General features: G+C 43.5%; 1 protein-coding gene and 1 long non-coding RNA gene across 3 annotated transcripts; one reads left to right on the top strand and one right to left on the bottom strand.

Annotated features, from left to right (window-relative positions):
* Positions 1-13705: 13705 nt before the first annotated feature.
* Positions 13706-62424, bottom strand: LOC122941866 (lecithin retinol acyltransferase-like). 2 transcript variants are annotated; one of them, XM_044299442.1, is made up of 2 exons: positions 61881-62424; positions 13706-15347 (listed from the first exon to the last, which is right to left on the bottom strand). In XM_044299442.1, the coding sequence occupies exons 1-2, from the start codon at positions 62409-62411 to the stop codon at positions 15195-15197; spliced, it is 684 nt and encodes a 227-aa protein (XP_044155377.1). In that variant the 5' UTR covers positions 62412-62424; the 3' UTR covers positions 13706-15194. The 2 variants fall into 2 exon arrangements, with proteins under 2 accessions (XP_044155377.1, XP_044155316.1); XM_044299381.1 differs by lacking the exon at positions 61881-62424 and adding an exon at positions 17851-18384.
* On the top strand, positions 26332-65539 carry LOC122942000. Its single transcript, XR_006390534.1, has 4 exons — positions 26332-26357; positions 30932-31124; positions 33703-33754; positions 64811-65539. It is a non-coding gene; the product is annotated as an uncharacterized LOC122942000 (long non-coding RNA).
* The last annotated feature ends 6550 nt before the right edge of the window (positions 65540-72089 follow it).

The following is a 72089-nucleotide window of genomic DNA, read 5'->3' as shown; positions in this document are numbered from 1 at the left end:
GGTTCAATATTCTAGGCTCAAAGTGTCACACTCTAGTCAGCTAATTATTCCATATCCCCTGAGCAAAGGGTACCTCAAAATTGTGACTTTGGGGTTTCATAAGCTGTAAGCCATAATCATCCAAATTATAACAAATAAAGGCTTGAAATATCTCGCTTTGCATGTAATGAGTCTATCTCATATATCAGTTTCACCAATTTCACCAATTTCACCAATTTGCATGGAATAGGATGGAAGATCCCTTCAGTCATACACTATCAACCACCCTACCACCCACCACCTAAATAAAACACAGGACAACTTCTTGATGGAAAAATGGCCTTCGCGGCCCCATTTATTTAAACAACATATTAACCAATATATATATATATATATATATATATATACCATGTAAAATAATCATCAACACAGAACATAACAAAATACAGGTGATAGGATCCTAGAAGGAAACCAGGCAAGCTGTTTCGTCACTCTCCACACCTCGATTCCTCGTTCCACCTTACCCTTGGCCGCGGTCACCGACCCAAGGGCACCAAATCCATAAATACCATATACCCCTGCAGGCCCTTTTGCCCAACAGGAGCCCAAACCACCAGCTTGCCGAACTTCCTGAGATGCACACTCCAACTTGTCATGCACCTCTTAAACCTTGCAGTGCCTTCCAGGACCCTCCATTAACATGCCACGAACGAACAGAGGTGACACCTCACCTATGTTCGTCCTGCCACACCCTAAGAGCTGTCTCCAAACCCTCTTGAAGCCCCATGGCCCACAAATCCATTCCAATATCATTGAGATGGACCCCGTCCACCCTCAAGAACTGAGGCGATGCAGCCTCCAGCTCCCTATGGCGAACTACAAATCCACCGTGGCGCCGAACAAAACGCCCAACTTCCTTATTAAGCTTCGCCCTCGCCTTATTAATCTGATCTACCAACCTAGCGAAGCGCCAAACTTTTCGAGCCGCCACTTCAGACCACAACACCAACAAACCTGAGTAATCGCACAACAGCCGCAGCAGATCTAATTTAATGTCCCGGATCACCTCCCTGGAATGACGAACCCCCAGGTCGTTCCCGCCCACATGCAACACCAAAATATCCGAAGACCTGTCATACACAAGGGAAGCACCCTACTCCACATGAGCCCCCTCAAACCAATCCACCGCACCTGTAAAACCTCTGGATGTAAGCCCAATTGCCTTCCGTTTGTCCTCACATCAGCCCGCAGAGCACCCCAGTGCACGTAAGAATGTCCGAGGATCGACGCTAGACACGGTGAAGACCCTGTAAATAAACAAAATTAGACTCGTCCGAACATAACTATACTGATAACAGAAAATAAACGCAAACAATCCTAAAACCCAAACCCTACAACATATGAGGGCGAATGTACGAGCGATAACTCGCCGATTCCCAGTGACCAATCCGCTTAATAGCGTCCTCCCCCAAACCCCATCTAGCCGCCTCAGTCGCCGCGCCTATCCGAAAAGAATGAGATGCAAATTCTTGCGCCGGATAACCCGCTGCCGCCAAACACCGACGGTTGACTGCCACAAACTGAAAACGCGATAACTCCGTACCATCCGAATGCACCAACAACGAACCCTTCACATCCGGCCGCCTACTCAAAAATTCCTACACACACTTCACTGGACACAGAACCGACCCACCCAAAAGGCGCAACGAAATACACACCCCCTTGCCAATCTGATCCGTCTTAGACCTGCGCAAGACACACCGCAAACCATCCTCCCCAAAGCATATATCCTCCCGTAATAGACCATCCCCATTAACCCGACTACTAGACACCAACTTAGATACCCGAAAGGCACCAAAAAAGGCCAACGCAAATGCCGCTCTGAACAAACAGACCTCATACCCAGACGAACACACCACACCAGCTTGCTCCCACAATTCCTGCAACACAGCAAAAGAAACCGGACGACGAGTGTCCTTCCTTACCACACTGTGTCGATACCCTTTCAAAGCCTGGCGCACTAAACTCTTGGATACATCGGGCACTCCCCGCAACCGTAACCAAAACCCCACCGCTGCTGCCCTTTTGGAAGCTACTGAAAAAGACAAACCCGTGCTGAAAGAAAACCCCACAAAGTACACCAACAATGACTGAAAATCCTCAATAACCTCGCAACCCCCCACCTGATCCATCAACCGCTCCCTTAGCTGCCCATGTACCACTACTCACGTACCACCTAATCAGATCTGACGAGACCCCAAGGCCACGCTCCAGAGCCACTGAGGACAAAGCAGACCCCTCCCGTCCGCATTCGGCACCAGTCTGCAAAAACGATCCCACTGGAAACGAGAAAGTGAATCAGCGATCGAGTTATCAGCCCCCGGTACATACACAGCCAAAAAACAAGCGTTTAAACGTAAAACCCTAAGAACTAAGTGGCGGAACAGACGCAAAACCGGGGGGGGGGGGGGGGGGGGTTTGGGAGTTAGCCGACTGACTGTCCACTGCTTGCACCACCCCCATATTGTCACAACAGAAACGCACTTGTTTATTCCTCAACAACTCCCCCCACAATTCAGTCGCCAAAACAATCGGGAACAATTCTAACAATGCCAAATTGCCCAAAAAACCGGCCGCTCTCCACTCCGCTGGCCAGGGACCCGCGCTCCACTGCCCTTGACAAAATGCACAATAACCCGTAAACGGCTTCAAATCAACACTGGAAATGGGCGCTTTTATCCAGACCGAACAACCATTAAACTCCGACAGAAATTGCCTCCACACTTCCATATCCACCTGCACCTCAGACGATAACCGCAGAAAGTGAAAAGGTGCCTTCACTCCTGCAGTGGCCAAGCGCCTACAAAACATTCGACCAATCGGCAGGATCCTGCAAGCAAAATGTAATTTACCTAGTACAGACTGAACCCACCGAAGCTGCACCTTCTTGGCCGTACTCAGGAAGACAATCTCACTGTTCAAATCCGCCACCTTGTCCTCAGGTAACCTACATTCCATCGCCACGCTATCAATTAGGATGCCCAAAAACTTCACACATGTAGCCGGACCTTCAGTTTTTTCCGGCGCCAATGGCACGCCGAACCATGCCGCCACCCGTTCAATTGTACGCAGCAAGACCGAACAAATCCGCGAGCCAGCTGGCCCTATAAACAAAAATTTGTCTAAGTAATGCAAAACCGAATTCTGCCCCGCCTCCTGAACTAAATGTCTCATACAAGGAACACAAAATAGAACACCCCATCGGTAAACAACAATCAACGTAATATTGCCCGTCCTACTTAAAACCAAGCAAATGAAAACTATCCGGATGAATGGGCAGCAAACGAAACGCTGCTTCAATATCCTTTTTTGCCAACAAGGCCCCCTGCCCAAAACGACGGACCCAATGCACAGCACAGCCCTATCAAACTATGCATACAACACGGAACATAACTCGTCGCTGATGCCGTCGTTAACCAAACCCCCTGCAGGAAAAGACAGGTTATGAATAAGCCATAATTTACCTGGCTCTTTCTTCGGAACCAGCCCTAAGGGCGACACCCACAACCGACCGCTTTCCTCTGGCGAAACTGCTCAGTCGTACCGGAGCCACGCCTGTACGCCATTCCCGATCGCATCCATATAGCAGAAAAGGGCGGAACAATTTTCTGGCGCCTTCTCGCCCACCACACTAAAATAGCGAATGCCTGAAGCCAGTTCAAAAATCTACGTGGAATCAGCCGATAACGCTGCTTCTCCTCCTTTCTACTCTCATCCTGCTTCATCCTGTCCAGATGAAACTTTTCTAGGGGAAGCAGTGAGAAAATCTCCACAAACTCGTCCTTCCAGATTTTCTCCCTGACTTCCATCTTCAAATGTGCCCCAACGGCCCTTCAAAACAAACATACACCTCCCCTTTCGCAGCATCTGCCAACCTAACGTCCTCGCCAACCTTACTATTACTACCCCCACTCACCGCTGCCTCACCAACCGAAGCACCCGCCGTGACAGCCGGCGTGCTCGCCAAACCAACTGAACAAGCCTGCTTCCACACGCCCACCGCCAACACCGGAGCCCATACCGCTGCTGGAGTCGCCCCCGCACCTGATCCCAAGCGCGACACCAGAGACAGCAAACCGGACAACAACTCTTGCAACAACCCCTGAGACCCTGTCCGACCCGGCACCTCACAACCCACCCCGATCCCGCCTGACCCCTGCAATTGACTCGTCGAACGCTCACCTGGCTGTCCCCGGGGTAGCCTCCCAGCAGCCGCCAACCTCGCTGAAGCTCCTCCTTGCTACAATCCACTCGGTGTCGTGGAAGTTGACGGACCAGCACAGTCCTCAAGCCTGTCGTCACCCTCCGAATCCTCCTGGCTAACTTCACCGCTTCCCTGACGCTGGGCACTCCGCCAGACGGCTGCCTCCCCCTCTCACTCCAGATGTCGTCCTTCCGGGCCTGTCTTTCCTGCTCCACGGCCCGACGGCCACAAGCCGCATCCGACCGAACCTCCGCAGACGCATCCCCAAGCTGCACAGTAGGCGGGGCCAAACCTGCTCCCACCACCAGGGGCCTGTCCCTCAAAGAGCTCTGGCCTGCAATACCAGTTTCCGCCACCGGTGTCACTGTTCTGCGAGTCCTGGCCCTGCTTCTGCCAGAAGAAGAAGGCTGCTGACCTGATGCTGCAGGCCGCGGTGCCTCCACTGATGCCTCATGAGGTAAAAGGCCCCCCCGACTTCTGATGGGGCCGCACGGTCCACTGCTCTCCCGGAACGACTCCTGGATGCCCGAACAGGTAGGTCCCGACCTTCGGCTCACCTCTGGCCCCGGACATCCAGCGAGGGGACCGCCACTGCACTCCCCCCCCCCCCTGCCGCACATAGGAAAGCCGAGGGTTAACCCGACTCTCTTCCGTCGGTGCCCGGCGCTGTGCAGGATTCCTCCCGCTGCGCCAGCCTGCCGTAACTCTTTCGGCCCCAGCAGACGCCAGCAGAGGGTCCCTGGTGGGGCTCCTTAAGCACCGCAGGGTCGCCTCAGGGCTCAACCGTTCAGGAGGAACGGATCTCCTCGCCCTGGGCCTCTCAGCCACATTAACTTGCGACCCAGCCGGCGGCGCCAGCGCCTCCTGCAAACTATTCTGCAGCCATGCAGAACCGTGAAGTTCTGCAGCTGCCCGAACTGCCTCCATCAAAGCATCTAAGGAAGCCTTGCTCTCCACTAACCTGACCTCAAACTTCACCTATTCACACTGGATGCTGGTGGGGGGTCCCTCCCCCTCCCCAGGCTATATGCAGCCTGCAAATCCCCAGATCCACCCCTTTTCCTACCCTCTATCCTATCCATCCACGATCCGCTTATAACCCTTCCTGACTTCAACTTCCCCCTAAGTAAAGCTACACTACACTATGGCTGCGCCCGCTCCGTTGCACTCATTACTGAAATAAATGAACTTTGCACAATATTCAATTTTTTTTCGAGTTTCACCTGTATATATCTGATATTGCAGAGTAGCCCTCCACTGACATCCAGCAAAGCAGATCAACCCCTCACTGACATCCAGCAGAGCACAATACACAAATCTGCACGGCCCAAAGAAACACCCTGTACGCCGCTATACAAGGTAAGTACATGCGGTTAGTATAGGGGATATTTCATATATCCGATGATGGCAACAATTCGTGCTGAAATAGATAATAGGAGTTATGTTTTAATATAATGTTCCTACTGGTTAGTAAAAACAGCGGTATTGATGGTGATTTTCACTACGCAGTGAGTTGGTAATGGCCTTCTGCATAAGAAAGCAAGGCAGTCCAAACTATGGTATTTGTTACAGAATATTACTTGCACATGTATTTTGAGCCTTTAGTATGCTGGTTACTCACTGTTAGTTGCGCTGGAGCAGAGACCGTACTTGCTGTCGCGTCCCACGTGTATTATAGTTCGGGACACTCTTACCTCCTGCTTCCTTTTTTCATGCGACTTGTTGTGCTTGTATTTCTTTAGTATGGTGCAGCGGGATCGATCCGGCATCTCCTAATACGGAGTGTTGGTGAAGTCGACGTCCCATGTGTTCTGCGCAATCCCCGCGTGGCTCAGTCTGTTACCAAAGTACTGTAAAGCTTACAGGAGCGCTCCTGATATATAGGCACAAAGAATAAAGGGAACTTGTCACCGGGATTTTGTGTATAAAGCTGAGGACATGGGTTGCTAGATGTCCGCTAGCACATCCGCAATACCCAATACACAGTCCCCATAGCTCTGTGTGCTTTTTGAGATGAGTCAGGGACAGGACTCATCTTAGGTTAATTTGCATATGTATCAAATCGTTTTTTTTTACACAATAAAAACACACAGAGCACACAATGTGGGCATAACTACTGTTAAGGGGGCAGATCTAGGCATAACTACAGTGAAGGGGGGGACATGTGGGCATAGCAACCATGAAGGGAACATCTCTGGTTATAGCTACTGTGAAGAGGGCATATTTGTGCATCACTACTATGAAGGGGGCACAGTGTGGGTGTAACTACTGTGAAGGGGGCACAATGTGGGCATAACTACTGTAACGTTACATACAATTATGGTAGTAATATGTATATAGTATATGTTTAAAAGTTATTTCTATAAAGAAAAAAAATTATTGAATTGTGTCTTGGTATTTTTTTTAGTTTAATTAACAAAAATCGAGAATCGTCCACAGCGTTGAAAAAAAAAAATCAAGATTTATTTTTTTTTTTAAATCGACCAGCTCTAACGCGGTTATTATGGTATTTTTTTAGTGGTAAATAGTGTCAGACAAATTTGTGTGTGTAGGAAACGTAAAAAACGTAATAAATGTACTCAGTTTTTTGCCACAAATTGCAATTCTGAATATTCTGGCGCATATTCAGTAGTGATTTTCCCCCTTATTATAAAGCCTGGATATAGTGCTAAAACACTACATAGAATAAAGTTCTAATAATTTATACTTGTAATAAATATATGTATAAAAGCAGCTTATAGGGGGTTATCCCATGAATTAAAGTTAAAAAAATTAAATATTAAATAGTATTACTAATACTTATTTGGCCATAACTCCTGTGGGGGGCACATATCTAGGCATAATCACTGTGAGGGGGCACATATCTGCGCATAATACATGACATCCTTCTAGCAAAGCTAGAACCAGCCGTGTAACTCATATGGATCAATAGATCTTCCCATTCATTACTCCAATTTTCTGCTAGATTTATTTCAAGCTGGCAGATTAAAAGTCGATGTGCTGGAAGAGAACCCCCTCCAACCCATATCTAACACGGCTTCTTTAGTATTCACTGAATTGAATACCAATGAGGCCTCATGCACATGGCCGTTGCCCAGCCGTGGCCGTATTGCGGCCCGCAAACAGCGGGTCCGCAATATGCGGGCACCGGCCATGTGCTGCGGACCTATTCACTTGAATGGGTCTGCAATGCAGAACTGGGGTGCAGAACGGAGGCATGGAACCCAACGGAAGCACTACGGAGTGCTTTCGTGGTGTTTCTGTCCGTGCCTCCGCACAACAACAAAAAAATAACATGCTCTATATTTTTGCGGTGCCCTGGTGTTAAAGACAATCTCTGTGAGTCATGCACTAAACACAAGGTGTGGGTCACAGACAACAATTACACTGGAGGAATCAAAATGCACTCAGAACTTCATTATCTGACATATAATGCAGTAAGGTTGAATGCTGGTGTTATTTTGTGTGTTTGTAACTGGAAAACCCCTTAAATGATGACAGAGCTGCTTATACTGGCATGGTATACATTTCAAAGATACTGCTATCCTTTAGGGAATTGACCAGATGACATAGATGTTGACAGCTTTCCTTCAAATTTTAGAAGTCAGCATTGATTAGGAAAATACAGGGATCGGCTGACCCCAGGCTTAACCTCTCTCAATGAGTGAGAAGCCTTTAAGGCATATGGTAGGAAAGGCAAAGATAAAATCAGACAGAGAAAGTGATCAGCAGACACTGAGCATTACAAATCATGGTTGTGGGTCTAAATGAGAAAGCTGGTACCTGGATAGATAAATATAGTCCTTAATGATTGTCTTATACTTACTTGCAGATGAAATGGAAATGCATACTGGTCCCTAGAAGTATCATATATAGGATGTCTGTAAGGGCAGAACAGAGATTTTGATATCTAGTACATGACTGTATGAATACTAATGGTGACAGCTGAGACAATACCTGTAGAGTCTGACGTTCTCAGAGGGTGAAATGCTTATGGGTGGTCATGGTGCACTCACACAAGATGTCTAGCAAATGTAACCCTCTAATGAAAGATGGTGATTTGTACAATGACTTACCAGTATCTTGTCTCTGCCATTTGAAACCCTGTGTACAAATGCCCTAATTACTCATTAGCTTGAATTGAGAAGCAATATTGCTTGCAGTGTAAAGCTATGCAGAGGTCTCTAACATTAATTTTATTAAACAATATTATTTTTGAAAATTTTAACATTTAGATTAATATGCCCTAACTGATCTCCGTGCCATCTTATAACATTTTCTGTAACTACCATCCCCTCTCTGACTCCCAACTACATAGAGCATGACAGGTAAAAATCTAAGTACCTCTGAGGGAATACACAGGTGACTCCATATTTTTTTGGGGGTGTGGAACTTTTCAAAGCTCTAATGGCCTATACATAAGTGGGAGGTAACAATTAGGTCATGTGCACAGGACCTTAGTTTCGGCCCGCATCCGATCTGATCCACATTTTTTATTAATTGGATGTGGACCCATTAATTTCAATGCGGCCGCAAAAGATGAGTACAGCACACTGTGTGCTGTCCGCATCCATACGTCCGTCCCACGGCCCCACACAAAAAAAATAAAATAACATATCCTATTCTTGACCGTTTTGTGGACAAGAACAGGCTCTTGTAATATATTGCTGGGCCGGTGGAAGGGGAAAATGCTGGATACACACAGCTGGTATCGGTGTGTATCCACAATTTGCAAACCATGAAATCGGATGCGGTTGTGTGTAAGTGGCAGGAACTATCCCCATTTCACATATATCAGTTGTGTCTAGCCAGCTATTTTAGGCCGGGAGTGGAACACAACTGATATACTGGTGCCTATCCAATGATAGCGCCGAACAGAAAAACTAAACCTGCAGCGTTTTTCTGTCCAGCGCTGTCTGGCATTTGGCATCACAACGGCATCCGTGTATGGTTTGTTTTTCACTGATCAATTGCATAGAAAATTGATTAAAAAATGTAGTAACAAAAAAAAATAATCAACCCAAAAGGTTCTTCGTGGAAGGATCAACCACAGTGAAACAACACTGAAGCACATCGTGATGCAAAGTTCGAATACAAAACGGGACTAATTTTTGCATACACAAAATGGGCACAGATGTGTTAATAAGGCCATGAAGCAAGAAAGAATTACACTGTAATCTCAAAAAGTTGGAATGATTATTCAGTGTTTACTGAGACACCGTGATACAGCTACAGACAATATAATGGACTGAACAAAAGTATAGTCCAGAGATCAGCAACTTTTGGCACTCTAGCTGCTGTGGAACTACAACTCACAGCATGCACAGTTGCTTGCTTATTGTTATAACTCTCTCAGAAGAGAAAAGAAGATTCTAAGAGTTGTATTTTCAGGACAACTGAAGTGGAGGATGTTGCTGATCCCTAGTATAGTCCATCCACTTGGACTTCTTGCAGTTGTAATTCTATAGTATAATGTATAGAAACCATATGTTAGTGTTTCTAGTCAATATTTAATAGCTAGACACACTATATAAGAAACCTAAAACATCTCTTAGACAATAAGAAACAAATATGCACGTGTGTCAATGATGAATAACGAAGTGTAGAATCCCATTTAGGACCAAAATAGGTGGTCATTGGCATTAAAGGGGTCTGCCACAAATTTAAATGTATGCCCCCCCAACAGGTATGCTTTTGCATCCTGGGGAAAAACTGTTTTGATATTCAGTTGCTGTAGGTAACATCCTGCATTGGACTCTTGTAATGTAGGACGTAGGAAGCTTCATTGTTGAGGACAAGGGTTGTGGATAGTGTCACATGATCTGCTGATGCTAGGACAAATGTTACTGCCCTAAGGCATGATGGGACAGCAGCCAAATGACAAACCAGGACGTAGGATTCAAGCATGGGGAATAAGAGAAAACTACAAATAATGTAAACCTGAAAAAAAAATCCCGCTACAGGGGTCAATGAAAATACATTTTTGAGTGAAAAGTTTTTTATGGCAAAACGGTTTTAATGAAAAGTCTGACTATTTATACAGGATGGCCCATGAAAAAGTAGCCCGCCCCCAATATCTCCAAATAAACCTGCCTAATAATAAATCTGTCTTAGTTGTCCATAGCAACCAATCAGAGCCCAGCTTTCAGTTCCTACAGGACTCTGAAATAATGAAAGCTGAGCCCTGATTGGTTGCTATGGACAACTAAGACAGATTTACTATTAGGAAGTTTGATTTGGAGATATTGGAGGCGGGCTACTTTTTCATGGGCCACCCTGTACTACATGCTATATGCATATCTAAACAGAATAACAAAATAAAGTGGTCTTAAAAGGCAGAAAATTCTCAAAACCCCATATGCTGTTGCGCATTTCTAACCGGGGGAGCAAATCCTGCACATGTGGTCCGTTGCTAACATCAATTCACAGCAAAAATGCATACAATGGAGGATGCCCTAAGCGGACCACATGTACCACAAGCACATCCTACACAGGATACCCAAATGTGTGGATGTGATTGGCTATATGAAACAGAGATTTACAATAAATGGTGCACTACAATGGTAAATGCAATTGACAATATATGGCTAAACCCTCACACTGATATTAAAATGAGACTTTCGCCAATATATGCTTATATTAAGAACATACCGGAGCCCGCGCACCCTGTCAAGGTATCTCAAAGTGGCACAGGACCTAAAGCTAACCTACCTGTGTGGCCTGCGTCACATGAGTCAATGGTAGATGGGACTAACAGCCTCCTCCCTCATCCCATTGTATGTGTGATTTTACGCTGGATGTAACTGGGAGTTGTTCGCTGTGTGTCGGATCTTATGCCCCTGTAATTGCCCATACGGCCCCTGTAATTGCCCAAACGGCACAGGTAAGTTAGCGTTAGGACCCGTGCCACTTTGAGATACATTGACGAGGTGCGTGGGCTCTAGTATGTTCTTGATATAAGAATATATTGGCGAAAGTCTTATTTTAATATCAGGATTTAGCCATATATTGTCAATTGCATTTACCATTGTAGTGCACCATTTTTTGTAAATCTATATGCATATCTAACCCTACAATCCACTCCTAACTGCATATTCTTTATTCATTGTCTAATGGATGATGCTTCTCGTTACTTTTACAATGTGTCTGAATATAACATGTGGATGAGAAATACAAAAAAATGATTTCTATACATCATATTATAAAATTCCCGCTGACAAAAGTCCTAGTAGACAGAAAATACTAGTATGGTCACAAGGTTAGTAGCCTGGTGGCTAGTAATGTTTTGTGCTTTATATTGTCTATGTTATTGTCGATAATAGTGTCTTAATAAACACAGATTATGCATTCCACCTTGTAGAGATCCCCATGAAATTCCTCTGTACCATGTACTCTGCAGCTGACTGTAATCTCTCTTGTTGTGTCATGCTGTCCATCAGAGATTGACTACTGTTCTGTCTGAAGAAAGGTCATGCCCCTGACACCAAGAAAAGAGTTGTCTCTGTTACACACAAGTAAAACCCTCCTTGCCACTTTCCGGATCTGTTGCATGTAATTGATCTCAAATAACTGTTCTAATGTGTTTTTCTTCAATACATATCGATGATTGTGGCTCATATTACTACTATGTTATATGGGTCCTACATTTAAATAGACTAGGGATAACATCTGAATGGAGTTTTTTTTCTATCCTAGTGGTTTGCCATGGGTACACAGGTTTTCTCCTACATTCCAAAAATTGGCTTTCTATAAAATATTGACCAAGGTTTGTCTGATATGAGACAATTTCATGTTTGTTCTACATGGTTGTGGTATCTGTTGCCATTATATACATTATAAGAAAGGAAAAAAGAAAAAACATTTTCAGTAAGAAGTCTTCTTATATAAATAACTAAATGAGAAGCACATGCATTGACGACATTGTTGTCTGCTAATCAAAGCATGAACCAGGAAATGGCCCATCACTGGTGATCACAAAATGTTTCACATCTGCTTTTAGTAGCAACGTAGTCTAAAATAGAAATCATAGTAAAATCCACACTATAAAACACATTACCACTGTTAGGGCTCATGCACACAAACGTATTTTCTTTCCGCTTCTGTTCCGGTTTTTTTGCGGACTGTATGCGGAACTATTCACTTCAATGGGGCTGTAGAAAATACAGAAGTTACTCCGTTTCCATTTCCGTTTGTCCGCATGGCCGTTACGCAAAAAAGTAGTGCTATTATTGTCCGTAAATCACGGTCCGAGGCCCTATTCAAGTCAATGGGTCCGCAAAAAATACGGAAAGCACACGGAACACATCCGTATGTCATCCGTGTTTCATCCATATTTTGCGGATCCATATTGTAGAAATGCTATGCCCAGCCCATATTGCTCATGTGTTTGGTGATTAATAAGTTACTGTTTCTGTATACAATCCGCAAAAAAAGGATCAAATACGGAAACCATACGGATATGTTTTGCTGCAATCAGAGAGAAAAAAACCTCAGATACAGAACAACGGATCCGTGAAAAACGGACCGCAAAACAACAACGGTCGTGTGCATGAGCCCTTAGTCAAACATAGAATTTAATTACACATTGCAGCAGATCACATATCATACAACAGGAGTAAAATATCATCTACCATATATTAGATACAAACATGTTGCATGGAGAAATAAGCACTTTTCCACTCATGTCCAAAAAAAAATAAATCTTAATTTTTGTGTAGTGAAACATATTGTAGCTTTCAGATATTCCTAATCCCTTGACATTTTTAAGATCTCAGCTATTAGTGAAGAAGAGTCTCAAACCTGTTTGATACCCTTGCATCCAGTCTAGTGATGACATATAAAGTAAACACAACCTACACTGATACAACGTGGCAAGTTATCAACACACTGGCCCAGATTTACTAATAAAGATGGTGGAAAACGTAGGCAGTCTAGACCTGCAGCAGATTTATCACAGTGACTCTGGCGTTAATGTGTTTCTGCACTTTTTTTAAACCAAAAATATGCTGTTACCAGATGTCACTTATCGACCAATAAATTATACAGTGACCTACAAACACTGTATTTTTGTAGTGGCGTTTTAAGAGTTTCTTAGTCTTTTTGGTCCCTTGCCTTAGTGTAGCAGATAAGACTGGTTTCACAGACAGGTTCATTGACCTAAAAAGTCTAAAGTGAAATATAAAATGCACTGGTACATTTTTATAGCATGGTCTAGGTATGGTTTTTTCCTGACCTTCTTCCCAGAAGGCATTTCTGTGACAATTCCAGAAAAACTCATGATACAATTTTTTTTTTAAATGTCATTAAAATCACTTGTAAAGTACAGTATGAAAAACATTTGAAATTCATTGTAACTTTTTTTTTTTTTGCACCTGCTGGTAGTGACAACCGATTGGCCTCCATACTAAAGTGATGCCTTTGTCAAGACAAACAGAAGGAGCGGTGCAGATCCTGGACTGTGGCTTCAGGGTAACAGACCATTTTTAAGGGGAAAGTACATGGCATGTTTATTAGTTATCTAATTTAGGCAGCTTTTACTTTGGAATTCATTAGCAACTGTTAACATGGTATACATTTTTTTTAACAAATTGGTTCATTATTTAAATAAAGTTAATACGTGTTTGTTAGAAACCTGAAGTTCATAGCGGCAAAATTGTTCAATTGTCCAATTTCTCTACTTAGAAAAAGCACAGTTCTTAGAAAGTGCTAGTGATATGGCACAGAACACAATTACATGTACAGTATCAGTTATGATAAATGTGGAGTGTGATAACTCATACGTTTATGACAAATCTAGTTGGCATGGAACGTAGAAGACATAAGCAGATGATATAACGTGAGCCTATGTGCCCACTCCTATGTGACATGGTTTCTGGAAATAGTTGAAACCCTACAAAAGTCTCTTTAATATAATTTCCCAGTTGGTAACAATGAGATATGTTAATCAAAGCTGAGCAAGTAGACAACGATTTCCCCAAAAATAAAAAGTTAGCTTCTGTGACCTAGCCATGGATCTATGGATTTTTGACTGGATGCCAAGCTCAACTAACTGATTAAGGGCGAGTTCACATCACCATTATTTTTTCGTTCTTCTGATCCGTCAGAGGAACAGAAAAATAAAGAAAAAGAATAAGAGATTGAGCCATTTCCACCAGAGATTATTGTTATTATTATTATTATTAAAGTGCCATTCATTCCATGGCGCTGTACATATGATAAGGGGTATAGATACATTCTACAGACAATTGCACTAAGCATGAACAAGACGAGTTACAAACTGGTACGGAAGGTGAGAGGGCCTTGCCCATGAGGGCTTATAATCTATGAGGTATGGAGGAAGGACACAGGAGGTGAGGGTGAAGCTGGTCACGGCGGTATAGAGGCAGCAGGGTCACTGGTTGTATACTTGGCTGAAGAGGTGTGTTTTTAGGTTTCTTTTGAAGGATTCCACTGTAGGTGAGAGTCTGATATGTTGGGGTAGCGAGTTCCAGAGAATGAGGGATCCATTATTTTAGACAGGGAAAAAAAAGGCCTGAATGCAGGACTTTATTTTTCTGTCTTTCTGATGGATCAGAACAACAGAAAAAATATGGTGATGTGAACTTGCCCTAACTATTTCTAAACCAATAGCATAAACATCCACATCATGACAACACTTTAAAGTCTATAAGTCTGGTAGATACAATATTCACACTGTGCTAAAACATTAATTGTATAATTTCTTTGTAATAAATCTTTTAAAGAAAAATCTTGTTGGAAATTCTTCTCATAAGTATGCTACAATACTACAGTACCCAAAGCTACTGATCTCCAGTGTTCTCACTCACAGATTTGGCCAATACTTTCTATTTCTATGAAAGTTTTCTGAAGTGAATGTAGTACATTTTGAAGGCTCACAGCAGATTTGGCCATTCATCATCTGGTTGCTTTGTCCTGTCACACATGATCCAGCTCAGCTAGCCATCCAGAGGGTGAAGGTAAAAAGAAAGCTGGGAAGAGTGGTAAATGGGCCTACTCCCACACAAAGCGTCAATGCCAATCCTAAAGCAGCCGAAATCACAACACTTCTTTGGTCTCGAATGATCTTCTTCACTATCTCGCAAAACTATGTGAAAAAGAAAATTAACAGAAATGAATTTTAAGTATAGGAAAGTAATCAAGATGACATGATATGTGTGTAGATGGAAAGCATCTTTATGAAAGAACTACAGTAAATTTTTTACATTGGTCCATACTGCACACACCATACTTTCCATAGCAGCTGTGCTTGGTATTGTAGTTTTCACTTGAAAAGTACAGTCTGCAGTACAAACCAGTCTAAAATCTGCTATTAACAATAAGGAGGTTGTGGAGCTCACACAAGCAATGCGGCTTTAAACAGGTAATCGGTAGCGTGCCAATATAATATTGATGACATATTCTAAAGATAGGCAACAAATTTTAAAACCAGGATAACCCAATTTGTGCACAATCATATAGTCATTGTATACTATTCCCTGTATTTTTAATTGACTAAACAAAAATCAAAGCCAAGAACATAAATCTAAATCAGTGAATACACCTCTATACAAAATAAAGCAAATATTAACAAAATGCTAAGAAATAAGTGTTGCCCTGTAACTTTACAAATTGTGTCACTTCCTGCAGAAGTTACAATGTTCAAGTTGTTGTTGTTTTTTTAAACATAATATAAGCATACAGTAAATATATAAATACGGGAAAAACATCTTCCTGGGAAGAAATTAGAAAAAATATATATTCTGCAATCGTTCGCTTAAAATGACAGGAAAACGTTATTCTTTTGGTCGGTATGATTGGAAATACTGAATTCTTACACTTTTTGCTGTTTTAATATATAAAAAACATATTTGAAAAAAAAACATATTTTCATCGCCATATTCTGACAGACATAGCTTTTTATATTTCCATGTACACAGCTATCACCTACGATGTCTTGTCACCACTATACCATAGTATATTATTGCAGTCTATGGGATTTTTACCGACTTCCTGTTAAGCCTGGTTGCAGGCAATTGACTATGGCAGGTCTGGGAACCTTCACAAGGCCACAGCCTGCTCCCTCTGTTTACCCACTCGGATGCTGCAGTTGCTATTGACATCAGCATTTTGAGGAGTTATCTCTGATCCCAGTCATTGAGTCCGGGTGTCAGCTGTATTACACAGCTGGCAACTGCCGCATATAGAGCAGGCTTAGCTTGTGAGCCCACTCCATAAATTCTCTGGGCATCAATGACGTACAGTTACTTTGTAATGCTCATAGGGCGTCATTTATTAAGACATTTTAGACGCCGGTCTTAATAAGCCCCTGTGCTGGTGGTGGATCTGCCGAAGTTATGTAGAGATGCCGGCCTCTACATAACTTCAGCATATCCAACGCTGGTCTAAATGTATATTAGCTTCCTAGCTGGCTTACATTTGGACTTTCTAGCCCGTCCCCTTCCCTGCCCACTTTTTTAGACATGGTGCGAGCGGGTAAAAGTCCCAGATTGTGGGGCAAATAACCTTTGCGCCACAAATATGCCTAATATGGGCGTATTTCTAATCGTAAATGACCCCTATATATTTTATATAAAATGCCAAAAATAACATTGTCACAATGTAAAGGAATAATCGAAATATACAAGAATACAAATAATTCTGGCAAAATATATAGATAAAAGTAAATATAGATTAGATGTATATTCCATGTAAGAAATACTACTATACACTTACTTTTTAAGTCACATAATACACATAACACAGGCATACGTTCTATGTAATAAAACTAAAAAGAAAACCCCTAGTAATCATTTTATTGGACAATTATAGGGAAGTAACACCTTCACAGACTCTTAGCAGATACCATAGGGCCCAGACAAGGTTTTATGTCTGCTGTTACTACAGGAACTATTTAACTATTAGAAGGGTTAAAGGTTATTAACAATTAAAGTGAATTGTTCCAGGCCCATCCACAATGCCAGGTATACGCTACCCAGCAATAAAAGGGAATAAAATCCAGCTTTAAAGGAAAAGAAAAAAGTTACTTTGTAGTTGATATTTCCACTTGTTTTATGTGTAAATGAAATTGCAGCACTGAAGGGGTTGTACTCACAGAGCGTAATTATACTGGCCAAATACAGACAAAATCTCATAAAGAATAAATTACAGCACCCATGGATATACAAGTAGATTATGTTGTAACCATATAATTTTGTTATTTCATGTTAGGATGGCTCTATGGATCTTAACAGTACGGTCAGGTTTCTGCATGCAGTTTTGGAAGCCAAAATCAGGAGCGGATCATAAAATGAGAGAAAGTATAAAAGACAGATACAACTTCTCTTTTTTTTTTTTTATTTACTCCTGGTTTTGGCTTCCGAAACTGAATGCAGAAACCTAATCGTGTGGAACATATTAATACTCTGTGTTGTTGAAGACTGTACACAGTTCTTTTAAGTCCAAATAAAGCAAAATAAAATTGCAGTCTTCAATTCAAGTTAACATTAATAGATAAATGATCATATTTCTTCATATTTTGTATTATACTCTACAACAAATTTGTAAAGCAGTTTACAGACAGCAATGTGTACAATCATATATGAAGTTACCTTATCAGTCTGAAAGCTCATTGGAAACCCGAATCTGCAATAAGTGACAAAGTGCTCGCAGTTATTCCACAGCAGGCTGTATGATGTGGCCCCCACCAGTTTCTCAGCCCTCTGAGCCACTTCTTCATTAGAAAGAGGTTTTGTCTTGAAACTTTTGTCCATGTGATTAACCATTATACTTCCACCATAGGCAAAGTCCTGCACAGTGTCCACTCTTATACTGGCCACTTTAGCCAGGACACCCAGGATCAGCCTTTTGTTGGTGACGACTTTTCCAATCAGACACTCGTCGTCTGAAATAGCAGGCAAGATATCAGGCATCAGATGGGCAACCTTGTTATTTCCCAAGTAGATCCCAAAGTGAACAAACAGAGTCCTGGGGACCTCTAACAAGTCTCCTCTCTTCAATGTGCTTAGCTCGATAGCACATCTAGCTCTGACTTTTCTCCTTTCCAGGCTAAATTTCTTTAGGTTTGCAAAAATAAAGATTTTTTCAAAGATGAAGACCATCAGTCCTACCAGAAGGGATTTCATGATGCTCACCTTGAGCACTGCGAGGTATGCATTAACTGCTGAGTTGTCTTTCATGCTAATCTGTAGTTTTTGTTAGGCACATGGGGGAGAATCTCTTGACATCACTGAGAAAAGTCTAAAAGCATTGGTCAAAACAAATGTAGGAGTCGCCCTTCGTGGCATTCTATTAAAAATGTTAAATATAAGAAAAAAAATACTATAATAATAAAAACTACAAAAATAGTTAAAAGCATTTTAATAAAATAATTGTTTAAATTTTTTCTACTTAGATATCAAGTAGTATCACCCAAATAAATATTAAAAATAAAGAAAATTTAAAAAGTAATACAAACTATTGCAGTAAATGCTTATAATCATATACTCAATATTAGTAAAGTTGATACATAAAAAAATTACAATATTTAAAATTATTATACAAGTGTACATTTCATTACAAGTTCAATGTATTTCTTTAATTTTTTTATATAATAAATAAATGAATAATGTTTTATAAAATAAAAAAATAACTCTTGTTGCATGTCTTTTATTAAGAGCTTCATAAAAGAGATCCAGAAACATATCAGTGGCAGATGTGACTAGAATAACAAGTCTTAAACCTGTGTGATACATCAGTCATACTAGTTATACTAGTTATACTAGTGACAGTACATTAAATAGGTCAATTTAAAAACCCAAATGGTTTACAAGGTGTGTTACATGTAATTGATTAAAAACAAATAAAAATGATATGCATACTTGTAACGTTTGTTGCAAATATTAAACCAAACATGGAAAATTTCATAAATATTGAACTGTCAGTTATATTTATTGAGTATTTAAAAAAAACTATTGAAAATATAATTAGAAAAAGACCCCTGGCAAGTGAGGACATACTAGTGTTAATGCTAAGTTACAGTATATATACTGTATGTTAAAAGTCATATTACAGATTAGTGCTTGACACAATATGACTTTCACAAAAAAGGAAGTAATAGTATTATAGTTAATAGGAAACACTGTCTTTTTGATTGACAATGGATATGCTCTTGTTAAACAGATATGTTTAGTACTACACTAACTATTTAAGTCGTTGCAGTTATACCATCTTCTTAAGTCCATCAAAAGGGAAAGCAAGTAAAATGGAGCAATCCCTTAAAGTGCATTTTGATACATGCTAATCCATTATGTAAATGAATAAACCCCAGGAACAAAGCTCACAAAAGGGCAGCTCTGTCTTGTCAACAAAGCTCCTTATTCGGTAACTAATAACATAAGCAGCCAAGTAAATGCACTACTAACCCACAGGGCTTCAACTTCCCAGAGAGCCTGCAAGTAATGATAGATGGGAAGACACATTCATCTTACCTGAAAAATGACTGGGCCATTGAGGCCTGGAGAAAAGAGAACTTGATCCTTTATCCACTTGTATACAGACAGCTTTTCCCTCGGAGCCTGCCAGCACACTGTCATCAGCCATTAGCCAGGCTTTTTTGTGCTATCTTAACAAGGCACCACAAAAGATTACCTTATAACTCCTACTTGGTAAGAATTTATCCCTACTCCCTGCATAAAATGAGGCAGACAGCATATACCTTTTACTCTGCACTGTGTTTTGTGAATTGACTTGTTTATGGCCCAATTTCCTGACCTTCCAGGTTTCTTTTTGCAATAGTGTATAGTTTTCTTACTCATCAAAGAGAAAAGATGTTTAACTGGATACTTCCTTCCCGGCTGTCTGGCATAGTAAAACAAGCCACAGGTTTAGCTCACAATGGCTCCAAAAAGCTCTATCCCCAATCCCCTTTATGGATTTTTGGGGATCCAAGTGATGTCCTCCTTTCCTCAAGGCTATACAGATTAAAATATAATCATGTTTATTATAGCCACAAGAAATTTAAAATATTGCATACAATAAAAACCCTGTGAGGGACCCCAAATCCATCCGTACATATAAGTGCACACCTAATTCTAAATAAGAATGGTACTCGTACCCAGACAAACCGCATATAGACTGCTATTATTATGGGATGTGCTGCTTTTTAATATAGTCCTTATTCTCTAGTTTATACTCAGATCTTCAAAGTGTAGTCTGTAGATCCATAATGGTTATCCTTGTTGGCTGCAAATGATAACATTCAGCAACTAAAAAAAAATTAAAATTATTCTAACGCTGCCCACACAAAATAGAGAAAAATTGTATCTGAAAAATCGGAGAAAATTTTTACTATGATGATTTCCAATGATTTTTTTAGGCTGGTACCCAGATTAAAGGGGTATTCTCCCATTGTCTGATAGGTGTGGGTCCCACCTCTGGGACCCACACCTACAAGGACAACGAAGCTGGGAGAGCTGTGGCTGTAGGACCCTGGGTTTCAAGTGGTTCGTCCACCACCAAGTGCTACTCCCTGCTGCTCCCATACAAGTGAATGGGAGCGGTCCCTGCTCCAATTAATTTCTATGGGGCAGACGGAAATAGCTAAGCCAGCGCTCATTTTTTTTCGGCGGCTCCATTGAAATAAATGATGGGCGGCTGGGCATGCGCAGTGCGCCCTTCATTAATTTCCCTGCTCCGTTCTTGTTGTAGGTGCAGGTCTCAGAGGTGGGGACCCGAACCTATCAGACAATAGGGGAACATCCTAGCGATATGCCCCCATTGTATGTGATGGCAAAACCCCTTTAAGCTATTCATACTCTGTAAGATTGGCCTATTATGACACAAGATCAATAGTGGGGGAAAAAAATAAGTGAAGTTAAATGTCCCCCAAAGGTCTTGTATGACCTTATGAGGGACGCAAAGTGTAAGATAAAAAATAAAAAAAATAAAGTGGTAAAATAAAAAAATGAAAAAAAGGTTTCACATGCAAAAAAAAAATTTAAATAGAAAAAAACTAATAAAATATTTGGTATTGCCGCGTACGTGACAGTCGGCTTTATAAACATATCACATGATCCATCCAGTCCGATAAACACCATAAAAAATAAAAACTGCCAAAAAAGCTATTTTTTTGTCACCTAACATCAGATAAAGCGCAACACCAAGCGATCAAAAAGGCATATGTCCCCCAAAATAGTACCAATCAAACTGTCACCTCATCCCGCAAAAAATGAGAGCCTAAGACAATCGGCCAAAAAAAAAAAAGCTATGGCTCTCAGTCTATGGAGACACTAAAACATAATATATATATTTTTTTATATTAACAATTTTTATAATTTTTTTAAAACATAATTTTTGGGCTTCAAAAATGCTATTATTGTGTAAAACTTAAATAAATAAGAGAAAGTATACATAGTAGGTATCGCCACATCCGTTACGATCTGCTCTATAAAAATGTCACATAATCTAACCCCTCAGGTGAACGCTGTAAAAATAATTCAATAAAAACTGTGCTAAAACAACCAATTTTTTGGTCACCTTGCCCTATAAAGTGTTATAATGAATGATCAAAAAAATCATATGTGCCCAAAAATGGTACCAATAAAAACGTGAACTCAAAAAATGAACCCCTGCACAAGACGATCGGCAGAAAAATAAAAAAAAATATGGCGTTCAAAAAATGGAGACATAACATAAACATAATATTTTTTCAAAAATGCTTTAATATGTAAAACTGAAACAAACAAAGTAGACATATTATAAAAAGAGTGCCATAACATCCATATTTTTGTTACCTTGCCTGACAAAAAACACACTATAGAACAGGGAAGCTCAACCTGTGGCCCTCCAGCTATTGTAAAACTACAACTCCCATCAGGCTCTGCTGTAAGCTGATAGGTGTAGGCTGTCTGGGCATGCTGAGAGTTGTAGTTTTGCAACAGCTGGAGGGCCGCAGGTTGCACATCCGTGATATAGAGCAATTAAAAATCAGATGTACCCCAAAATAGTACCAATAAAACTGGCACCTTATCGCCTAATTTCCAAAATGGGGTCACTTTTTGGGAGTTTCTACTGAAAGGGTGCATCAGGGGGGCTTTAAATGGGACATGGCATCTAAAAATCAGTTCAGCAAAATCTGCCTTCTAAAAACCATATGGCGCTTCTTTTCTTCTGCGCCCTGCCGTGTGCCCTTACATCAGTTTACGACCACATGTGGGGTGTTTATGTAAACTGCAGAATGAGGGTAATAAATATTGAGTTTTGTTTGGCTGTTAACCTTCGATGTGTTAAAGAAAAAAATGGATTAAAATGGAAAATCTGCCAAAAAAGTGAAATTTAAAAATGTGATCTCCATTTTCCTTTAATTCTTGTAAAGCACTTAAAGGGTTAAAAAAGTTAGTAAAATCAGTTTTAAGGGGTGTCGTTTCTACAATGGGGCTATTTATGGGGGGTATCCACTATGTAAGCCCCACAAAGTGACTTCAGACCTGAACTGGTCCTTAAAAGGTGGGTTTTGGCAATTTTCTTAAAAATTTTAATAATTGCTTTTAAAATTTTAAGCCTTCTAACGTCCTAAAAAAATAAAATGACATTTACAAAATGATGCCAACATAAAGTAGACATATGGGGAATGTTAAGTAATAAATATTTTATGAGGTATAACTTTCTGTTTTAAAAGCAGAGAAATTGAAATTTTGAAAATTGCAAATGTTTTAAAATTTTGGGTCAATTTGGGATTTTTTCATAAATAAAGGTGAAATATATTGACTCAAATTTATGACGATTATGAACTACAATGTGTCACGAGAAAACAATCTCTGAATGGCTTGGATAAGTAAAAGCTTTCCAAAGCTATTACCACATAAAATTCCATATGTCACTTTATGTGAGGGCAAATTGCCCGGATGTGAAGTGGTTTAAGAGGTTTTCTGGTCCCAAAATCAAAATGCTTTTTATATGTTCCTAGCACCCCTCGCCATACATATGCCCCCAATACCTGTTTTTTATGTCCATGCTTTCTTACCCCTGTCTGGACATCAGACTATCCTGGCAGATCTGTTTACTTTCCTAGTTTCCTTTTTCGTTGAAAAGGTAACTTTATTGATAAAGCCTGGCTGCACTGCAGATTGATGCGTCACAGGCTAGCCCCGCCCCAACAGTTCAGTCTGCAGGAGCTCCTTCCACTACATGTGGCCATGTTACAGCCAGCCATAAATCCTGCAAGTTCTTTTCTCACTCAGTGTCTAAATCACATCACTGACAGTCCTCAGGCTCTTCCCTCCCCATCTCCAGAGCAATTAACAGCTTGAATCAGCAAGCACAACAAATCACATGTGTAACTAATCCTATTATGTATGACACAGCCTGCTGTACCTGCTGCACAGGTGGTGGTGTGAGATACTGCATGCTAAGCTGTGTATCTAATCCCATCTTGTACTATACTGTCTGTTGTGGTGTGTATCTAATTCTATCTTGTATGATACTGTCTGCTGTGCCTCTATATCTAAGGCCTCATGCACACGACCGCTGTTGTGTTCCGTTCCGCAAAATGGGGTTCCGTTGTTCCGTGATCCGTTTCCGTGTGTCTTCCATTATTTTTGGAGGATCACCAGACATGAAGGAAAGTAAAAAAAAGTCTAAGTCAAGTTTGCAATGCAAATGATAGGAAAAAAACGGATGCGGACGCGGATGACAATCTTGTGTGCCTCCGCGTTTTTTCACGGACCTATTGACTTGAATGGGTCCGCAAACTGTTTTCCGTGAAAAAAATAGGACAGGTTATATTTTTTTGACGGACTGGAACCATGGATCACGGACAAGGATGACAAACGGTGCATTAGCAGAGTTTTCAATGGACCCATTGAAAGTCAATGGGTCCGCAGAGAATCACGAAAAACGGAACAACGGACACGGAATGAAACAACGGTCGTGTGCATGAGGCCTTAATCTATCATCTGCAATGCAGTCTACTGTTGTTGTATCAAAGACTGTCATGTGTGATGCTGCCTGCTGAGCTGTGTATCTAATCTTATGTTGTATGATCCGGCCTGCTGAGCTGTGTATCTTATCTTATCTTGTATGATATTGCCTGCTGAGCTGTGTATCTAATCATATCTTGTACAATCCGGTCTGCTGAGCTGTGTATCTAATCATATCTTGTACAATCCGGTCTGCTGAGCTGTGTATCTAATCCTATCTTGTATGATACTGCCTGCTAGAGTGTGTATCTAAAGCTTTGTGCACACGGCCGTATCTGTTTTGCGGCCTACAAGTTGCGGATCCGCTAAAAAAGGATAGTTAAGGGTACTTTCACACTAGCGTTTTTCTCGTCCGGCAGAGTTCCGTCACAGGGGCATGCGCAGACCGGTAAAAATGTGAAAAAAGATACAAGACGGATCAGTTTGTCCGCATGACAAGCGGAGAGACGGATCCGTTCTTGCAATGCATTTGCGAGACGGATCCGCATCCGGATGCGTCTCACAAATGCTTTCAGTCACATCCAGATCAGCAGTTCCGGCAGGCAGTTCCGACGACGGAACTGCTTGCCGGATCACACTGCCGCAAGTGTGAAAGTAGCCTAATCCTATACAATATACTGGTGTGAATACCTAGAACAGAAAGTCAATAGAGAATATAAAATATATGTTCTTAATTCATTAAGATAGACATAAAAAGATATTTAAAATTGGAGTACACACCACAGTAGGTGAATAAAGTAGGTACCTGCTTATGAGGTCTGATTGATGATAGTTTCTGTTAATAAGGATACTGTTCGTGTGCGATCCGCATTTTTTTGTTGACCCACTGACTCGAATTCTTCCAGGCTGACCGCACTCTCCTGACCAGAACTGACTGTATCACAGTGATGTGCGCTACAGCCACACTCTCACTGATCGTGGAGTCTGTACATATGATGAGGTGTGTGCATGACAATGGCCCTGCAGTCAGGTAAGGACTGGTTGTATCACACATTACTATCATATAGGCCGACACATGGACCATTACATGGATTCCTAGGCCGATCTTGGTCATTTGCATGAGCATAAGTGTTTTGCTGTCTGCAAATTGCACATCCGCAAAAGAAACCGTTCACGTGCGTTCCGGATTTTGCGGACTGCACATGTCCGGCACTATATAGAAAATGCCTATTCTTGTCAACAATTGTGGATAAGAATAGGACATGATCTATATTTTTGCTGGGCCGTGGAATGGAACTAAGGTGTGCTGTCTGCATCTTTTTCGACCCCATTGAAACTAATGGGTCCCCACCCTTTCCGCAAAATTGTAGAAAGGATACAGACCCATTCTTATGGTGTCTTACAGGGACCTCTACAGCGCCCCCATAACAGTGACCTCCACAGCGCCCGCACAACATTGACATCCCCATGCCCCCGTAACAGTAACATCCACAGTGCTCCCATTACAGTGACATCAACAGTGCCCCCAAATGCCATTTACAGTGCTCCATGTGCTATCCACAGTACCCCCCAGTGACATCCACAGCACCTCCCATAACAATGACCTCTACAGCGCCCCCACAACATTGACATCCCCAGTGCCCCGTAACAGTAACATCCACAGTGCTCCCATAACAGTGACATTAACAGTGCCCTCAGTGACATCCACAGTGCCCCCAAATGCCATCTACACTGTCCCCCAAGTGCTATCCCAAGTACCCCCCCAGTGACATCCACAGTACCCCCATGTGCTATCCACAGTGCCCCCCAGTGACATCCACAGTGTCCTCAAATGCCATCCACAGTGCCCCCCAAATGACATCCACGGTGCTGCATTACAGAGCCCAGCACAAGCTTCTCACAGAAGGCTCCTGTGCAGCAGTGAACGGTGCTGTCAGCTATGACTGCCTGTTCATTTCAGCTCTGTAATACACCAGCCTCAGACTGAAGCCTTCAGCTGAATACTGACATCAGCGATGACATCCAGTGAGGAGTTCCTGGTGCCTTTCGAGTGTGCGGGCGTGGGAAATAAACATGGCTGGCGCATCAGTGCATGAGACGGTGATGTCAGTAATGAGAAGACAGCAAGGCACAGGAAGCGCTCAAAACGCTGAAGCTGTGGTCACATGACAGTGAAGAGGTTCCAGGAAACGCTGCTGCTGGTAAGTACTACTCTCCCTATCTTCTCTCCACATGTTAGATGCAGGGTTCATTTTTCAGGTAAGGGCTGGAGAACCCCTTTAACATACAGTGGATATAAAAAGTCTACACACCCCTGTTAAAATGTCAGGTTTCTGTCATGTAAAAAAATGAGACAAAGATAAATCATTTCAGAACTTTTTCCACCTTTAATGTGACCTATAAACTGTACCACTCAATTGAAAAACAAACTGAAATCTTTTAGGTGGGGGAAGAGAAGAAAAAAAACTAAAATAATGTGGTTGCATAACTGGGGATATAGCTGTGTTCAGATTTAAGCAATCACATTCAAAACCATGTTAAATAGGAGTCAGCATACACCTGCCAACATTTAAAGTGTCTCTGATTAACTCCAAATAAAGTTCAGCTGCTCTAGTTGGTCTTTCCTGAAATTTTCTTAGTCACATCCCACAGCAAAAGCCATGGAGAGCTTCCAAAGCATCAGAGGGATCTCATTGTTAAAAGATATCAGTCAGCAGAAGGGTACAAAAGAATTTCCAAGGCATTAGCTATACCATGGAACACAGTGAAGACAGTCATCATCAAGTGGAGAAAATATGGCACAACAGTGACATGACCAAGAACTGGACGTCCCTCTAAAATTGATGAAAAGACGAGAAGAAAACTGGTCTGGGAGGCTACCAAGAGGCCTACAGCAACATTAAAGGAGCAGCAGGAATATCTGGCAAGTACTGGCTGTGTGGTACATGTGACAACAATCTCCCGTATTCTTCATATGTCTGGGCTATGGGGTAGAGTGGCAAGACAAAAGACTTTTCTTACGAAGAAAAACATCCAAGCGAGGCTACATTTTGAAAAAACACATCTGAAGTTTCCCAAAAGCATGTTGGAAAAGGTGTTATGGTCTGATGAAACCAAGGTTGAACTTTTTGGCCATAATTCCAAAAGACAGTGTATGTTTGGCGCAAAAACAACTCTGCACATCACCAAAAGAACACCATACCGACAGTGAAGCTGGTGGTGGCAGCATCATGCTTTGGGGCTGTTTTTCTTCAGATGGAACTGGGGCCTTAGTTAGGCTAGAGGGAATTATGAACAGTTCCAAATACTAGTCAATATTGGCACAAAACCTTCAAGCTTCTGCTAGAAAGCTGAACACGAAGAAGAACTTCATCTTTCAGCATGACAACGACCCAAAGCATACATCCAAATCAACAAAGGAATGGCTTCACCAGAAGACTAAAGTTTTGGAATGGCCCAGCCAGAGCCCATACCTGAATCCGATTGAAAATCTGTGGGGTGATCTGAAGAGGGCTGTGCACAGGAGATGCCCTTGCAATCTGACAGATTTAAAGTGATTTTGCAAAGAAGAGTGGGCAAATCTTGCCAAGTCAAAATGTGCCATGCTGATAGACTCATACCCAAAAATACTGAGTGCTGTAATAAAATCAAAAGTAGCTTCAACAAAATATTAGTTTAAGGGTGTGCAGACTTATGCAGCCATATTATTTTATTTTTATATTTTTTCTTCCCTCTACCTAAAAGATTTCAGTTGTTTTTCAATTGAGTTGTACAAGTTTATAGGTCACATTAAAGGTGGAAAAAGTTCTGAAATGATTTATCTTTGTCTCATTTTTTTCACAGAAACCTGACATTTTAACAGGGGTATGTAGACTTTTTATATCCACTGTACATCAGTATTTTTATTGCCGATTTCCCCTACAAGTGGGGTAACATACTAGTCCTAGTTACAACAGTCTTCCGTAATTATTAAAGAAAAACAGCCACCTCCTGAAACCGTATTCAGAAGTGAAAGTGACCAATCTCCTGTCCCATAGTGGTGCGGTCATTTGAGGCACTCTCGTGGTATTGAAGAATTTACTCCAAATTTTACAGAGAGGCTTGGTGGGAAGACCCATTCCCTAGAGAATGGTATCACTCCAGACAACTTTGTATTTTTCAAACTATAACTTTATTTACTGTGGCCATAATTTAGCCTCATAGTTTTCCTTAATAATAAGATATGTAGGTCTCTCTCTCTAAAGGCCCGTTTACACTAGAATGATCAGCAGGTAGTGCTAGGTGGCTGTTCTCCATGGAAAAAGGGATACTATATCCCCCCTTGCTATCCTATAAGTCATTTTTCCACCTTTTAAACAGGCATTGAGGCATGACATAAGGGAGAGCAAAGAGTACTAGTTTAACTGGGTGAGACGCCTAGGTCAGCATTGGAGGATACTATTCCCTCACACATACTCCAGTCTCTCTCCCCGGCTGTCACTACTCACCTAACTAAAATCTTCAATATCTCTCTCTCTCTTCTGGTATCTTCCCCTCTTCTTTCAAACATTCTTTCATAATCCCATTTTTAAAATGAAACTTTCTCTTGACCAGTCCTGCACAACTAACTAGAGCCCCGTCTCTAATTTCCCCTTCATCTCTAAACTCCTGGAGCTTCTGGTCTACTCTCATCATATCTGCTGTCTCTCCCCTTACGCTCTCCTTGATCCATTACAATCTGTTTTGCACCCTACATTCTACAGAACCTGCCCTTACCAAAGTGACAAACAACGCCCTGACAACTGAATGCAACAGTAATTGCTCTATACTAATTCTTCTCGATCTCTCTGCAGCATTTGACACTGTAGACCACTCCTCCTCACCATGGTCCAATCTGTCGGCCTTAAGAACACAGCTCTCTCTTGGGTCTCTTTTTATCTCTATGGCCGCTCCTTCAGTGCCTGATTTGCTCACTCTACTTCCCCTCCTTTCCCTCTTGCTGTTGGGGTTCCTCAGGATTCAGTCTTGTCCTCTCCTCTTTTCTCTCTAGACAGCCTGGTCACACAGACTATCAGTAGATTTGTTTTTCAGTACCACCTCTATGCTGATGACACCTAACTATACACTTCAAACTGTGACATCATCCCTGCTGTACTAAGAACACCTGTGACTGTCTGTACTCTGTCTCTAACATCATGTTCTTTCTATCTGAAACTGAATCTTTTAAAAAATGAACTAATTGTATTTTCTGCATCTACAAACCTAACTAAACCTGACATCTCCATATCAGTGTGTGGCACTATTATCATGCTTAGACAGCATTCCCGGTCTCGTTATGTTTGACACTGATCTTTTCTTCACCCCCTACATTCAATTGCTTGCCCGCTCATTCCGCCTGCACCACAAAACCATCTCTAGAATCCGCCTCTTTTTTACTATGGAAGCAACAAAAACTCTAATTGGTGCCCTGATCCATTCCCGTCTTGCTTTATGTAACTCATTACTAATTGGCCTCCACCTCTTCAATCTATCCTTAATGCAGCAGCTAGGCCGATCTGTCTAACTGCTACTCTGATGTGTCCACCATGTGCCAGTCATTGTACTGATTGCCCATACAGTAAATCTCCTCCCTCAAATCTGTCTACCATCGTACCCATGCTCTCCATTCAACCAATGATTTACAAAAAACATCTACCATGAACCAAACCTCTCACTCTCGTCTTCGAGACTTCTCCTGAGCTGTGCCAGTTGAATGCCCTATCCCAAACAATTAGGTAAAATCACAAAATTCACAGTTTCAGGCCCTCCTTAAAAAACAGATATTTTTAGCTTAGCCTATCACATCCTCTGACATTAACTCTTCTTCATACACCCCCGGCAGCCTTCACATCCCCTGACTCTAACTGTTCTTCGTTCACCCCCCCAACCTTCAGCAGTATTCTTCTAAACCTGATCCATCATCAAATATCCACGCCCTATGCACTCAGAGGCACTATAGATATCAGCTGGAGACTGCCTCATGCTGCCTTATATCTACTCCTCTATTGTGTTAAGAAGGCTGAACCATTGCATAAATGAAGTACTTGTTACCTTTTGTGTCACACTTATCTCCTCATAGATGCAAGCAGGGCCCTCATTCCTCTTGTTTTATTTGTGAACTTGTTTGTTGCTATGTTATATATGATTTTGTACATGAACCACCTGATTATAAAGAGCTGCGGAATATGATTATGCTATATAAAGATTATTATTATACTATATCCCCTTATGGAGGGTGCCCAATCGGCATGAGGAGTCTTATAGGTCCATGGAACAAAGCACAGTTTGCAGGAATCTATGATCTGCAACTACTCTAGGGAATAGAACAGCCACCACAACAGCAGTCACCCTCCCACCCTAATGAATTCTTTCTAGGTAGTATCTCTTGGGATCAGAATCAGATATATTCTTTCAGGCTCATCCAAGTTCAACAGATACTAAAGGTCCTTTACGTGGGTCAATGATCAGAGCAATTACTGAAAAGCGGTGTTCCGCTGGTGTACCCAGCAACAATCAATATCTATGGGGTCAAGCTATCACTCTAACGATCGTTTGTCCCCACACAGCAGGGATGATTGCTGCATGTAAATGCAGCTCTCACCTCCTGTAATGACCAGGCAATTATCAGTAATGAATAGTTTGCTCCTGATAATTGCATGCTGTGTTGGCCCGTGTAAAGGGGCCTTAAATATATTTTTAATTTAAAAGGTAACATCTGTTGCAACTTTGCCTGTTTATTTATTTATTTTTACTACAGATTTTCTCCAGAACATGGTTATCTTCTGTTTTAGCCATGACTTCTTGAGGACCTTTAACATGGGCCAACCCAACAGGCAATTATAAGGAATGATCTGGTAGTTCCCAATAACTCCTGACGAAGCCAGGGCGAAACGTGCGTCGAGGTGTGTTCTTGGACCCCTTGCACCATGCTCCCTCAAACACGTCCACAGGTTGGTTATTGTCCTGACCTCGGTTTTTGTTATATTTATTTTTTATTTATGTTTCTCCTGGTCCTACAGCGTCTTAGGGGTGGTTAACCCTTCGAAGTGGGTATGTTACTTCATACCCTCTGTAGCATTAGGTTTGCTATGTAAATTTGATATAATTATTTCCTGATATTATTTGGATTGGTACAGGCTTACCTACCATTTTGTTATGTACATGTATTTTCATCATTTGTGGGAGCTATGAGGGTGCTTTGAGATCCATACTTAGTACTGACCCCTGATATATTTATACATGGTTACTAGATCTTCCCTCAGTTGTCTTTTTTCTAAACTGAATCAGCCTAATTTTGATAATTTCTGGGTACTGTAGTCGACCCGTTCCAGTTATTCATTTAGTTGCCCTCCTCTGAACCCTCTCCAGCTCTGCTATGTCTGCCTTGTACACAGGAGCCTAGAACTGTACACATTACTCCATGTGTGGTCTGACTAGTGATTTGCAAAGTGTCACGACTATGTTCACATCACGGGCATCTATATCTAATCTTATTGGCCTTGGCAGAAGCTCCCTGACACTGGTTTCTACAGTTAAGTTTGCTGTCCACTAAAATTCTTAAGTCCTTTTCCATTTCAGTGTTACCCAGTGTTTTACCATTTAGTATGAATTGGTGACATGTATTTTCCTTCCCATGTGGATAACCTTACATTTGTCAGTGTTAAACCTTATCTGCCACTTCTCTGTCCAAGCCTCCAATCTATCCAGATCCATTTGTCCAGTATATGCAGGTGCCAGAGTGTAATGTGTAGTGAGGGTCCATCCCCAGCACCCCCTAGGCAGCTCTTAAATTGGAGCACCTAGTCCTGTTCACATTCTAGAACAGATTGCTGGCCGCAATTTTAAATAATTTCTATAGAACCCCTTTAAAGGTGTTGTGTCACTTCAGCAAATGGCATTTATTATGTAGAGTAAGTTAATACAAGCCACGTAGTAATATATTGTCATTATCCATATTACTTCCTTTGCTGGCTGGATTCATTTTTCCACCACATTATACATTGTTAGTTTCCATGGTTACCGCCACCCTGCAATCCATCCATGCTTGCATACTATAGGAAAAAGCGTATAGACCTCTCTGGTGGCCGGGACTGTGGGAGTGCACATAGGCTAGTATTTTTTCATATAGTGTGAAAGCACATCCACCGCTGCTTTATTTTTATTACCCCCCCCCCCCCCACCCCATCCACTGAGAGCTTTATTTACCTGTTCCCTGCTGTCCCATGGTTCCTAAGATATCTTCACTGGACTTTTATCATCATCTGTAAACGTATTGCAAGGACAGGGTCATGTGCACTGCTGCAACCAATGACTGGCCACAGTGGTGACATGTCCCCGAGCGGCATGTGACCCAGCAGTGATGTGCCGCTTTGGGACATGTCACCGCTGAGGGCAGTCACTGGCTGCAGCAATGCTCATGACCTTGTCTGCATAGGATGTTTAGATGTGAGGACTGGTAGTCCTTTCTCACAGGTCCTGCAAGAATATAGCGGACAATAAAAATAAAATACCTTTAGGTACATTTTATTTTCCATGAAGTTTGGAATAATTACATTAAGTGGAATTTTGTATTTAGGAACGCTAATGCTGCCCAAAACTCAGGTATAATAGCCCCATAATTGTTGCCAGTTCTAGATCTCAGTGACCAATAAAGTAATTTTCAGTGAGTAACAGCTCTGGGAATGAGAACAGTTGATCCTTATTGTCCCCATTAGCTGTGTAAGTTCTCTCAGGAGATCCTGTAGACCCTGAAAGGGCTCTACTGTTAACCCGAATTGTAATTTTCTGTCAACTACCACTGTACAGTATGTATTCCAAGAAACAATGTTTTTTTATGGCCATACTGGATACACTAGTACCAGCCAAGATATTCTCTCTTCTTCTATTTTCTTAAACGTCTGTGGTATCAGTGTGGGTGGGCCTCGCAAGGTCTGTCCATATTCTCACCACAAATTTCTGGGTCTCACTTATTGTCTCTGATGCAAAGAAGTCTAGTCTCTCTGTTCCTACTGTTGATCAATAGCGTCAATTTTTTTCTCAAAATTGTGTCTGTTATCTTATTCTTTTTGGCCGGGCATCTACTGTGCCTTCAGGTCTATTTTCAGATCGAAAGCCCATGCCCAGAACTGGACAGCTTTTGCACGTAGGGCCAAATTTATTAAGACCGGCATTTAGACGCCAGTCTTAATAAAAGCACTAACCCTGGCGGTGGATTGGCTGAAGTTATGAAGAGGCACAGTATAGGAGTATTTTAGCATGATAAATTATCCCCCTAGTTTGGTGGCTATGATACCTCCTTTTTTATTTACAGATTACACGACTGTCTTGTTCCATGTGAATTAGAATAGACCAGCATTATGTATTCTCTTTACAAGAGCTTGACAAGCAATTCTTCCTGTGGAATGTAATGAAAATGTTCCCCATCCTAAGGGAGATGCACCCATAGTTACTGACAAGTCTAGTGGGGGAGACAAGATGGGAGATAGAATGGAAAATAGATGTTTTAATTCCTTCTAAATTGTTCCATAGGTGTCCTTCCCAGAGAAGACCTTCTAACTAGAACTGCATGTTTTGACATAAGGTAGGAGCTGTTTTGAAGTCGGGTTGCAATAAAACCAATTTCCTGATTATCCTAGCTAGATCTCTTTAGGATATTACTATTATATCCAATTTTACTTTCTTTTTTTTAACTCCTCCCGCTTTTCCTCTGGTTCTAGGTGAAATAAATCTCACAGATCTGGTTTCCTGATTTGAAATATGTCATTTAGTCATCCCTTATGTTTCAGATTTGCTGGGGAAATTTTCCCCATTACCAAAACCTGCTCTAAAACTGCATCCAGGTTGTCCTTAAATAGGTTCCGCGGGAATTAAGAAAATGAAAATACTTAAATATTACTTTATAATAAATATATTCCCAAATACCATTCATTAGTTAGAGTGGATAGTTTTGTCTACGGAGCAATAACTAGGAGAAATAAAATGGCTGTCGTCCTACCAGTACACACAGAACCTGTTCTAATCACACAGGAGGACAAGTTACTTCACAACACTGAGCTAAAGAGCTGCTTCGTCCTCCTCTCTGCTCTGTGGGAATGGAAATGATGAGGAGACATGAAGTACAGAGAGGAGGGTGGGGGTAATGAGCAGAAGCTGTTGTATGCAGTCTCCATATCACCACACACTGTCCTGTCAGTCCTCTGTACTAAATTCCCCAGAGATTCAGCTAAAATTCTTATCAGCTGTATTCAGGATCATAATCATTGACAAGCAGAACAGAGAGGAGGGTGAGGCAGCTCTTTACCTTAGTATTGTGAAGTAACTTGTCCTCCTGTGTGATTAGGACAGGTTCTGTGTGTACTGGTAGGAAAGCGGCCATTTTGTTTCCCCTGATGATTGCTCCCCAAAAAAACAAGCCATAATAAAAAATTAAAGGTATTTGGAAATATATTTATTATATAGTGATGTTTAAGTATTTTCATTTTCTTAATTCTTGGAGAACCCCTTTAACTATAGTTTTCTTCTTTGAAAAAGAAACTTTTCTAGTGGAAGGCATAACTCATTATTTACTATGTTGAGGACCTAACAGTCTGAGATAATTAGTTGACAATCTTTCAAAAACTACCTAGAGGGAATAATAATGCTTTCTGTTACTTCAGTGGACTCTATAGGATGTCCAGGGACTTCTCCTTGTCAGTGTAGAGCTCTGTCCTCTGATATAGGGTCATGTCCCTGGTTGTATTTGCAGGTCTGTCCTTGTAACTTGTAGGACCAGCCCTCTGACAAAAATGGTCTCTTGAAAGGATATTATGACTTCTTTAAATCTGCAAATGATTTGAGTTCTATAGTGTGGATTCACGTCTTGTATGAACTCAGAACTGAATAGGTTTCATGAGTCCAAATTTGGAAACTCATGGCTGTTTGGGTCTAATTCTGACTTACCCGCTGATGTTAGCCAGGGGCTCTCCTAATATTGGTGATATAAATGAAGGACTGTCCTGTCACAAGAATTACTATGTTAGTAGCTTAAAGTAAAGCTTATTTACAAGAGAACTAGTCCAGCATAGGAAATTAACCCCTAAAAGTAACAATTTTATTGATATACCTTAAAAGGATCCTGCTAGGGTCCACTATATATAACAACAAATATATATAAAGAATTAAACGCAACCGATGTTCACATCCAGCATGTGATAGTGAATAGCCTGGGGTAAGGGAATAATTATCCCTACAACTACCCCTATCCTACAACCTCAGCCTAGGGAGGACTCCTGATGGTAGAGGCCCCCTGTCCACGTACCTAGACTGCTACCCCTTCTAATTCCCTATAGGGGTACGGAGAGAGGGTGGCACTAGATTACCCCAGGTTAGGGTGAGGATAGTTAATTCGTCAATATATATAAAGATCAGCTGGATGGAGTGAAAAAACTAACGATACAGACACAATACATAAAGTATAGACAGATACTAAACATATAGTTGGTCTGGGTTGACTGGATAGTCAAACACCTTGGCTACCAGGTGGTAAACAACCACCTTGGCCACCTCGCTACCAAGTGGTAGACAACCACTTTGGTTACCTCGACGCGTTTCCCCCCTAGACCGTGCTAAGGGTTGATCAGGAGGTGTAGTCAAATTATTGGTCTATACAAGTAGGATGCAACTAGATAAATACTGACATAAAGCCAGGTCGCATGGGAAAAATACTTAAAAGATAGGTGCCGGAATAAAGCCAGCTCAAATATACGCCTTAAGATAGTCGCTCTTTAATTTATAAATACAGGGGGATGGAGTCAGGTCAGAGGATGTGCTTAATAGCACCGTTTCAAGCCATTGATATACATATTTAACCAGTCGTGCCTGTGTTGGGCTCCTTCAAATAGCAGATATTGTACTCCACATCATTTCAGATGTTGGAGAGACTCTCATCAAGATATTGTTTATGTTGTCCCACTATCATGTGGTCTTGATAAGAACCGCAATGTTGGAGTCCTTCCCTCTGCTCCTATTCCCCCTGGTAGAGACAAGAGCTTTTATATTACCATTGTCATGTTAGTCTGTTGCTCTGCTTTAAGGGCCCTTTATACAGCCCAATATTCATATGAAGGCTCATTAGCGATCATTTGCCTGTGTAAAGGTACCTCTGAACCTGATGAATGAGTAATAGAATTGTTTGTGCAGACACCTAAGGGCTCTTACACACGAGCGGATGCCATGCGGGTAATCTGCTGCGTAAAAGAGTGCCAAGGCCCACTCTGGACAGCAGAGACACGGAGCATTAACATGATTGATAATGCTCCGTGCCTCTCTGTGACCTTTTTACTACAAAATCACACTGAGATAAAGTTATCACCGTGATTTTGTAGGAAAAAGATCACAGAGAGGCACAGAGCATTAGCAATCATGTTAATGCTCTGTGTCTCTGCTGTCCAGAGCTGGGCCTGGCACTCTTTCACGCAGCGGATTACCTGCATGACATCCGCTCTTGTGTGAAAGAGCCCTAAATCATCATTTGACGACAGCAGATTGTGCTGTCTTAACAGCACACTGCTACCGATAAACAATGATTCTGTATGGAGACGAGCGATTGCATTAGTGATCGCTCCTTCCCATACTGTAAGATCGCTGCATGTAAATTTCTCCTCCACTGACAAGCAAGTGATTGTTAGGAAGGAATGCTTCCTTCTTGACAATCTCTTGCTACAGTGAGGCTTGTAAAGCAATAGCAAAAGTGGTCCTGCTGAGTCTGATCTGTACTTTCAGTGGATACTAAGATGCCTCTGATTGATGCATCAGGTCAGTATCTGGTATCCCAATACAGTTTCTCAGAATAAGAACATCTTCTTTAAAAAGGGTTGTCCTGAATGCCAGGTGTTACGGACAGTGGTTCTGGAACCACTGTGCTTTATCCTGACGATTCCCTGTTTTTTACCCTTTACCCCATACACAGAGATCTGCACTTTGCTGCAGGGAACACACCAGGCTGCTACCTCTTTGAAGCAGTCTCCATGTGGTTGACTGCAGCAACATAGTCTTGAACATTCTTAGAAATAGAAGGCCATCAATAGTGTTGGGAGATCAGACCCAAATTTTTATGACTACTGGGTGGCCAGCAACCTTGGAGAGATGTCTCCAGATAAGGGCCTGCTTACTTTTGGTCAAGGGACAAATGTCTTGCCAGACGGAATGTTTTTTAGCTGAACAAAGACAACAGACACAATACAACAGGGTGTATTGCTGCGCGAAAACAGAGACCACTTGGCTTGACAAGGGTTGAGTCATTAGGCAAACATAAGATAAGTCAGGTTCTTGTGATCAGTTTAAATAATAACTGGGGAAATGGCATCCTCCAGGAGATGACATTATTCCTCGAGGGACAATTTGATAGCTAGCAATTCTTCGATGGAAAAATGTTGTTCAGCAGAGGAGAAAATAGGTGTACATTTTCCTAGAGCTACTTTTTGAGTACGGCTCCAGTTCCTATGGAGAAAGCGTCCACTTCTGGGAAGAAGTTTTTGGCAATATCCAGGTGCAGAGGAATAGAGGCTCAGGCAAAAGCTTGTTTCACAAACAGGAAAGCTGACTCGGTCTGAGAAGTCCAGTTCTTGGCATTAGCCCTCTTCGGGGTAAGAGCCGAGATAGGTGCAGTCAGGGAACAGAAGTTATAAATTAACTTTTATAGTTTACAAAATCCAGAAACCACTGAATAGTTTGCAAGCCTGATGGGCAGGGCCAATGAAGTACTTCAGGCACTTTCTCCGGGTCCATCTCAATATCACAGTCAGAAATAATGCGAACATGTCTTTGGTGGAAGATCAGATCTTGTGAGAAAATCAGCATGTCAACCAGATAAAAGAAAAAAACACAGTGGTAAATGAGATCACAGAAAATATCAGTGACAAACTCCTAGAGTACCGCAGGATCATTACTGAAGATGAAGGGCATGGTATTCATAATGACTGTCACAGGTATTTAAAGCATTCTTCCATTCGTCTCCTTCACAAATCCAAATTAAGTTATAAGCATCTCTGTGGTCTAGCTTACTGAAGAACCTGTCTCCATACAGCCTGTCAAAAATGTTGTGAATCAGCAGAAGCAGATACTTGGTCGGAGAGTCACAGGAATCAGTAGTTTTGCAGAGAGCTTGTCTTCACCTACGGCTTTGCTGGAGTTTCCTACCTTGAGGCAGAAGGAACGCAGAGAATGTCTCTTGGCTCCACAATACAAGCATAAATCCTCTTGGCGCCTATGGCGGATCTGCTCCTTAGACCATGTCTACTTGCATGGGCTCTGAAGCTAGTGGCGCAGAGAAAATATGGGTCTCTGAAAGGCTGGTGCAGGCCTAAGAACTTTCTTTTTGTGTGCGACCTCCTTGAGTTGCTCCCTAAAGCGCATGTCAATTCGGAAAGCCAGTGAAATCAAGTCGTCCAGCCTGGATGGTACATCATCAACCTGCCAGCTCATCCTTAATGTGACTGGAAAGACCCTCCTAGAAAGTTGCCACAAGCGCCTCATTATTCCACGATAGTTTAGAGGTTAACATACGGAACTGTATGACATATTGGCCGATTGTAAGGTTGCCCTGGGAGATGTACAGAAGACAAGAGGCTGAGGTAGAGAGACCTGGTTCTTCAAAGTCTCTGTGAAAAGAGGCTAGAAATTCCTGTAGATTGCTGGTCAGAGGGTCACTTCTTTCCCATCGTAGATTTGCCCAGGTGAGATCTTTACCCAACAGAAGCAACACCAGGAAGGCTACCTTGGAAAGGTCAGTGGTGAACTAGGAGACTCAAAATGTGTGGTACACTGGTTCAACAACCCACATTATAATTTAGAGTCCCCTTTATAGCGAGGAGGGAGTGGCAGGTGTAACCTGGGGCCGCTAGTGACTGCAAATGGCGGAGTTGTCTGTATAGATGTTGCAGCTTGAGGTTGTGGCAGATATATTATACAACTAAGATAGGAGGTGCAAAAACATGTGTGTCTGCAGCTCTCACCTGTGTTCCTTTGCAATGAGCATGGACGCAGCCCCTGGAAAGTGCTGGCAATCACAAATTTAACAACTTGAAAAAGTCTAGCTTCAATTGCCAAGGTAGAGAAAAGTATCTTTATTTCAGCGACTTTGTAAAAATAACAGGACAAATTGTTACACGTTTCGGACCAGTTTAGTGGGGGTTCTTCTTCATGACAATACAAAACTTAACTGACATGCTATATATATACTATCCCCCCACATCCACACCAATAAGGCTCCTAATTAGGACCAGGTGTAGGGGGAGGCACAAACAGCATGGTTTAAAATCACATGTAATACTGGAGAAAATTATACAAGTAGATGTGCTTCATTTAGACTTCATAAAAATACATATAAGTAAAAAATCTATATCATTAAAGCAGCACAATGCATTGGCACAGCACAAAGGTGGATTACATAAATATAATATGCTATTAATATTGCAGAATAAGATCGCATCTTCTGTTTAAACCCTGCGGATAGCAGTGTGGCCAACTGGAACATCCAGTAAGCCTCCCTGTTTAATAATTTCCTTCTATGATCGCCTCCACTGTGCACACAATCCGGATGTGTCCCCCATTATGACAAACCGCAAAGTGCATGCTGACCGCAGAGACGTTGCGGTTCTCATGATGTGGCACCTCCGAGATAGGAGGTGCTCCTGAAATCCAAACTGGTCCTCCAGCTCTTTTAATTCCTCAGATAGGCCCATCTGAGGTTAGTCAGAGAATTCCATGGCCTAAGCAAATTGTTACATACAGTGGTTGTGGAACCACTGTGCCAACCAACAGATTTGGCTTTAGGTTAAGCAAAAGGGTGTTATCCTAGTGGCTGCTTGATTTTCACCCTTTAGCCTCTAAACAGGGACAAGAGACACCAGTGTTTAGCACTGAAAGAACAGGCAAATATGTAGTCAGTTACAGGATGAGGTCTGGTCAGGCAGAGTATGTGCAAATCTGAGAAACAGGTTCGCATTCAGGACAGACAACATAGAATCAATATGGTAAACAGGCACAGGCTGGATCAAAATCCAGGAATCGGGCAGAAGTTGTACACAGGCAGACAATCAAATACAGCACACCATAGCAGGAACTAGCCGATTAGTGAACCTACTGCTCAGGCAGATAATGAGGCAGACATCACAGCATATATATATTAGAAGCTGTTTAACACATTAGAGGAAGCTACACACAGAACCAAAGGAGGGCTTAACCCTTGTAATACTGCAGAATCAGGTGAGGACATAGGTTCTCAGGCTGCTTCAGGATTACAGAGGAGGGGCAGCTGGTCCAGCGCGCCAGACCTGTAATAGACACAGGGTGACTGAAGTGGCATCTCTGCCTGCCCAAAGTAGCAGGGCTACTGTCGTAACACCAGTTGTGCAAAATACCTGATGTTGGATGATTCCGGAATGGCCCATCTCTTTTGGGGGGTGGGGAAGCTACCTCCCAAATGCACATGGGTCATTTGTTTCTCTTTTACTTTTCTCAGCATTATAATATGGAATGTCACATGACCAGTATCAGGCTATTGGGAAGGGAGAAACAATTAAGACATTTCTCTCATTAAATAAAAAACAAAGTTTCACTGACAGCTGTACAACTGCATCACACTTGTGCCAAATTTAGTAAAACCGTGCGTCATTTCATAAATAACAAATTCTTTCCTTTGTGTTAACATTTTATTTTGATCTCTCTTCCTAAAGGTTCTCTACTCTTGGAGTTTTAAAAAGTTCCAAAATATGTAATAATGCTAAACCATTTAGGGCTTAAAGGGCTTTTACTATTATTCTTTTTCAAATTGGTTGGAAACAGGGAGCACAAATTAATATGTGAAACAACTAACTGCAATGAATATCCATTACTTAATATCCTCTAAAGGCCCTACAGACATATCATAGATTCTCATACTAATAGTACAGATGCAATTCTACACAAAGTATACCCAACTCTGTCAGATATATTTTGGAGGTGGTCTTGATAGATATTTTCTTAATACTTTAGTCATGTTACACTACACTTGATCTGTTAATATTTCAGAATGGTGTTCATGTATCATTACATTTATAAAAAAATGGCTGATTTAGGGGGACATTTATCAAAACAGATAAGCCTGGTTTCTGGTGTAAAAATGTTGCACGACAGCGGCGTTTTCTGTGTTATTTCTGCAACATTTAGGAGCCAAACCACTTTTCAAAGTGGTCTATGTTTATGGCTGAAAAGTGAAATTAGTCCTGGATTATGGCACCCATGGTGTATTTTTTTTAAATTAAATCCTATAACACAATGCAGTTGCACCAAATATATGAAAACTATGCACCATTTCATAAATTTGATGCAACCCCCACAATGCAAAAAGGAGATTTTTGTGAAACTCACCTGTAAAATCTTTTTCTCGTCTTTTCCATTGGGGGACACAGACCATGGGTATAGCTTAGAGGTATTAGTAGGAGGGACACTATGCAAATGAAAGAGCTCCTCCTCCTCGGGCTATACCCCCAGACTCCACCAGGAGGAACTCAGGCGTTGCACAAGCAGTAGGAGAAGGAGCAAGAAAAAAATCATGGAAACCATCGGACCAAGCCATAAGGTCCAACCAGAAACAGAAAAACTGAACTAAAGACCCCTCCTGCAACAGGAATAATGGGTGGGAGCTGTGTCCCCCAATGGAAAAGACGAGAAAAAGATTTTACAGGTGAGTTTCACAAAAATCTCCTTTTCTCGTGCTTTTTTCCATTGGGGGACACAGACCATGGGACGTCCAAAAGCAGTCCATGGGGTGGGAAAAAATATCAGCACCGCCAGGAGGAACGCCCCAACGGTCAAACAGGAACCACAGCCTGCAAAACCCTGCGGCCAAAGCCGCATCAGCCGAAGCCAGTGAATGCAACTGACAGAAATTGGCAAAGGTATGCAAGGACGACCAGGTGGCCGCCGTACACAGCTGAGACGCAGAGGCACGACTGCGTCTTGCCCAGGAAGCCCCCTCCGCCCCAATGGAGTGAGCGGCAATTCTAGCCGGGGGAACTCCACCACAAGCGTGACAAGCCGCGGAAATAGCCAAGCAGATCCAGAGCGCCAAGAACGGCGGACGGAAGCAGTAGCCGCGAGACACACCTTCAGGACCCGTACAACATCCAGGGAATGCAGAGTGCGTTCCTTGGGGTTAGCCGGAGAAGGACAAAAGGAAGGCAGGACAAGATCCTCATCAAGGCGGAAGGGAGAGACCACCCTGGACAAAAAGAAGGGGACTGGACGGAGCACAACTTAATCCTGGAGGAAAACCATTAAGGCTCCTGACAGGAAAGAGCGGCCAGCTTCGACACCAGTCTGACCTAAAAGCTCGTAATGGGACGTGAACTCACAGCCACTGCATAATAGCCCAGAACTTTAATCACTACGCTATGTAGCTGTATCAGAAGCTATGGTCACAAGGAAGTCCAGATGAGAACAGTCAGAGAGACCCTCCTCAAAGGCTCGAAGGGAGCCGACTGCAGAGCGCGCAGAACCAAATTGAGATCCCAAGGAGACAAAGGGGGAACATACGGGGAACCGAATGCGCCACCCCCGAAGAAAGGTCACCACCGGACCCTTAAGAGCAAGGGACCTCTGACGGCCCGCGCCGAAACCTGACCTTACAGGGAACTAAGCGACAGTCCCTGCACAAGCCCAGACTGAAGAAAAGACAGTACCATCAAGATGGAAAACCGAAGGGGAGGGAACCCCGAACCCTCAAAAAAGGATAGGAAGGCCATCCAGGTACGATAGTAAATCCGGGAGGAAGAAGACTTCCCCGGACTGATCATGGTCCTAACCACTGAATCCGAGAACCCCATCTTTATCAGGATGGCGGTTTCAACAGTCACGCCGGTAAACGAAGAGACCGCAAATTCCGGTGGAAGAACGGGCCCTGAGACAGTAAGTCCTGTCCGTCGGGAAGAGGCCATGGGGCGTCCGCCAGCAACCGAGCCACGTCCGAAAAACCACGCGCGGCGAGGCCACTCTGGGGTGATGAGAACGGTCGGAGTCCCTTCCGCCTCGAACTGGCGTAGACCCTTTGGCAGGAGAGGAAAACAGAGGAGGCTGAAGTCCTGCCACGGAGACACCTGCGCATCCATCCGTACGCCTCCGGATCTCGGGCGCGAGCCAGGACCACTGGGATCTTGTTGTTGAACCCGGACGCCATTAAGTCCACATCCGGACGGTCCCATCTGTGGCAGATTTCTTCGAACCCTTCTGGATGCAGAGACCACTCGCTTGGATCCACCGTGTTGTGGCTTAGAAAGTCCGCTGTCCAGTCGTCCATTCCTGGAATGCAAACTGCTGACAACACCGGAACGTGAGTCTCCGCCCACGTCAGAATTCACTTCACCTCCTGCATCACCATCCGGCTGCGGGTCCCGTCCTGATGGTCGATATAGGCCACGGCCGCGGCATTGCCCGTTTGAACCCGCACTGGGAGGCCCGCAAGGAGAGAGGTCCAATAGGAGAGAGAGAGCGGAAAAAAATCGCCCTCAATTCCAGAAAGTTGATTGGAAGGCGAGACTCTGCCGCCGGCCAAATTCCTTGAACCGTGCGAGACTGGAAAACGCCCCCCCAACCCAGGATGCTGGCATCGGTGGCGGCGATCGTCCAGGAGAATGCGAGAAAGGAACTCCCCGACCTCAGGTTCTTTGGGAACAGCCACCAAGGGAGAACTGCCCGAACCCGCTGAAAGGTAAAGGATCTCCTGTTGCGCCAGGCGAGTGTGAAACTGGGCATATGGAAAGGCCTCGAAAGAGGCTACCATAAGACCCAGGACCTGCAAGTATTCCCGAATGGAGAGGCACGGGGAGCGCAGCAGATGCGACACTGCCCCCTGGACCTGGGAGGACTTGAAGGCTGGTAGAATACTTTGGCAGCCGAGGTGTCCAAAATCACCCTCCGGAAGGAGAGCCTCTGGGACGGGAAGAGGCAGGAGTTTGGGAAAGTTACCAGGCAGCCGAACCGTTCCAGGGTCTGAACAGTGATCCGGATGCTGTCCGTGGTCTGCGGTAGAGAGGGGGGCCTCTATCCGGATATCGTCCCGACAGGGCAGCAAAGGAATGCCCCTGGTACGAAGAAGCGCCATGAGCGGTCCAGGACCGTGGCAAGGACCCGCGGGGTGGTCGCCAACCCGAAGGAAGGGCGACAAACTGACAGTGTCGACCCATAATGGCGAAGCGCAGGAATCGATGGTGGGATTCCGCAATCGGGACATGTGATAGGCCTAGGAGCAGCAGGGCGGGCTGACTGGGCCCTCTAGTGCCGGGAAGGCTGGTGCAAAGGAAGGCCTCTTTGCGGGCGACCTGAGACCCCCGGCGGAGGAAGCAGGCGACGGCCTACCAGATGAGAAACGGCAAAAGGCATGCAGAGACGAACTCGTCCAGCTGATCCCCACAAGGCCTGGAAACCCCAAAGGGGAGATTAGCAAGGGAACGCTTGGTGGAGGCGTCAGCGTCCCACACCTTCAATCAGATCTCTTCGCGCTGAGTGACAGAGATGGCCAACCTGCGGGCAAAGAGGGAAACAATGTCCCTAGAAGCTTCGCAAAGAATGTTAGAAGCCTGAGACATCTGGAGAACCAACTCCAGTGTGTTAGTAGCCGCATCTCGTACCGCCAGTTCCTGGTGGTGGTGTTGTAACCACACCGAGAGGGCACTGGCTACCCCTGCTGAGTGAAAGGTAGGTCACAGGGACGCGCTGCCAGCGAAAAAAGGACCTGGAAGAGAGTCTATGCGTCTGTCTACAGCATCCTGGAAAGAGGAACTGACTAAGTCAGGAAGGGCCACATAATTGGCTAATCCGGCCATCGGAGGATCCACCTTAGGGGGAGGAGACACCTCTCCTCGCCGTCAGCAGGGAAAGGAAAGTATATTCATGCGCTGGGTGGTCGAGAACCTTATTAAGACCACCCCAGGCCCTGGACATGACCGCGGAAAAATCCCTCATGGACCGGGAACATGGTAGTCTCCGACTGCCTGGACGGAAAAAGGGGGAACTCCTGACCAGTGGAAGGAGGAGAATCCCCTTGGAGAATAAAGGTGTCTCGGACAGTCACCACTAAGTCAGCCACCCTGGTGGAGAGCTTAGGCGAGGGGTCCCGCTCCATGACCTAATCAGAGCCGGAAATTCTCCTTCAGACTTGCGCTCCCTAAGGGAGGGGAGAGTCGCCCGAACGCGCCTCTAGACGAGGGGGGGGGGGGGAGCCAGAGCCATCCGAGGAGGGATGCTGCTGCTCACGCTCCCTGTTAGTATTCGGGCGTCTTCTGTGGAAAACCACTTAGAGAGGTGGTTGGCGTCACAGGATTTGAAAATGCCCTATAGTCCAAAAAGGACGTGGCTCGTCCGAGCCGGATAATTCTCCTTCGGAGTACTCTCCCTAGGGAGGGGGAAGAGCAGTCCGCAAGCGCCACCGGCGAGGTGAGGGGGGTGGAGAGACAGAGACATCCGAGGTGGGATGCTGCCGCTCACGCTGCCTCTTCGTAGTCAGTCACCCACTGTGGGGACCACTGAGAGAGATGGAGTCGTTAGCGCCACAGGATTAAAGGACATGGTTGCCTTGGTGACTAAGACCAATTTAGCGGCCGCGCTGGACAGGGCAGATGCCCAAGCGGGGACCGCAGGCCCCCAGGGACGTGGAGGAGGGGTGGAGGAGGGGGGTAAGGCAGGGATGCAGGTAATACTTATCTGCACCTGCAGAACTTCTCCCTCGACTCCAGGACCAGCAGGGATGCACCTCATCAGGCTTCTGACTCCTTGTCCAGGAGTGCAGTGTTCTGGTGGAGGGTGGCAGCAGGAGACCCAGTAGCTGGTGGGATACCGGAGCTGCAGGTCGAGCCCGGATCCACTTGTCTTCTTTGGGGGGCAATGGAGGCAGCCAGGCAGCGTCCAAGGACGGCAGCGGGCATTCCACGGGGGACCAGGAAGGCGCCATGCCGACCTGTGTCCCCATCTAGAATAATATAAACAATTTTTGAAGGCTGAAAGGGGCTTTGAACTCAGAAAGCCTGGACATGGGGCAACAGCAGCAGTACCACTGAGCTACCAGCTTGCCTGGCACAAAACGGAGTAGAGTGATGAGGAGCTGCACGGCCATGAGCAAACAGAGACTCCGGTGTAAGGAGAGTCAGAGCGGCATGCCGAGGCTCCGCCTCCCCTAACGCGTCATTATGGCGCGAAAAAAGCGCGCGGAAATATGCGCGCGCGCGAAAATATGGCGCGCGAAAATATGCGCGCGCGAAAATATGCGCGAGCGCGCGAAAATATGCGCGAGCGCGAAAATATGCGCGAAAATAAGCGCACCACGTGGAGGAGCGGCCTGCCGGCGGGCGCTGAGGGAGCGCAGCAGCCAAGGCCCGACGAGAGAAGCGCTGAAGCCCACAGTTTAAGGGGAAGAGATGCCAGTACTCCAGTGCCAAAATGAAGAAAGTGCCCCATCAGGATCCTTCTTCAAGCTCACCCAGGCAGCCACAGACAAATAGACACAGAGGGAGGGGGAGGGATTGTGCAACACTTATCTGCTCAGCATGCTCCCTCGATGTCCAGACCAGCAGGGATGCGCCTCTTCAGACTTCTGACTCCAATCCAGGAGAACAGTGCTCTGGAGGAGGGTAGGCAGCAGGCGTCCCAGCAGCTGGTGGGATGCCGGAGCTAACAGGTCGAGCCCGGATCCACTTATCTTCTTGGGGGGAAATGGAGGCAGCCAGGCAACGTCCCAAAGACGGCGGCGGGCACTCCACGGGGGACCAGGAAGGCGCCATGCCGACCTGTGTCCCCATCTAGAATAAAAATAACAAAAAGGAGTAGAATCAGAGAGTGTCAACCTCCTTCACCAGACACTAAGCAAAGACTGAGTTCCTCCTGGTGGAGTCTGGGGGTATAGCCCGAGGAGGAGGAGCTCTTTCATTTGCATAGTGTCCCTCCTACTAATACCTCTAAGCTATACCCATGGTCTGTGTCCCCCAATGGAAAAAAGCACGAGAAACCAGATTTTAAAGTGACATGAAAATGATCTCAAATGACAAATGTCCCCCTTAATTTCTAATGTAGTCTTCACTTTGAGATCGATGCTTCTTGAAACGTGATTGGCCACCATGGTCGGGACCAAACCATTTGCTGGGCTGGAATGGTTGGGACTACAGACAGATTGTTTTCTTTTTTTTTTTTATTGGACACAGGTTGGCCAGTTTTACATGAGGGACCTTTGTTGCACAAGATAAACAAAGACAACACTCCAGTAATCTCATTAACCCGTAGAGGACCTCTGCCGTACATCTATGGTGCTCGTGGACGTGACTTAAGGACCAGCGCCGTACATGTACTGGTCCTTAAGAATTCTGCCCCTCAAAACATGATTTTTTTTTTTTCAAAAAAGCTTTTATTGTGTAAAACTTAAATAAAAAAATAAAAAGTACATATTAGGTATTGCCACGTCCGCAGCGACCTGCTTTCTAAAAATATTACATGACATAACCCCTCAGGTGAACTCCGTAAAATTTTTTTAATAAAAACTGGTAGTAATACCAATCAAACTGTCATCTCATCCTGCAAAAAATTAGCTCCCACATAAGGCTAGTTTCACACTAGCGTTCGTCGGTCCGCTCGTGAGCTCCGTTTGAAGGAGCTCACGAGCGGACCCGAACGCCTCCGTCCAGCCCTGATGCAGTCTGAATGGAGCGGATCCGCTCAGACTGCATCAGTCTGGCGGCGTTCAGCCTCCGCTCGCCTCCGCACGGACAGGCGGACAGCTGAACGCTGCCTGCAGCGTTCAGCTGTCCGTGCGGAGGCGTGCGGATCCGTCCAGACTTACAATGTAAGTCAATGGGAACGGATCCGCTTGAAGAGGTCACCATATGGCTCAATCTTCAAGCGGATCCGTCCCCCATTGACTTTACATTGAAAGTCTGAACGGATCCGCTCAGGCATCTTGCGCACTTAGAAAAGTTCTAAGTTATTAATGCAGACGGATCCGTACTGAACGGAGCCTCCGTCTGCATTAATATGATCGGATCCGTTCAGAACGGATCCGATCAAGCGCTAGTGTGAAAGTAGCCTAAGACATTCGCCCCAAAAAGAAAAAATTAATTAAAAAAACTATTGCTTTCAGAATATAGAGTCACTTAAAAAATATATTTTTTTAAAAGCTATATTATGTAAAACTGAAAAAAAAAAAAAAAAAGGTCATATTTGGTATTGTCATGTCCGTAACAACCTGCTCTATAAAAATAGCACATGATCTAACCTGTCAGATAAACATTGTAAAAAACATAAAATTAAAACGGTGCCAAAACTGCTATTTTTGTTAGGGCTCGTTCACACAACCGTATGGCTTTTTCAGTGTTTTGCGAGCTGTTTTTAACAGATCAGTTTTTTCCCTTTTTTGTTTCAGTAGTGTTTCCGGTTCCGTTCCGTTTTTCCGTATGGCATATACAGTATACAGTAATAGCATAGAAAAAATTGGGCTGGGCATAAAATTTTCAATAGATGGTTCCGCAAAAACGGAACAGATACGGAAGACATATGGAGTACATTCCGTATGTGTTCTGTTTTTTTTGCGGACCCATTGACTTAAATAGAGCCACGGAACGTGATTTGCAGGCAATAATAGAACATGTTCTATCTTTCAATAGAACGGAAACACGGAAATACAGAAACGGAATGTATATGGAGTACATTCCGTTTTTTGCGGAACCATTGAAATGAATGGTTCCGTATACAGACTGTATACGGAACGCAAAAAACGTTTGTGTGAATGAGCCCTTACCTTGCCTCACAAAAAGTGTAGAGAGTGTATAGAGCAATCAAAACTGCCACCTTATCCCGTAGTTTCCAAAATGGGGTCACTTTTTTGGAGTTTCTACTCTAGGGGTGCATCAGGCGTTCTTCAAATGTGACAAGGCAAAAATTATCCCAGTGAAATCTCCCCTCCAAAAACCATATGGCGCTCCTTTTCTTCTGAGCCCTGCCGTGTGCCCATACAGCGGTTTACGATCACAAATGGGTTGTTTCTGTAAACTACAGAATCAGGGTAATAAATATTGAGTTTTGTTTGGCTGTTAACCCTTGCTTTGTTACCGGAAAAAAAATGGAATAAAATGGAAAATCTGCCAAAAAAGTGAAATTCTGAAATTTCATCTACATTTTCCTTTACCCTGGGTTCACACCTGAGCGTTTCTGAGACGCGCGTTTTACGCGCGTATTTGTCGCGCGTTTTTATGCGCGTTTTTTGCAATAGTAAACGCGCGTTTGACGCGCGTTTGTGTGATTGACTGCAGTGTTGTCCAATGAGTCTATGGCCAAAACGCGCGACAAACGCCCCAAAAAAAGCTCAAGAACTTGTTTATGCGTCGGGCGTTTTACAGCGCGTTCAAACGCGCTGTAAAACGCTCAAGTGTGAACCAGGGCCATAGGGAAGCATTGGTTTTCACGTGTTGAGCGTTTTACAGCGCGTTTGAACGCGCTGTAAAACGCTCAGGTGTGAACTTAGGGTTAAATCTTGTGGAACACCTAAATGGTTAACAAAGTTTGCAAAATCAGGTTTGAATACCTTGAGGGTGTAGTTTCTAAAATGGGGCCATTTATAGGTGGTTTCTATTACAGTGGATATAAAAAGTCTACACACCCCTGTTAAAATGTCAAGTTTCTGTGATGTAATAAAATGGCTGATCCGCCAAAAACGGATGCTGCCCGTGTTCCTTCTGCAATTTGCGGAACAGAACAGGAGGCCCATCATAGAGATGCCTATTCTTATCTGCAAAACGGACAAGAATACAACATGTCTCATAATTTTTCGGTGTCACTGAACGGAGCAACGGATGCGGACAGCACACAGAGTGCTGTCCGCATCTTTTGCGGACCCATTGAAATGAACGATTTCGTATACAGACCGTATCCGGAATCAAAATACGCTCCGTATATGGAACGCAAAAAACTTTTGCGTGCATGAGCCCTTAATGTGACCTATAAACTGTACAACTCAATTGAAAAACAAACTGAAATCTTTTAGGTAGAGGGAATAAAAATAAAATAATATGGTTGCATAAGTGTGCCCTTAAACTAATACTTTGTTGAAGCACCTTTTGATTTTATTACAGCACTCAGTCTTTTTGGGTATGAGTCTATCAGCATGGCACATTTTGACTTGGCAAGACTTGCCCATGCTTCTTTGCAAAAACACTCCAAATCTGTCAGATAGCGAGGGCATCTCCTGTGCACAGCCCTCTTCAGATCGCACCACAGATTTTCAATCGAATTCAGGTCTGGGCTCTGACTGGGCCATTCCAAAACTTTAATCTTCTTCTGGTGAAGCCATTCCTATGTTGATTTTAATGCATAAGTTCTTCTTCATGTTCAGCATTATAGCAGTAGCCTGGAGGTTTTGGGCCAATATTGACTGGTATTTGGAACTGTTCATAATTCCCTCTAGCTTAACTAAGGCTCCAGTTCCAGCTGAAGAAAAACAGCCTTAACCCTGCTTTCACACCTGAGCGTTTCTCAAACGCGCGTTTTCCGCGCGTTTTTATGCGCGTTTTTTGTAATAGTAAACGCACGTTTGACGCGCGTTTGTGTGATTGACTGCAGTGTCCTATGGCCACAAACGCGCGTCAAAACGCCCCAAAGAAGCTCAAGTACTTGATTATGCGTCGGGCGTTTTACAGCGCGATCGTACGCGCTGTAAAACGCCCAGGTGAGAACCATTCCCATAGGGAAGCATTGGTTTTCATGTGTTGAGCGTTTTACAGCGCGTTTGAACGCGCTGTAAAACGCTCAGGTGTGAACTTAGGGTAAAGCATGATGCTGCCACCACCATGCTTCATTGTGGGTATGGTGTTCTTTTGGTGATGTGCAGAGTTGTTTTTGCACCAAACATATCTTTTGGAATTATGGCTAAAAAGTTCAACCTTGGTTTCATCAGACCATAACACCTTTTCCCACATCCTTTTGGGAAACTTCAGATGTGTTTTTGCAAAATGTAGCCTGGCTTGGATGTTTTTATTTTTAAGAAAAGGCTTTCGTCTTGCCACTCTACCCCATAGCCCAGACACATGAAGAATACGGGAGATGGTTATCACATGTACCACACAGCCAGTACTTGCCAGATATTCCTGCAGCTCCTTTAATGTTGCTGTAGGCCTCTTGGTAGCCTCCCAGTTTTTTTCTTCTCGTCTCGTCCAGTTCTTGGTCATATCACTGTTGTGCCATATTTTCTCCACTTGATGATGACTGTCTTCACTGTGTTCCATGGTATATCTAATGCCTTGGAAATTCTTTTGTGCCCTTCCCCTGACTGATACCTTTTAACAATGAGTTCCCTCTGATGCTTTGGAAGCTGTCTGTTGACCATGGCTTTTGCTGTGGGATGCGACTAAGAACATTTCAGGAAAGACCAACTAGAGCAGCTGAACTTTATTTGGGGTTAATCATAGGCACTTAAAATGATGGCAGGTGTATGCTGACTCCTATTTAACATGGTTTTGAATGTGATTGCTTAATTCTGAACACAGCTATATCCCCAGTTATAAGCAACCACATTATTTTAGTTTTTTTTTGTTTTCTTCCCTCCACCCAAAAGATTTCAGTTTGTTTTTCAATTGAGTGGTACAGTTTATAGGTCACATTAAAAGTGGAAAAGGTTCTGAAATAATTTACCTTTGTCTCATTTTTTTACATGACAGAAACCTAACATTTTAACAGTGGTGTGTAGACTTTTTATATCCACTGTATGTAAGCCCAACAGTGACGTCATAACTGAACTGGTCCTTAAAAAAGTGAGTTTTGGAAATTTTCGGAAAAATTTTAAGATTTGCTTCTAAAATTCTAAGCATTCTAACATCCCCAAAAAATAAAACGGCATTCAAAAAATGATCCAAACAAAAAGTAGATATATGGGAAATATAAAGTAATAACTAGTATATGAGGTATCACTATCTGCTTTAAAAGCAGATAAATTGAAATTTAGAAAGCTGCAAATTTTTCAACTTTTTGGGCAAATTTTTGATTTTTTTTAATAAATAAAAATGAAAAATATTGACTGAAATTTACCACTGTCATGAAGTACAATGTGTCACAAGAAAATAATCTCAGAATGGTTCGGATAAGAAAAGCGTTCTAAAGATATTACAACATAAAGTGACACATGTCAATGGTTCGGATAAGAAAAGCGTTCTAAAGATATTACAACTTAAAGTGACACATGTCAGATTTCCAAATAACGGCCTGGTCCTTAAGGTGAAATATGGCAGGGTCCTGAAAGGGTTACGTTCAAGAAAAAATCAATTCAGCAGCTGAGTGCTACATTCACATGCACTACTACAGCACTGGATTTTACAACAGAATAGTGTAAAATCCAGAGGTAGCAAAATTTTGTGTTTATTATCATTTTATGTAGCAACACTTATTGACCCTAATTCTACTACATTTGTATGGCTACCACTTTTGTAAATAAAATACTCTTAGGGTAGGTCACACAAGAGTTTTTAGGAGGAGGCTTTGAGGCTGATTTTTCAGCCAAAGCGAGAGGAGGACCCAGCAGGAAGAAGAAATATATTTCCTATTCCTTTCAAATCCACTTCTGGCTTTGTCTGAAAACCCTACAGGAAAATCTGCTTAAAAACCTAATCCAAAAAACTCTGTGTGAATCTACCTTAACAGCTTTGCAGTACTCTGGGTGTGAGAGAGTTAGGCCTCTTGCACATGAATGTTGTGTTCCCACATACGGCGGGTCCTCAATACACAGGCACCGGCCCATGTGCACTCTGCATCACGGATGTGGACCCATTCACTTGAATGGGTCCGCAATCATGGAGATGCGGAACGGAAGCACAGATCGGAACCCCACGGAAGCACTATGGTGTTTCTGTCCCTGCCTCCGCACCGCAAAAAAAAATAGAACTTGTTCTATTATTTTTCTGTGCGGACGGATCACGGGACTATTCAAGTCGAATGGGTCTCGATCCGTCCCGGCCGCGGCACGGACATTGCCCATGCACTGGGGACCACAAATGCACAACGTTCGTGCGCAAGAGGACTTACAGTAAGGCCAGGTTCACATCTGCTGGAGTTCACTGCAGACTGACTGCTGGAGTTCACTGTATCTAGCATATAAGCCAGCCTTAGGCTGGACATAAAAAACTACATTGTCTGGCTGAAAACTGCTATATAAGCCAGAAAGCAGCTGGATCCTATTATAGTTTGGCAATGCGCATACAGTCAACTCCTGTAGCCTATTCCTTCGCTGGAGCAGACTGCTGGACTTCACAGCCCAGATGTGAACCAGGCCTAACTTGTTTCCTATCCAATTCATTGGAGGCATCTGACTCAATGAGCCTGTTTTATGCACTATTTTGATCCTATTAATATAGTCTGAGTTAAATCCTAACAAATGCTAGATCACTAGGCTAACCTCTGCTTCTTTTCTGACCTGTACAGTTTATGATCAGACAGGGAAATGCCTTGCGTGACACATGCCAATAAGAAACAGCAGTCTGTAATTAAACCTGAGGATTACTTCTAGCCACATTAGGCTTAATTATCTTAATCAGAATGTTTAGTCTCTTTTACCAATGCTTGTTTAGGTGTGTTTTGAAGGAAATGAGGGAATGTTTACTTCTATCTACTATTGGATTATACAGGCATCATTAGGAAATGGCAGCGGAGAACAGGTCAGAGTATACCCTGGAAAGCTCATGAATGAAAAGAGCTTATTCACATTCCAGAAAGCATCTCTGTTCAGCACCCTGTGGTGCATGTTAGCAATGCAAACAGTGTGTGTATAAAGAAGAATGCAGGTGAACATCTATTATGTGCACGCACTCCAAGGCTGGATTCAAACAGAGCATATGGTGGTATTCTTTGAGGCGGTTTTGATGGCTTTTGAAACATTGGCCGCAGTTTAGTCAAAAACTTCAAAAATGTATAGCAAATTCTTGAGAAGTCTACATACATAGGGGTAACATCTGAAATCAATTTAGATCAAGTCTGAGTTGGCATACTTTGCACTAAATTTATCAAACACCGCAGATGTGGTGTATCTTTAAACCTAACCCAAACCTAACTCCTCTAATGGAGTTTGTGACTTTTTTTTTCAAATTTCTAAAAAGTCTAAGCAGGATATTTATCAAATCTGCTACTTCAGTTCAGTGGTGTAAAAATGTTTTTTTGCCACATCTTGTGGCAAAAGTCACAAATCTTGCGACTTTTTGTGAACTGCGCCCCCTCATGCCAGTTTCAAAAGTGGAGTGAGAAGTTGGTCAGGTTTTCCAGTAGATTAGTCTAAAGTCATATTTATGACGTGCAACTTTTCAAAATCTCGCTAAGATGTCGCAGCTGTACGCTCGGTAACCCCTAGGAGTACTTTCACTGTAATAGGTGCAGCAACACTAGACTTGCGCCAAACTTATAAAAACCATGCAACACATTCATACATTTGGTGCAAGATAGCATATTAATAGCATATCCAATATTAAAACTAACTTCAAATACACCTATTATAATCAGAGATGAGAGAATTTCCACTTATGTTTGTTGCTTAAAGGTAACGTAAACCATACCGCAATTCACCTTTAACCAACAAACGAAGTGTGAACGAATTTCATAAGCGGAAATTTGCTCATCTCTTATTATAATAAATCCCTCCCTCAGTTTAAAAATCTGAATTGATAATACAGGTCCTTCTAAAAAAATTGCATATTGTGATAAAGTTCATTATTTTCTGTAATGCACTGATAAACATTAGACTTTCATATATTTTAGATTCATTACACACAACTGAAGTAGTTCAAGCCTTTTATTGTTTTAATATTGATGATTTTGGCATACAGCTCATGAAAACCCAAATTTCCTATCTAAAAAAATTAGCATATTTCATCCGACCAATAAAAGAAAAGTGTTTTTAATACAAAAAAAGTCAACCCTTCAAATAATTATGTTCAGTTATGCACTCAATACTTGGTCGGGAATCCTTTTGCAGAAATGACTGCTTCAATGCGGCGTGGCATGGAGGCAATCAGCCTGTGGCACTGCTGAGGTGTTATGGAGGCCCAGGATGCTTCGATAGCGGCCTTAAGCTCATCCAGAGTGTTGGGTCTTGCGTCTCTCAACTTTCTCTTCCCAATATCCCACAGATTCTCTATGGGGTTCAGGTCAGGAGAGTTGGCAGGCCAATTGAGCACAGTAATACCATGGTCAGTAAACCATTTACCAGTGGTTTTGGCACTGTGAGCAGGTGCCAGGTCGTGCTGAAAAATGAAATCTTCATCTCCATAAAGCTTTTCAGCAGATGGAAGCATGAAGTGCTCCAAAATCTCCTGCTAGCTGCATTGACCCTGCCCTTGATAAAACACAGTGGACCAACACCAGCAGCTGACATGGCACCCCAGACCATCACTGACTGTGGGTACTTGACACTGGACTTCAGGCATTTTGGCATTTCCCTCTCCCCAGTCTTCCTCCAGACTCTGGCACCTTGATTTCCGAATGACATGCATAATTTGCTTTCACCCGAAAAAAGTACTTTGGACCACTGAGTAACAGTCCAGTGCTGCTTCTCTGTAGCCCAGGTCAGGCGCTTCTGCCGCTGTTTCTGGTTCAAAAGTGGCTTGACCTGGGGAATGCGGCACCTGTAGCCCATTTCCTGCACGCGCCTGTACACGGTGGCTCTGGATGTTTCTACTCCGGACTCAGTCCACTGCTTCCGCAGGTCCCCCAAGTTCTGGAATCGGTCCTTCTCCACAATCTTCCTCAGGGTCCGGTCACCTGTTCTCGTTGTGCAGCGTTTTCTGCCACACTTTTTCCTTCCCACAGACTTCCCACTGAGGTGCCTTGATACAGCACTCTGGGAACAGCCTATTCGTTCAGAAATTTCTTTCTGTGTCTTACCCTCTTGCTTGAGGGTGTCAATGATGGCCTTCTGGACAGCAGTCAGGTCGGCAGTCTTACCCATGATTGCGGTTTTGAGTAATGAACCAGGCTGGGAGTTTTTAAAAGCCTCAGGAATCTTTTGCAGGTGTTTAGAGTTAATTAGTTGATTCAGATGATTAGGTTAATAGCTCGTTTAGAGAACATTTTCATGATATGCTAATTTTTTTAGATAGGAATTTTGGGTTTTCATGAGCTGTATGCCAAAATCATCAATATTAAAACAATAAAAGGCTTGAACTACTTCAGTTGTGTGTAATGAATCTAAAATATATGAAAGTCTAATGTTTATCAGTACATTACAGAAAATAATGAGCTTTATCAAAATATGCTAATTTTTTTAGACGGACCTGTATAGCTAACCATGCAAAATCTGCCACCAGTTTTAAAAACCGGAGTGAGTGATGTAAAATGACAAAAGTCACAACCTTTATATTTTTGCAAGTAAGGCCTCATGCACACGACCGTTGTGTGCATCCGTGGCCGTTGTGCCGTTTTCCGTTTTTTTTCGCGGACCCATTGACTTTCAATGGGTCCGTGGAAAAATGCACCGTTTTGCAGCCGAGACCGTAATCCCTCCCCTGTAGTTAACTCGTTGGTAGCCAGTGGGCCCCCCCCCTCCCTCCCCTGTAGTTAACTCGTTGGTGGCCAGCCCCCCCCTTCCTCCGCTGTAGTTAACTCGTTGGTGGCCAGTGGGCCCCCCCTCCCTCCCCTGTAGTTAACTCATTGGTAGCCAGTGGGCCCCCCCTCCCTCCCCTGTAGTTAACTCGTTGGTAGCCAGCCCCCCCCTCCCTCCCCTGTAGTTAACTCGTTGGTGGCCAGTGGGCCCTCTCTCCTCCCTCCCCCTCCTATTTAAAATCTCCCCCCCTATCATTGGTGGCAGTGGAGAGTACCGATCGGAGTCCCAGTTTAATCGCTGGGGCTCTGATCGGTAACCATGGCAACCGGGACGCTACTGCAGTCCCGGTTGCCATGGTTACTTAGCAATTTGTAGAAGCTTCATACTTACCTGCGAGCTGCGATGTCTGTGACCGGCCGGGAGCTCCTCCTACTGGTAAGTGACAGGTCTGTGCGGTGCATTGCGTAATGATCTGTCACTTACCAGTAGGAGGAGCTCCCGGCCGGACACAGACATCGCTGCTCGCAGGTAAGTATGAGTATGAAGAGTATGAAGCTTCTACAAATTGCTAAGTAACCATGGCAACCGGGACTGCAGTAGCGTCCCGGTTGCCATGGTTACCGATCAAAGCCCCAGCGATTAAACTGGGACTCCGATCGGTACTCTCCACTGCCACCAATGATAGGGGGGGAGATTTTAATTAGGAGGGGGAGGGAGGGGAGAGGGCCCACTGGCCACCAACGAGTTAACTACAGCGGAGGGAGGGGGGGGGCCCACTGGACACCAATGAGTTAACTACAGGGGAGGGAGGGGGGGGCTGGCTACCAACAAGTTAACTACAGGGGAGGGAGGGGGGCCCACTGGCCACCAATGAGTTAACTACAGGGGAGGGAGGGGGGGCCCACTGGCCACTAATGAGTTAACTACAGGGGAGGGAGGGGGGGGGCTGGCTACCAATGAGTTAACTACAGGGGAGGGAGGGGGGCCCACTGGCCACCAATGAGTTAACTACAGGGGAGGGGGGGGCTGGCTACCAATGAGTTAACTACAGGGGAGGGAGGGGGGGCCCACTGGCCACCAATGAGTTAACTACAGGGGAGGGAGGGGGGCCCACTGGCCACCAATGAGTTAACTACAGGGGAGGGAGGGGGGGCCGGCCGCACTGGCCACCAATGAGTTAACTACAGGGGAGGGAGGGGGGGGGGGCGGCCGCACTGACCACCAATGAGTTAACTACAGGGGAGGGAGGGGGGGGGCGGCCGCACTGGCCACCAATGAGTTAAAAACAGGGGGGGGGGTCTGCCCCCTGCTGCCTGGCAGCACCTGCCAGGCAGCAGGGGGCAGTCATGTACACAGTTTTTCAGTATATTCTAACCTGAAGCGTCCCCATCACCATGGGAACGCCTCTGTGTTAGAATATACTGTCGGATCTGAGTTTCACGATCTAGCTCATATCCGACAGTATATTCTAACATAGAGGCGTTCCCATGGTGATGGGGACGCTTCAAGTTAAAATATACCATCGGATTGGAGAAAACTCTGATCCGATGGTATAAAAGGGACTCCTGATCTTTACATTAAAAGTCAATGGGGGACGGATCCGTTTGCAATTGCACCATATTGTGTCAACGTCAAACGGACCCGTCCCCATTAACTTGCATTGTAATTCAGGACGGATCCGTTTGGCTCCGCACGGCCAGGCGGATCCTCCAAAAATCAAGGAAGACCCACGGACGAAAAAACGGTTACGGATCACGCACCTACGGACCCCGTTTTTGCGGACCGTGAAAAAATACTGTTGTGTGCATGAGGCCTTAGTCAAAGTTCCCGTTTTTTGAAGCCAGAATTCTGGAGTATAGAGCTTGATTAATTCCCTCATTGCATTTTTGTCATTCTTGTGGTTGGTTTGTTTATTTGTTACAAACATAACATGATATGGGTTATGCCTTTTTTTTTTCCCGAGCATCTTGTCCGGCTTTTTCAGTGGTTTATAGTCAGTTTTTTACGGATCCGTTGTTCCTTTTTGTGTTTCTGTTCCATTTCTCCGTATGGCATATACAGCAATTACATAGAAGAAATAGGGATGGGCATAAACTTTTCAATAGATGGTTCCGCAAAAATGGAACGGATACGGGAGACATACGGAGTACATTCATTATGTGTTCCATTTTTTTGTGTGGACCCATTGACTTGAATGGAGCCACGAAACGTGATTTGCGGGCAATAATAGGACATGTTCTATCTTTCAATGGAACGGAAAAACGGAAATACAGAAATGGAATGCATACAAAGTACATTGTAAACTTGATAAAATTATATTACATTTTTTTACATCACCATATTCTGCCGCCCATAACTTTTTGTATCCTTTTGTCTACTGAGCTGTTTAGAGGCTAATTTTTTGCAGGACAATCCGTAGTTTTTATTGACGCTATTTTGGAGTGTGCGTGACTTTTTGATCACATTTTATTAAACTTTTTGGGGGGTAAAAGAAGCAATGTAAAAATGGCAAATAGGCCATTTTGACCCTTTTTTTCATTACGCCATTCGCCGTATTTTTTATTTTTTTTCTATTTTAATTGTATGGGCGTTTTCGGTCGCGGTTATACCCATGATGTTTATATTTATTGTTATTCAGGTATTAATTTTTTAATTATACGGAAAGGGGGGTGATTTTAACTTTTATTCTAAATTTTTGAACATTGTTTGTTTAATTTTTGATTTTGATGCTCATATATGAGCCTATATATTATGTTTTTTCATTTTAAATTTTGGTCTATCAGAGAGTTTTAAAATGTGATTTAAACTGAATATTGCTCATTTCTTATCCTGGCCTGCCATCTGGTGGCCAAAATAAGAATTGCAGCATGAACACTTTCAGCCTCGTCAGCACATGTACGGCGCTGGTAGAGAATGGGTTAAAAGTCGAAAAAACCCTGATAAACTAAATTTAAGGCTTTTTTTTTTTTCAAGCGTTTAGAATGCTGCAAAATGTGTGCGTATGTATATGTGTGCATCAAGGCCTAAATGTTAGCTAATTTGTAGAAACTGGAGAGAATAGAGGAGAACCAAGACATCGAATTCTGGTATCCCTGCAAATGATTAAAAAACATTATTACATTTAGAAAAACAACAAATGATGAGTTCTGATGGGCAAATTGATATAAGAAAGTTGATTTCTGCAAAGCATTGTTCTGGATTACATTTAACCCCTTCCCTTACTCCCTGCCTTCCATAAGCCATAATTTTTTATTATTTTTTCTGTTTGCATAGATATATGAAGGCTTCTTTTTTTTTTTGCCAGGACCAAGGTGTGCTTTCTAATGGGACCATTTAATATTGCATATGATGGCAAAAAATTAATAGAATGGAAATTCTGCCATAGTTTTATCAGTTTCATTTTTAGGATGTTCATTCTCCGGGTAGGTACAGTTATAGTGATATAACATGTATATAGTTTTTTCTTGTGTTTTAATACAGCAAAAAAAAAAACTTTGAAAACAATAATTTTTTTCATATTTAGGTCTATGGAGCTGTGTGAGGTCTCATTTTTTGTGTGGCGATCTATAGCATTTATTGATACTATTTTGGGGTTTTTGATCACTTTTTATTTAATTATTTTTGAGAGGTGAAGCGACCAACTGTTTCCATCATGATATACACCATATAGAATAAATATGTTTATAGTTTAATAGTTCAGGCATTTTGGGACGTGGTGATACTAATGATCATTCGATGAGGAAACCGGCCAGGACTCGCTCCAAATTGCACGCTGCACGGGAGAGGAGCAACCTCCAACGAACAATAGAACAAGAAATCCCAACAGCTGTGTCTTTGCAAACAGGTTTCTTTTATTTCATCACAGGTTTCCAGAAAATGTCCTACAGCCAGGATGCGTTTCGGAGCACGAGTCCTGGCTATAGGACATTTTATGGAAACCTGTGATGAAATAAAAGAAACCTGTTTTGTTTGCAAAGACACAGCTTCTGGGATTTGTTGTTATACTAATGATCATCACATTTATTTATTTTAAATAAGGTGATTTTTATATTTTCTGATATTTTTAAACACTTTTTTATTTATTTTTACACTTACCTTAAGTCTTTAAAATGCGATCCTCTGATAATTTCTCCCATAGACTGTAAAGATTTACCATTGCAGTCTATGGGAGATTCAGTCCTTTCTTATCAAGCCCTGCCACAGGCCAGGCTTGATACGAATGAGGCCTATAGGTGAGTGTTAGGCCCCATGCACACGGCCGTTGTTCACGGCCGTGTGCGGGCCGTGGAACCGCGGCCTGGATCCCTCCTGAGAGCAGGAGCGCACGGCGTCATAGCAACCAGTAACTAAGTGCACTACTGCTCTCAGGAGGGATCCAGGCCGCGGTTCCACGGCCCGCACACGGCCGTGAACAACGGCCGTGTGCATGGGGCCTTAAGGTGAGCATACACCTTCAGTAGCTGTTGGCTTAACACTTGTTCAGCGGGCAGCTATTCCTCTTGGATCCATATATACATGCTGTCAGACACCTCTGGTGGCAGCTTTTCTTCTAGGGGAACGAACAAAGTGCATCATCTTAAACTTACAATGTCCAATCCTTCCTTCCTCTGACATCATCTGTTAAGGAAGAGTCGTAAGGACCCCCAAACACATGAGACAATCCTAGATGTTGGATACCCACCTATTACAAGAACCTAATTCTCTCGAAATGATTGGAGTGGCAGCATGAGAATGCGCACTGCTGCTCCTTTCTTCTCTATCGGAGTTCCGGAAAAAACTGAACACTGTACTGCGCTGTGTCCAGCAGTCCCACACATAATTATTAAGGCAGCAGTGTGCATGTTCAACCTGCTGCATTCATTTCAGGGGTACAGGCCCTGTGGATAAGTGATATCTCACAAACTGACTGAAAAGGACTGCATGACCTAAATATGATCTGAGGTTGCTCTAATAAAAATAAGTCTGGTGACATATTTCTAGTATATATGTGTTGTCATTCGGCATTTAAAAGTGACACCAATACTATCATTATATGCAAACAAGCAGTTTATCTTGCTCAGATATTTTCAACAAAAGAGTTGGCCGATTACATTCATCCATATAAAACCAACACATATTCACATTCAAATTGCTGTCATATATTTACCTTGTCAGTCTGTAAGCTCACAGCAGTTCCATATCTGCAGTAAGTGACAAAATGCTCACAGTTGTCCCACAGCAAGCTATAAGATGTGGTTCCCACAAGTTTCTCAGCCCTCTGAGCCACTTCTTCATTAGAAAGAGGTGTTTTTTTTACATGTTGGTCCATGCTGTTTAGTAATATAATAGCACCATACGCAAAATCCTGCACATTGTCCACTCTCACACTAGCTATTTTAGCTAGCACTCCTCCTATCAATCTCTTGTTAGTCACAACTTTCTCAACATACGTCTTTTTGCAAGTTAAAACTGGAAGAATGTCTGGAATCAAATGTGCAACTTGATTGTTCCCAAGGTAGATGCCAAAATGGACAAAGAGAGTGCGTGGAACTTCCAGAAGATCACCTCTTTTAAAGAGCGATGTCTCGTACATATTACCATTTGTGTCAGCTACTGAAATGCAGTTTGGTTTTGGTTTTAAAAAGAACAATATCTTGTCCAAAAGAAATGACAGTAAACCTAAGACTGGATTTTTCATCTTCGGTAGTTGTTTGCTGGTTTGCAAGTAGCCTTAATGAACTCACATTCTTAGCAAATCCTGTATTTTATCATGGCATGTGGGTTGGGTCCTGTGCTTTATACAGCTTAGTATGACTGGTTAAAAAGTAGGCAGCTCTTACAAGTCTGACACTTACTAAGTACTGCACAATTAATAAGGAATAACTACACACCTACTGAAACATGACTAATATACAATTAACAATGTGGACGTTGGCATATTTTATAGTCTATCACAAACGTAAATATTCATCCCAACAGAACAACACCCAATAAGAATAAACACTAAATATCAGTTTCTGGTTATACATGGGCAGTGGGCTCTATAATAATGCATAACAGAACCAAGTGCTTTATATAACTGCTCTTAGGCTGGTTTAACACTGCCGGTAGGAGTTCAGCCTGCTGGAGCTCTCTGTATCTCCACTAGCCTGCTGGAGCTCTCTGGATCTCCACTAGCATGCTGGAGCTCTCTGGATCTCCACTAGCCTGCTGGAGCCTCTCGATCTCCACTAGCTTGCCGGAGCTCTCTGGATCTCCACTAGCCTGCCAGAGCTCTCTGGATCTCTACTAGCCTGCTGGAGCCCTCTGGATCTCCACTAGCCTGCTGGAGCTCTCTGGGTCTCCACTAGCCTGCTGGAGCTCTCTGGATCTCCACTAGCCTACCGGAGCTCTCTGGATCTCCACTAGCCTGCCGGAGCTCTCTGGGTCTCCACTAGCCTGCTGGAGCTCTCTGGATCTCCACTAGCCTGCCGGAGCTCTCTGGATCTCCACTAGCCTGCCGGAGCTCTCTGGATCTCCACTAGCCTGCTGGGATTTGGCTGGACAAATACAATTTTTTGTCTGTCCAATTCCAGGCAATGTCTGCCAGACTTGCATTAAAGGGGTATTTCGGTTTCATGATATTGATGACCTATCAGTCATCAATATCAGATCGATGAGGGTCCAATTCCCCAACTACCGATCAGTTGTCTGAAGAGGCCACGGAAGGGAGCCGGGAATTAAATCGCCACAGATCTTATCTTAATGACTTATGTTAAAGGATCATTACGGTTTCAAGATATTAATAACCTGTCCTTAAGGAAAACCCACTATGCACTAGAACACCATTATGAAGGTGTACATTCTATCAGTAGCAGGTCTGTACTTGCCATTGCTTATAACCATTATTTGGTCATGAATCAGCAAAGAGGAAGAAATACATTACAAATCAAGAACTCCTTGTTGAGAGAAATACATTCTAGATATACACATATGGGAGGTAGATTTACTAATAGGAGGAATGTGCCTTTATTTTGTGTGGGTGTGCCTCATTTATGAAATAGCACAGAGTAATAATTAATTGGCTTAAGTGTAATGTGATTTAGACACTGTCAGTGAAAGTACACCAGAGGGTTCTCTGATGTGGAGATGCAACATTTTTGTGACTTTTACAAAAGTCATACATTGTAAATGCCCCAGGCTGGATGATGGTACACCTTTATCCTGTTGAGGTTTTACCACATATTAGGTGGCTCACTTTGTACCAGAATGGCATGCCTGATTTTTTGTGCATATTAAAGCACCACTAAGTCATGTCCCCTTTCCCTGTGCCAAGGCAAAAAAATAAGTCTTGAGATACTTAATAAATGTGGTGCATGGATACCCCTGAGTGGCTGAGCCTCATGTACCCTGGAGTCTCCCACTTATGTTGGAGAGCTTGTGGCCTAAGGGGTACGCTTTTCCACATTTTGTGGAATTGCCCGCGTCTTAAACCCTTGTGGATAGAAACCTTCTCTCTAGCTTCAGAACTCCTTGGCAATGCCTTGGTTCCCTCTCCCGCTCTAGCCATCTTGTTTATTGGTTTGGAGAATATCCCCTCTAAACTCTGAGTGGTTATCGCCCATATCTTCTTATCCACCAAATTGGCCATCACTGCCAACTGGAAGAGCGCTAATATTCCCGCCAGGGAGGACATCGTGGCCAGGGTAAATCTAACATGCCTTTTTGATCCATGTCCTTAGTTAAACACAATTACCCTAGGTATGAAAAGTTATGGCATATATGGAGGACCTCTAAGTATATGACTCCTTCAACGACAGTTCTGTTAATTGTTTCTTTGTATGTTATTTTTTCACATATGTGATTACTCACAAGTATATGACCTCTAATGATGGTGTAACTTGTTTATTGTCGGAAAACCAATAAAAATGTATTGATTAAAAAATGTGGTGCATGGACTCTGCGCCAGAATTCTGATGCATTACCAACAGTAAATCTACTGCAGTATACTCATCTTTTTCATTTAATAGACAGAAAACTATACCATTTCACAAACAAATAATCTAAGTGCTTTAAAGTTTCTCTACACTTAACAATACATTCTTTTCTTTCCTGTAGCAATGCTGCAAGCAGTAGCCTGGAAAGCTGGAGATCTCTGAGTTAAAATCTTTGAAACTGCTGAGTCTAAAGCTGTGGGTTTGGAAGCTCCTTCATTCTAATAACCCCACCATCACCACCACCAAAGCTATCTTCTGCTACAACTGAAGGTTCTCTTTAAGTATTATACTGCTGAAATGCATCATTAGCTGGTGAAATGTCAACAAAAGTACCATTCCCAGTGCAAAACATAGTGTAAAAGATGCCGGTATTCTACTGAAGGAGTCTTTGGGAAAGCAGGTAGAAATGTATCACAACTGAGCCCCATGCTCACAGCAGAGACACCTACAGGAAGCTGTACACAGATAAACCACTCGCTGTCCTATTATGGGGTATTTTCCCTTGGAAGTGGAATAGCTCCATGATAAGTAATTAGCAAGCAGTATGAATCCAAAAAAAAAATATCACAGCATACTCAATCAGAAATACCTCCGCATGCTATCACAAGGTATTGGAGGAATATGGAGGTACAGTTGGGCAGAAAACCCTAAGGGTGCTGCATTTTGGCTTTATACAGTTTAGGCTACTTTCACACCTGCGTTCGGTGCGGATCCGTCTTGTATCTGCACTGACAGATCTGCCCCGATAATGTAAACACTTGTATCCGTTCAGAATGGATCCGTTTGCATTATTCTTTAGAAAAAAAGTCTAAGTCAAAACTGATCCGTCCTAAATTACATTGAAAGTCCATAGGGGACGGATCCGTTTTCAATTGCACCATATTGTGTGATTGAAAACGGATCCGTCCCCATTGACTTACATTGTAAGTCAGGACGGATCCGTTTGGCTCTGCATCGTCAGGTGGACACCAAATCGCTGCAAGCAGCGTTTTGGTGTCCGCCTCCAGAGCGGAATGGAGGCGCAACGGAGCCAAACTGATGTATTCTGAACTGATCCTTATCCATTCAGAATGCATTGGGGCTGAACTGATCCGTTTTGGGCCGCTGTGAGAGCCCTGAACCGGATCTCACAAGCGGACCCTGAAACGCCAGTGTGAAAGTAGTCTTAGTTGTCCAGAGCTTGTGTATCTTGTAAAAGTTGTAAAGCTAAGAGACATTATATTACCACTGAGCTGGCTGTGCTTCTGACCACACGTCTCTTCTGTCTCTGTTTATGACTGTGCAGGCTCTTTATAAAGACATATTTTGCATGGTAATAGCTGTACTTTGCTTTACACAATAAAGCCTATCAGATACCATCATATTATATTAGGGCTATCGGTATGCAGAATCTAAGATAAAGGGGCATGATCATTCACTATAAACCACATTCTTTAACCATGTATTTGTCTTAATATTACTATCAGGTTTCAAAAATGAAATTAAAATGAAACTATTACTGAATTATTTAATCCAATCTGTTTTTAAATTATTATGTACTGGATATGACACATAAAGGCATTGTAATATATATTGTGGGACTGCCAACCGATACTTAGACAATGCGTAAGTTCAGGATAGTTATATTATATATATATATTTTAGTCATGTTAAATACATATAATAAAAATGATCTGCCTATTTTTGTTTATAAAGTTAAATAATTCTAATAAATGAGTAAACTAATTCTGACAAATAGAGCTGTAACGTGTTTTAATAGCTCTGTTATAGCACAGATTTTGCTGCGGTTTTCCTGTGAATTTTATGCTGTGCATTACTAGCGGTGAAATAGAAACATAGAATGTGTCGGCAGATAAGAACCATTTGGCCCATCTAGTCTGCCCAATATACTAAATACTATGGATAGCCCCTGGCCCTATCTTATATGCAGGATGGCCTTATGCCTATCCCATGCATGCTTAAACTCCTCCACTGTATTTGCAGCTACCACTTCTGGTAGCTGCCAAATTGGCCATCACTGCCAAACTGACATGCTGCGGATGCATAATCCACACTGCAGGTGAATTTATGCGGCGGTGGTCTTTCTGGTCAGTGTGGATGAGAATTCTTAAATTCTCATCCATATTGGATCTGATGCAACCAAATCTGTGGGAGCAATTCCACAGTATTCCAAGATATACCTTAAAAGGGTGTTCCAAGATTTTAATACATCAGTATCTGATTGGTGGGGGTCCGACACCTGGGACCCCTGCTGATTAGCTATTTGAGAAAGCACCAACACTCCTGTGAGCACCGTGGCCTTCTCTCTGCTCACCAAGCACAGCCCGTACATTGTATAGCGGCTGTTCTCGGTATCATGCTCAGCCCCATTCACTTCATGGCCGAGGCTATGTGACCGATGAATGTGTAGTCACTTGCTTTCTCGAAAAGTCATCAGTATTAAAATCTCGAAAAAAAACTTTAAGGATTCACTTCCTGGTCCTGGCTCGATGTGCCGAAAATTGCAGGAAAGGTGTGCTCAGCCAATCACTGGCTGAGGCAGGTCACCATTATGGTCAGTGATGGAATGAGCGGGCCTTTCCTTTTATTTCTGACATGTCGATCCGGGTGCAGAAAGTGGAGACAGGAGTGGTCAGTGATTGCTGTGGGGGAGTGTTGCTTCTTTTTGAACGCTTAGGCTACTTTCACACTAGCGGCACAGACCTCCGGCAGGCTGTTCTGTCGGGTGAACAGCCTGTCAGATCCGTCCTGCTGCTAGTGAACGTGTGCCCCCAGACTGCTGCTCCATCCCCATTGACTATAAGGGGGCGGGGGCGGAGTTCCGGCGAAGGCACGGCAGCGCATGGCAAGAAGCTGCTGGAATAAAACTACGACATGTCCGACATTTATTCCGACAGCCTCTCGCTGTGCGCTGCCGTGCCTCCACCCCTTCCCCATTATAGTCAATGGGGACGGAGCGGCAGTCCGGGGGCACATGTTCACTAGAGGCATGACGGATCCGACAGGCTGTTCACCCGACGGAACAGGCTGCCGGAGGTTCGTGTCGCTAGTGTGAAAGTAGCCTTACCATCTGTGAGCCATATATAAAACATTTTATACCACTGGACAACTTCTCTCTCAACAAATAAGTATTGTTATGTCTGTGCCCAGGCTCGGACTGGCCCACAGGGGTACAGGGGAATCCCCCGGTGGGCCCTTGAGCAAGGTGGGCCCCTAGTCTAACACAGTAGATTTACTGCTCTAAAAACATGAATTCAATGCAGAGCACCTCAACCAGCCTATGTTCAAATAAAAAACTTAAAAATATATTTATTATATTTGAATGTATCTGTATTGTGGGCCCCCGAAATAAATTTTACTGGTGGGCCCTAGGTATCCCAGTCCGACACTGTCTGTGCCTCGTTGTCCCTCACACTACATCAACCAGTAAAATGCATGGAAAGCCATTTCAGCCCCTCCGTCCATGGAAAACTACCACTCACCACAATCAAAGGCATATATCTTTATCCCTGAGAGCCATATAACAATAAGGGAACATTTACTTTACTTACTGACGATTTCTAGGTCCGATTTGTTCTACTTCATGGATATAAAATGATGTTACATAAAAGGGCTGATTGCATGACATGAAATTTATTTAAAAAAATAAAAAGAGTATTTTTTTTTAATACATAGTGCCACTCTTTATTGTATCTCAGCCTCATTCACCTGAATAATGGTGAGCTAGTATACAAAAATCTAAAATTTTCCACAAATGGAAAATGCATCAAAATGTACATGCTTATCCTCAGAAAGCCTTCTACTCATATATCAATCATTTTATGAACCAGTTGCCAGAACTTCATTTTTCTCTCTATGAACAACTTGTAACCAGAGGAAGGAAACCGCAATCCTCTTTCTCTAATAACCCACCTGACTACAACAAATCCAGTAACACCATAAACTCCTTAAAGGGTTTCTGATGCCGAATGCTAGTTCTGCAGTGAATTTTATGAAATTAAAGAAATGTTAGTCTAAAACTAGGCAGTGTCAAAACTGTAAAGTGAATATTAAATGATGTTGCAAAGCCCGATATGAAGTAATGTTAAGACGTGGCAGCTTTCAGTTAAGCTTACAAGATAACAAGGTGCAGATTCTTGTTTCTCCACTTTGTAAGACAGGGAGAACATGTATTGAACAATATATTAATCACACGTGTCAAATTTTAAAAATAAACCTTTTGGCTGACATGGCATTTTATGGGAGAGGTTACTTTTATATGCTAATAAACCTAAATACAGCTAAAGGCAAATGAGCACTGTCTGTCAACTTCTAACAAGGTAACATCCATAACTTTTATGTTTACCTATAGTTTATTTGTGGGTTGTATATTCCTGTCCTAATCTTGTTGGTTTTAGCTTTCCTTCATTAGGGACCCACCATCAATTTGTTTCCCTAGCCCTGTATCTTATAACACTGGCCCAGGCAGAATGGCTAGTTGTCATCCAGGGTATGTGCCCTACTCGACACCTCTAGCAAGTTACCCTTTAATTTTTTTTTTCATCAAGCCAGTATGCACACTCTGCTTGTATCATGTATTATTCTACAGTACATAAACTCTATAAGAAATATACTGCCTCCACCAGTTCATAACTTCATAAGTCTACATTCCTCAAACTTTGAGGAATAATATTACTGGCCATTATATGACTTGTATCTGGAATTTTTAGCAGTTTTTCTCTGTGCATAGTGAATATCTAGTTTGCAGTTCTCTCAGACATGGTGGGTGGAGACTAGCTGTCATCCACTGCACACAAAAAAATTGAGGAGAATCCACTTCCTAACCTTCTCTTATGAACTCAGAAGCAGCCCCAGGAACATGAAGATAATTACAGAGATGACTTCACCTGTATGGTGGTGAAAAGAAGTTTATATCTCAGCCCATCTAGCTCCAGCAGTTTGCTTGTCTGTGTGTGCACCTGCTCACTGTCATGGAACCATGAACCAGACGTACAACAAGAGATAAGTGGAAAATAAGAAGGCTTTATTGAAAAGCAAGCCGTAAGCAAAAGTCCAAACGGATGGCTAAACCGAAACAGGGTCTTGCGTAGACAGAGGTCAGGAACCAGAAGGGTAGTCAGACGAAGCCTGGATCAGGAACCAGCAGGGTAGTCAGACGAAGCCAGGATCAGGAACCAACGGGGTAGTCAGACGAAGCCAGGATCAGGAACCAACGGGGTAGTCAGACGAGGCCAGGATCAGGAACCAGAAGCAGCAGCAGTCTTAGAAGCATGTGAACACAGGAGGACCAAGCAAGGAACTGAAGCCACAGACCTCCTATATATATGAGCTAGGCATCCAGCTCCTCCCAGTGGGAAGGAGAAGCCGCAGGGTGGGAGGCTACAAGAAACCCAGAAACCAAGATGGCCGCCAGCACATGTCAAACGAAGGAGAACAGTAAGAAGGTAAGACCATGACAGTACCTCCCCCTCAAGGGCCCCTCCTCCGCGGAGTAAGGAACGGTTTCTGAGGGAAGCGTGCGTGGAAGGCTCGGAGCAAAGCAGGAGCATGGACATCTGCGGAGGGAACCCAGGAACGCTCCTCTGGACCATAACCACGCCAATGGACCAAAAACTGCAACCGACCGCGGACCAGGCGTGAGTCCAGGATATTGCTCACCTCATATTCCTCACGATTGCCCACTTGGACCGGACGGGGCCGAGGAACCGAGGAAGTGAAACGATTACACACCAATGGCTTCAACAGGGAGACATGAAACACGTTGGAGATCCGCATGCCAGGAGGAAGCGCAAGGGCATAGGCTACCGGGTTTACCCTGCGAAGCACTCGGAAGGGACCAACAAAGCGAGGCGCCAGCTTGGGAGTGGGCACTCGAAGGTTGAGGTTGCGGGTGGACAACCATACACGGTCTCCGACCTGGTAGGAAGGAGCGGGCGCTCGTCTGCGATCAGCCTGGAGTCTCTGGCGCTGCGCAGAGACCTCAAGGGACCTCTGGATCTGTACCCAAGAAGCACGTAGGACGGAAAGGTGATCCTCCACAGCCGGAATATCCTGGGGAGAGAATACCTCCGGTAACACGGCAGGTTGGAACCCATAATTGGCCATGAAGGGAGACGTCCCAGAGGAAGAGTTCACTGCCGTGTTCCTGGCAAACTCAGCCCAAGGCAGGAGGTCAACCCAATTGTCTTGGTGATCGGAGACATAGCAACGAAGGAATTGCTCCAAGGCCTGATTGGATCGTTCTGCGGCCCCATTGGACTGAGGGTGGTAGGCCGAGGAGAAAGAGAGATGAATCCCCAACTGGGAGCAAAAGGCGCGCCAGAACCTGGACACAAACTGACTCCCCCGATCCGACACAATCTCCTTGGGCAAACCGTGCAACCGGAAGACCTCCCTGGCAAAAATCGTGGCCAACTCTTGTGCAGAGGGTAACTTCTTGAGAGGAACACATGTGGCACATTTTGGAAAACCGATCCACAATCATGAGAATGACCGTATGGCCTCGGGATGCAGGGAGGTCCACAATGAAATCTATCCCCAGGTGTGACCATGGGCGCTCCCCGGTGGCTATGGGTTGCAAAAGGCCCAACGGAAGGTGCCGAGGGGACTTACTCTGGGCACAAACGGAGCATGCCGCTACATATGCGGCGATGTCGGAACGTAGAGAAGGCCACCAGAACAGACGTGAAACAGCCCAGGACAGCTGATTCTTTCCAGGATGCCCCGCGGCCTTGGAGTTATGGTAGGTTCGCAACAACCGAATGCGCAACTCCTCAGGCACAAAACACCTGCCGTTGGGTCTCCCAGAGGGAGCACCAGATTGAGCCGCCAAAATCTGCTCACCCAGGGGAGAGGTCAGGCTGGTGCGAATGGCGGCCAGGATCTGATTCGGAGGTATGACCGAAGTCGGAATCGACTCCTCCCCGGACAGCTCGGAGTACTGCCGTGATAAGGCATCCGCTCTGATGTTCTTGGAACCGGGTAGGTAGGAGACCACGTAATTAAAACGTGACAAGAACAGAGCCCATCTGGCCTGACGTGGTGTCAATCTCTTGGCCTCAGAAAGGTAGGTCAGATTCTTGTGGTCCGTCAGGATGAGAACCGGAACCACCGAACCCTCGAGCAAGTGCCTCCATTCTTTAAGGGCCTGCACGATGGCCAATAACTCCCTGTCACCAATCTGATAGTTGCACTCCGCGGAAGACAGTTTCCGGGAGTAAAACCCACAAGGAAGCAGAGGACCCTCTGGTGTTCTACGCTGAGACAGGAGGGCGCCTACTCCCGTCTCAGACGCGTCCACCTCGAGGACAAAGGGCAACCCAGGGTTGGGATGTGACAGAATCGGAGCCGACACAAAGGCGGACTTTAGAGCCTTAAACGCTCGGATGGCCTCGAGCGGC

Source organism: Bufo gargarizans, chromosome 1, assembly GCF_014858855.1.
Source record: "Bufo gargarizans isolate SCDJY-AF-19 chromosome 1, ASM1485885v1, whole genome shotgun sequence".
NCBI classification, from domain to species: Eukaryota; Metazoa; Chordata; class Amphibia; order Anura; family Bufonidae; genus Bufo; species Bufo gargarizans.
This window is presented reverse-complemented; position numbering and strand designations above follow the sequence as displayed.

What these genes read in the sequence shown, in the direction of transcription:
- LOC122941866 (XM_044299381.1), bottom strand. Translation starts at nt 18,384, where the DNA reads ATGAAATCCCTTCTGGTAGGACTGATGGTCTTCATCTTTGAAAAAATC. An exon ending in TGAGCTTTCAGACTGATAAG is followed by an intron (nt 15,348 to 17,850) that starts GTAACTTCATAT and finishes TTTTTCACATAG; the next exon opens with TTTTGCGAGATAGTGAAGAA.